The following is a 72,089-nucleotide window of genomic DNA, read 5'->3' on the forward strand; positions in this document are numbered from 1 at the left end:
AAGTAAAAAATGACATATAAAAACTTGCCTCGTCGAATGCTACTCTTCGAGACAAGCGAGAATTGTAGTATTCGGAACAAAAAACTTCGCCAAAGCTCATATTTTGAATCCTTACTAAGGTGCTTTTATTGCCTCTGAACAATCTTTTTCTTCTCGATCATCGGGATCAACACAATCCTCGAGGGGGAGACCATGTTAAGCTTCTTCCTTGGGGGATGACTGAAGTATTAGAGTATGTATATCTATATTGATATACATCATTATGAATACATAATGAGATACGTATATGTATGGATATATATCTTTTAGGTGTCTCTTGATTATGATAAGATTAGTTAGTAGTTATCCATAACCGTTGGTATTTATCTTTAATTGTTACAGGCCGTATATTTACATGGGTATTGTATATTCTTACTCAATCAATAAAGAGAGAGTTCCATGGGGACCTAAGGCCCAAACATACATAAATACAGTTTCTTAACATAGTATCAGAGCAGGGGTGGTTGGTTTTCTCGAGGTCTGCTGCTTGTCGTTCGCAGCAGGAGTCTTACCACTTTGCTTTATAGGGTACGGAGTAGCCACGTGTCCTCCCTTCTTGCCTTCTGGCTTTGCTCCACCAGCAGGTGTAACCACCTTGGCCTTCTTTTCAAGCCCTGGAGTTTTTGCAGCAGAATCCAAAGCCCTTTTCTTGCCCGCATCAACGTTCTTGGGAGTGACAAGTTGCTCTTCATCTGAACTTTTATCCTCATCATCTTTATCATCACTTTCATCATCACTAGCTTCAAGCATATCCTCATCCTCATGGTCGATGTCATCTTCATCATGATCTTCAGATTCATCATCCTCGTCGTCTCCATCATGATCGTCATCCTCCACTTTCGGTTTGGGCACATTGTTTGCTTCCTATGGTTTCACCTTTGGTTTAGCAGTATCAGATTCAGGCTAGGGAGCCTTGGCTTTCTGAGCAGCAGGCTTGGGCTGCTCAACCCTACCACTTTCCTCTTTGATCAAAGTTGGAATATCGTCTTCCTCTGAATCTGAGAAATCTGATGATTCTCCTTCTTGGATGATTGTCTTGTAGCCACATAAAAAGATGCTCCCATTTTTCCAGTTGTGGGATAGTTCAAATTCTTTCTGAAAGACTAGATCAAATGAAAGTTGGGGTAGTTTTTCTGATGAGAGTGAACCAATCACTATCTTCTGGTTATCATATTTAAGAAACAACAATACATAGTCACCTCCCTTTTCCTTTTTGGACTCCCCAAGAGATGCCTATGAAAGATGTATATATTTATCCAGACCATGGTCACACTTCACAGCCTCACCAGGTTTAACCTCAACTCCCCAAAACTCAATTGCTGATGAAGAATGTGATGTTGAAGCACTGGAGAAGAAAGAGAGAGTGAAACCCTAGGGTTTTAGAAGAGATATGCATATATATGGATATATATCTCTTAGGTGTCTCTTGATTATGATAAGATTAGTTAGTAGTTATCCATAACTGTTGGTATTTATCTGTAATTGTTACTGGCTGTATATTTATACGGGTATTGTATATTCTTACTCAATCAATAAAGAGAGAGTTCGATGGGGGCCTAAAGCCCAAATATACATAAATACAGTTTCTTAACATGAAGTGGATTTTGACGGCTGGGGCCTTTCTTAAGGGCTTCCTTCCCAATGCTAATAGAATATGTTTTCTAGGGGAGCATGCTGACCGGGTGCCTTGTAGAAGGGCTTACCTTCCCAACTCAGCAAGGCTTCCTAATGGGCCCGCTGGTGGGTTCCTTTGGGGCTTGATCTTAATCCAGTGGTAGTTTTTGTTCCAACAGCTGGGGGCCTTTCTTAGGGGCTTCCTTCTTAATGTCATCAGAATCCAGATGTGTCTGGCAGTTGGAGGCCTTGCTTGGAGACTTCCTTCCCAATCCATCAAATTTTTCTTGAAGGAGCTAGTGGTGGGGTGCCTTGCTTAAGGGCTTTCTTCCCCATTTACACTGAACTCTTGATCTTGTCTTTTGAAAGGTTAGTGGTGGGGAGCCTTGCTTAAGGTCTTCCTTCCCCTTTTACATTGAACCTTGGGCTTGACTTTTGAAATGATAGTGGTGGGGCGTCTTGCTTAAGGGCTTCCTTCCCTTTTTACACTAAACCTTGGGTTTGTCTTCCTATTTTTGGTTGACGGCTTCGATTGGAGAATCTCTTCCGCAGATGGAAATCCTGACTTGCCATCTTGATGATTTTTCTGATCATCATGTGGTTTTCACAAAAGCTAAACCCACGTTGCTAGATTTTCTTGAGCTCATTTTGGTTTTGGTGGTAAAGTACCCGTGAGGGGGAATTGATTCCCAAACCACCAAACTTTTGCTGCAATTGGTTGCAGTCACCTTTGGTCGAAAGCTGCATCAACTTATTTATTAGTCCAAGCGCCCTTTCGGGTTTTCCCCTGAACTGGATAGAAGCGGTTCCGTAAAAATGGTTTCCACTAACATCTTCTTTTATTGAGGTTCTTTTACCCATGATTTCGAGGTCTGGTCCACCTTTTATTTCAATTTTTACTCATAGTGCCCCTTTGGGTTCACACCATGTCCGGTTTTACTATTTTTAGAACACTTTTACTAATGGCTTCACGACCATGCCTGTCTTCATTTTACTCATGGCGGCCTTTCGGGTTTTCACCAAGCCCTATTTTATTTTTTAACAAACGTACCTATAGCTTCATGGCTATGTCCGCCTGAAGCTCTCACTTTTACTCATGACGATCCTCATCGGATACTCATCATTCCCGACTTTTTTTCTTTTTAAGAGAAATCCTCCTCCTTGATGATGCATAGGACAGAGGGATCATAAGTGTATAAGGCTCACTAGGGTAATAAATACCATAAGTATTATTGGGGAAGTGGAAATCACTGGCGATGCTTCGGGTTTTGCAAGGTGATCAATGGTTCACACTTGCTGGATATTGGGGCTTTAGATGGACCAATGGATTTTGATGCATGAAAAACTCTATAGGGATAATGAATACTTGCACCACCAAGGGTTGAAATCTACTGAGAACGGTTTATGATGAGGATGGTTTATGATGAGGTTGGAGTTGCTGATGGGGATGATTTAGGATTCCCACAAGTTTTGTGAGTCATCAAGGTTTATAATGGACATCATGTATCAACCCCAATGGTAGGCTTGAGTGTAATTTTGAAGCCTTAATGCGAAGGTGTATCTCCAAGAGTGTTTGAACATGTTGTGAATCATTCTTGCAAAATTGCGCAATGTATTCCCAATGGGGATCAGGTGTATCAAGGATATGACTCCGCTAGGGATTAAAATCATTAAGGGCAAAAACTTCTTTAGAATCTATTAAAACTTATATTCCAAGGTCATACTGGATTAACAAATTCACGGTTTGTGGTGACAGGGTGTGGAAAAGAGGGCTATTAAGCACGGGGTTCTGGGCTTCACATAGCTTGAGGTTACCCACTGAGGGGTTAGTGTGTATGGGTATAACAAGGAGCATAGCTCTTTTGTTCCCCTTGTGTCAAATGTGCGCAAGTGTGTGTTGAGCTCGTGCTTAGACCATGAACTTGTATAAGTTGATTAAGAGATGAGAAAAAAAAATGAAGTGAGGTAAGGTAAATGTGCTCACGCCTAGACGCGGGCCTAAAAAAACAATTTGCGAAAATGAGAGAGAGGTAAACGTGACCGCGCCTAGGCGCACGCTTAGAGCCTTTGATGAGAGGGAGAGAGAGATGAAGTGAATTTGATGGGTCCACGCCTAGGCGCGAGCTTGGAGTTGTTAACAAGCAAGAAAGAGAGAGATGAGGTGAAATTGATGGGCAGGGGCCTAGGTGCTAGCCTAAAGCCTTTGATGAGAGGGAGAGAGAGATGAGGTGAATTTGATGGGTCTATGCCTAGACGTAGGCCTGGAGTTCTTAACAAGAAAGAAAGAGGGAGATGAGGTGAAATTGATGAGCCCACGCTTAGGCATGAGCCTGAAGCTGTTGGCGAGAGATAGAGAGATGAGGTGAGATTGATGGCTTGCACCAAGGCACGGATCTGGAGTTGTTAACGAATGAGAAAGAGAGAGATGGGATGAAATTGACAGGCCCGCACCTAGGCATGGGCCTGGTGTTGTTGACGAAATAAGAGAGTGTTATGTTCCCAGGCTTAGTTTATTTTTCAATAAAGTCTCTTGCTTAGCAGTTGTTGTTTATGTAGTATTTTTTACTTGCATTTAGGAGTTTGTTGCTTAATATTAGGAGTTGTGGTAGACGGTTTCTAATGGGGTCTCCATGATACGCGTGGGTAGCTGTTGTAATGGGTCACATTCCTATTTTATAGGGATTGTGGGTACAATAATCAGGGAGATGGTAGAAGGTTAGTAGGGGGCTATAAATATCTCATTATACTGTGGAGAAAGGGGATAATTATCAATATCTTGTGCCCAGCACTTCAGGAGGTTTAGTTTCCCTCGAGGAAACTACTAATTGTCTCTATCATAAATATCTTCTTATACTCTATCTTGGGTAAAACGTTCCTCCCAAAATAGGTAAAAGTAAGAACAAAGGGGTGTCTCACGAGTTGAGATATCTAGCCCATGTTTTTGACGTAAACACTTTGAACGAACAACAACGTCAACCTCGCTCAGCAAGTCGAGCCCATAACAATTTGGTATCAGAGCCAGGCATGGCGGATCAACGCATTGAACATTTGGAGTCCGAGATAGGGAGCTTGAAGGCAGATCAGGAGCGAATCTTCAAGGATATGATGGACTCCATGCAGCAGATGTTCGCTGCGATCAATGCACGCCTTGATCAAGCAAGGAACAACCACGAAATGATGAATCTTCCCACACAGGGAAGACGCATATGAGACCATTTTCGAATGGCAGTTCGGAGTCCGTTGGAACCTACCTTTCGCGAATGGTCAAGTTGGACTTTCCCAAGTTCAATGGGGAAGAAGACCCCACTAGTTGGGTATGTAGAGCTGACCAGTTCTTCGAATTTCATCATACACCGGAAGAGGATCGAGTTCCCCTTGCGTCATTCAACTTAGAAGGTGATGCTCAGCTATGGTACCAGCTGATGGAGGAAGAGGGTGGGATTGTCTCTTGGGATGACTTCAAAAGTAGCCTTTGACTGCGGCCCAATCCAATTTCAGGATTTTTTTGGTGATCTCACAACCCAATTTCAGGATTTTTTTGGTGATCTCACAAAGCTGCAGCAAACTGGGTCTGTAAGAGAATATCAGACCCAATTTGAGCGTCTGTTGATACGGGCAGGACGATTAACACCATTATAACAAGTGGGGTGTTTCATAAGCGGGCTCAAAGAAAGCATTAAGACGGAAGTGCAGGCTTGTCAACCGGGAACTTTGACTGTGGCAATAGGACTCGCCCGCCTTTATGAGCATCGCCAACTGAACATCAAGAAAGCAGTGCCTAACGAACCAAGGAAAACTAGCACCAACCAGTTCAGCTCAAGTGGGTCTTTCCTGCCAATTAAAAGGTTGTCTCCAGCAGAACTCAGTGAACGGCGTGCAAAGGGACTTTGCTTCAATTGCAACGAAAAGTTTGGCCCTGACCATCGTTGCAAGAAGTTATTTCTCATCGAAGGGAGTTGGCCAGACAAAAAAGAAGAGGCGGAGGCAGAGACAAACATGGAAAACGAGGTACCTGAAATCTCCCTCAACGCCATTTATGGGGCAAAGGCTCCACAGACCGTGCGTATTCAAGGAAGTTTAGGCCAACAAAGGGTAACTTTTCTAATTGACTCTGGTAGTACGCATAATTTTTTTAATAATGCTATTGCATAGAAAATCGGCCTTAATTCTAGCAATAAAGGAAAGTTTGAAGTGGTTGTTGCCAATGGTGAAAAGCTTTCTAGTTCTCGATGCTGCAAGGCTGTATGCATGATGCTACAAGGCATCCCTCTGGTGGTGGATCTCTATCTGTTACGGTTGGAGGGTTGTGATGCAGTTCTCAAAGTGTAGTGGCTGAGCACGTTAGACCCAATCACATGGGATTTTTTCAAGTTACGGATGGCATTTACTTTGAATGGGAAAGAAGTCTCATTACAAGGATTGAAATCAGCTGATAATAACGTGGTGCATATGGATGAGATTAGCAAGGACATCAAAAAAAGGGGAGAAGGAATGTTGTTGCAGATATATTAACTTTCTATAAAAGGCATGCCAGGTAATTCTACACCCAAATTTTCTCCTCAATTTTCTAATAGCCAACTTAGCAAGCGGTTACTCTCGTTTGAGGACGTTTTCAAAGAACCACAACGATTACCCCCAAACAGAGCATACGACCACCGGATCCCCTTGAAAGATGGAAGCAATCATATTTCTGTACGGCCCTACAAGTACCCATATTATCAGAAAGCCGAGATAGAAAAGATAGTGAGCGAGCTATTGAAATCTGGGGTGATAAAACCTAACAACAGCCCCTATTCTTCACCGGTGCTGTTGGTAAAAAAACATGACAACTCTTGGAGGATGTGTGTCGACTATAAGGCTCTAAACCAGCAAATAGTGAAGGATAAATTCCCCATACCCAATACTGACGAACTTCTGGATGAATTGCATAGGGCCTCCTTTTTCACAAAGCTTGATCTTTGGTCAGGGTACCACCAAATTCGCAGGCAACCAGAAGATGTTGAGAAGACCGCTTTTCGCACCCACCCTGACCATTATGAATTTCTGGTAATGCCTTTCTAGTTAATGAACGCCCCTTCTACTTTTCAATCTTTGATGAACAATGTTTTCAAAAATTACCTACAAAAATTCATATTGGTGTTTTTTTACTACATTTTGATTTATATTGGTGTTTTTTTACTACATTTTTTTACTACAAGAATTGGGAAGACCATCTGAAGCATATTGGTCTTGCACTATCTATTTTATGGGCTAACCAGTTATTTGTAAAAAAAGAAAAGTGTGCTTTCGAGCAACAGGAAGTGAAGTATTTGGGGCACCTCATCAGTCAAGATGGCGTGGCCGTAGATCCAGAAAAAATTGTAGCCATGACCAACTGGCCCAAACTCACAATGTTAAAAGCTTTCCGTGGATTTCTGAGATTAACAGAATATTACCGAAAATTCATTCAAAATTAAGGGAAAATTGCTGCCCCATTAACCAATATGTTAAAAAAAGATAGTTTCAAGTGGGAACTGCAATCCGAGGTATCGTTCGCGCAGTTGAAAACGGGAATGATGCTAGCCCCAGTGCTCGCCCTGCCTGATTTTTCAAAAAAAATCATCATTGAATGTGACGCTTCTGGAGCTTGGATCGGAGGGGTGTTGATGCAAGAGAACGACCCATAGCGTTTGATAGCCAGGCTTTACATGGTAGAAATTTGTTTTTATCCACTTATGAAAAATAAATGTTGGCTTTGGTTCTTGCAGTACAGAAGTGGCGACAATATTTACTTGGGAAACAATTCATCGTAAGGACCGATCACCACAGCCTAAAATACCTATGGGAACAAAGAATCACAACACCACGCAGCAAAGGTGGTTGATAAAGCTTATGGGCTTTGATTTTATCATTGAGTACAAGAAAGGGAAGGAAAACTTGGTGGCTGATGCGTTGTCTCGGGTGGAAGAAAGGGGTGAAAACCTTGTATTATCTGCGCCGGTCCCACGTTGGCTCGAGCTAATTAAAAAAGAGGTGAAGGAAAATCCCAAAATGGAATTAGTGACACGGGTAGAACAAAGAGAGGCGTTGGGTCCATGGAGCTACAAAGAAGGAGTTTTATTCTTTAAAAGTAGAATTTTCTTACTGGTTGGATCTCCTTTAATCCCTACCAATATGGAAGAGTTCCAATCCAGCACACACGAGGGGTTCCACAAAACTCTTCATCGAATAAAGTCTATGTTTTACTGGACTGGAATGAGAAGGGGAATCCGTGATCATATTCGACAATGTGATACATGCTAGCGTCAAAAATGGGAAAACACGTCAACGGCAGGGCTCCTCCAGCCACTCCCAATTTCCCAACAGATATGGACTGATTTTTCCATGGACTTCATTGATGGTCTTCCGAACTCAAACGGTAAAACTACTATTTTCGCGGTTGTGGACTACCTATCCAAAGTAGCCCATTTCATTCCAATCTCCCATCCGTATACAGCAACATCGGTGGCTCAAATATTTTTGAATCATGTTTTTAAATTATATGGAATTCCTAAGTCCATTGTTTGTGATAGATATCCAGTGTTTACAAGTGTTTTTTGGAAAGAACTCGCTTTCAACTACTTATCAGCCTATCACCCCCAGATCGATGGTCAGACGGAGGTGGTGAATCGTACAATTGAAATATACCTCAAGTGCTTTTCAAGTGACAGACCCAAGGAGTGGGCCCATTGGATTGTGTGGGCTGAGTACCACTACAATACCAGCCTGCACACCGCCACAAAGAAGACTCCCTATGAGGTGGTCAATGGGCGTGCTCCACCCACGTTATTGTCTTACATTCCTGGTATAACTCGAGTGGAGTCAGTTGATTGGGAACTCCAAGATCGAGACCAAGTTCTCAAGCAACTACGCAAACAGTTGTAACTGTACCAAAACCGAATGAAGAAAGCCTACGATATTCACCGAACTGAGAAGAACTTCAATATGGGGGATTTGACTTAGTGTATCTATGCCTTCAGCCCGATACTATGGACCATTTGAAGTGATCCAAAAGATAGGACAGGTGCCTACAAACTCTTCTTGCCCAATGGTTCAAAAATCCATCATGTGTTTCATGTGTCTTGCCTAAAAGAGAAGGTTGGAACAACAACGGTGGTTCAAAAAGATTTGCCAATTGTTCAGGAAGAAGGAGACGGCATGGTACCTTAGCCGCAAGCTATTCTTGACCATCGTATTCGGAAGCATCAAGAGGAAGTCTAGGTGCACTGGAAGGGTCTCGCACCCTCTGAAGCCACGTGGTAGAATCTGAAGACACTTAAGTTAAGGTTTCTTGAAAATACCTTGAGGACAAGGGGGATTTTTAGAGGGAGGGAATGTTATGTTCCCATGCTTAGTTTATTTTTCAATAAAGTCTCGTGCTTAGCACGAGCAGATATTGTTTAGGTAGTATTGTTTACTTGTACTTAGGAGTTTGTTGCTTAATGTTAGGAGTTGTGGTAGGCGGTTTCTAATGGGGTCTCCATGATACGTGTGGGTAGTTGTTTTAATGGGTCACATTCCTATTTTATAGGGATTGTGGGTAGAATAATCAGGGAGGTGGTAGAGGGTTAGTAGGGGCTATAAATATCTCATTGTAATGGGGAGAAAGGGAATAACTATCAATATCTTGTGCCCAGCACTTTAGGAGGTTTAGTTTCCCTCGAAGAAACTACTAATTATCTCTCTCGTAAATCTCTTCTTATACTCTATCTTGAGTAAAACGTTCCTTCCAAAATAGGTAAACGTAAGAACAAAGGGGTGTCTCACTAGTTGAGATATATAGCCTAGGATTTTGACGTAAACACTTTGAACGAACAACATCGTCAAACTCTCTCAGCAAGTCGAGCCAATAACAGAGAGAGAAAGAGAGGTTTTACCCCCAAACTTTAACAGATGGTAAAAGTTGAGTTTTACCCATCCCCAGTTTTTTTTATTGTAGAAAGAGAGAGAGAACTTTGTTGAAGCAACTTTGCGGAGCAATCTGTTTTGAGCCATGGCCATGGCCAGTTCCTCCAAATATTAAAGTATCATCTCGCATTTTTTTTTGTTCTTTGTCCAATGCCTACCTTTCAATTCTTTTTGCCGACGTTTTGCCTGTGATTTTTCGCTGCTCAACACGTGTTTGACATTATGCCCATGCGGTTCTTTCCAATGTAATCTTGATATTTCTGGCTTCCTTTACGCATCATTTTGCATCTTCCTTCATCATTTCGTTCACATATCATGGGTGTGCTTGGTCACACTAATTTGCACAATGTTCATCGCCATCTTGCCCACTATGAATAGTGACTAGTTGTCACATCTTGTTTCGATCATGCATGATATAACCAGTGGTCAGTTTTAGCTTTTTGTTTCGAACATCATGAACCACAATGAACCACTATGTGAGCTTGTGTACATAGTGGCTAGTTATCTCTTTCGTTTCAACATCATGAATAACAATGAACCACCATATAGGCTTGAGTACACAGCGGCTAGTTATCTCTTTGCTTCAAGCATCATAAACCACAACACACAGTGGCTTGTCCTGAACATTTCATTGTAGCCCACATGATCATAACTGAGCTTCATGAGTGAACTTTGAGCTTTATTACCACACCTAAGTATTGTTGCTGCGTTGGGTCATCACACACACCATTTTGCACAGTGTCCATGCTGAACACCATTTTGCACAATGTGAACAGTGACTGGTCATCACATCAGAATATGTTTGTTGCTGCCCTGCGAGCATGACTGCACATTATGAATGGACTTTGAGCATTACCACCAGATGCCCGAGCATCATGAGCATTGAACTTTTTGTAACCATTGTTTTGGCTGTCTTGATCTATGTTTTTGAATTGCATGCTTATCTTCTTAAAGCACTTTGGGCGTGAAAAAATGCCAATTTTCTTAATGCCCTTGCACTTCATCGATCACGCTTAGCAGCATAGTATCTTCAGGTACCTTTTTATCACATTTCGGCATTCATGCATAGTTATGCAATTTTGGACATTCATGGATACTTCTTTGATAGAAAAAGGAGCTCTTCATGGTCACTTTTAGCGATGGGCATTTGAACCATGGACTCGTGACTCCTTGGAATCTCCCCGGCGTTTCAGACTACCCAAGCACCTTCTTTGTCAACCCTATGCACATAGGGGAGATACTGTCGAAATTTGCAAACTTCTTGATGTTGTTCTCTTTTTATGCATTGTCAACTTGCTCACTTGCTGACTTCTTTCTTTCATGCTTCTTTTGTAGTGAAAATTCTCAATGTGCCTCAACTACCGTGTCCTAGAGAATTGGCACTGGTAAATACATAGGTGCTTTTTTGTTGAGACCACACAACAGTTGGAGTGGCCTTTAAGTATCACCTATGTATGTGAAGATGCCCGATTCTACGTATGACAACTTGCCTCGCCAAATGCTACTCTTCGAGAGAAGTGAGAAGTGTACCATTTGGAACAAAAAATTTGGCCAAAGCTCATCTTTCAAATCCTTACTAAGACGATTCTATTGCCTCTCAACAATATTTTTCTTCTCGATCATCGGCATTAACACGATCCTTGTGGGGGAGACCATGCTAAACTTCTTCTCTGGGGGATGACTGGATTGGATTCTTGCGACTGGGTGCCTTTCTTAAGGGCTTCCTTTCTAATGATAATAGAATCTGTTTTCTTGGGGAGCATGTTGATCGGGTGCCTTGTGGAAGGGCTTACCTTCCCATCTCAGTCATGCTTCCTAATGGGCCAGCTGGTGGGTGCCTTTGGGCCTTAATCCCAATCCAGTGGTATTTTTGGTTCCAACAACTGGGGGCCTTGCTTAAGGGCTTCCTTCCCAATGTCATCAGAATCCAGATGTGTCTTGCAGTCGGGATCTTGCTTGGAGATTTCCTTCCCAATTCGTTAGATTTTTCTTTGAAGAGCTAGTGGTGGGGGGACTTGCTTAAGGGCTTCCTTCCCCGTTTACACTGAACGCTTTTAATATTTCTTTTGAGGGCCTTGCTTAAGGGCTTCTTTCCCCCTTTACACTGAACCTTGGGTTTGTTTTTTCAAAAGGCTAGTGGCGGGGGGCCTTGTTTAAGGGCTTCCTTCCCCTTTTACACTGAACCTTGAGTTTATTTTTTGTAAGGCTAGTGGTGGGGGGGGCTTGTTTATGGGATTCCTTCCATTTTTACACTGAACTTTGGGTTTGTCTTACGAAAGGCTAGTGGTTTAAGGGCTTCCTTCCCCTTTTACACTGAACCTTGGATTTGTCTTCCTGTTTTTTGTTGACGTCTTCGATTGGAGAATCTCCTTGGCAAATGGCTATCCTGTCTTGCCATCTTGATGATTCTTCTGATCTCTTAGGGTTTTCACTTAAGCTAAACCCAAGTTGTTGGAGTTTCTTAAGCTCTTTTTGGTTTTAATGGTAAGGTACCTCTGAGAGGGTAATGATTCCCAAACCACCAAACTTTTGCTGTAATTGGTTGAAGTCACCTTTGATCGAAAGATGCATCAACCCTTTATTAGTTTAGGCGTCCTTTCGGTTTTCACCTAAACTGGATAGAAGCGATGTCGAAAAAAAGGGTTTCACCAACTTTTTATTTTATTGAGGTTCTTTTACCCGTGACTTCGAGGTCACGTCGACTTTTTATTTCCATTTTTATTCATGGTGCCCTTTCGAGTTTTTACCATGCCCACTTTTCTATTTTTAGAACACTTTTACTCATGCCTTCATGGCTATGCCTGTCTTCTATTTTTACCCATGGCTCCCTTTCGGGTTTTTACCATGCCTAATTTTATTTTTGGCAATCTTACCCATAGCTTTAAGGTTATGTCCGCCTGAAGCTTTCACTTTTACTCATGACAATCCTCATCGAATGCTCATCATGCTCGGCTTCTTTTCTTTTTAAGATAAATCCTCCTCCTTGGTGATGCATAGGATGGAGGGATCACAGGTGTATAAGGCTCACTGAGGTAACTAATACCATAAGTGAGGCTTTTATTGGGGAAGTAGGGATCACTAGGGATGCTCCGAGTTTTTGCAAGGTGATGAATGGTTCACACTTGTTGGGTAATGAGGTTTTAGATGGACCAGTAGATTCTGATGCATGAAAAACTCCCTAGGGAAAATGTATGATTGCAACACTAGGGGTAATAATCTACTGAGGACGGTGACTCACCACCAGGAATTAAGAATCAATGGAGTAATAAACCATTGGGGTGATGGTTTATTGGAAGTAGTGGCCCACTTGGAATGTTGGTCCATTAGGGTGATGGTCTATTGGTAGTAGTAGTCCACTGGGGAAATTGATGGACCACTAAAAATGGTGCCTCGTTGCGCATGTTGATCCATCAGGAATAGTGATCCATTGGGGAAGATGGACTTTTGGGGTATATGGTCCCTTTATGATAGTAGTCCACTGGGGGGTAATGAATCCTCAGGTGATGGGCTACCATGGGGTAATGATCCACCAAGGTTTGAGGGACCACTGGGGTTGATAGTCTATTTGGAGTAGTGACCCATTGGGGATAGTGTATCATCAGGGGTTTTTATGACTCTTTGAGCATGACATCACTCATGGGGCCTTATGAAAGTTCAAATGAGTAGGGTCTGTTTGGTACAACTCCATGGGGATGATGGAGTTCTAACTTGAAGCCCAAGTGAACAAGGGTTGTTAGGATGGTTTACGGTGAGGCTAGAGTTGGTGAATGGGATGATTTAGGATTCCCATGGTTTTTAGCATCAAGGTTTATAGTGGACATCATGTATTAACCCCAATGATAGGTTTGAGTGTAATTTTGAAGTTTTAATGCGAAGGTGTATTTCCAAGGATGTTTGAACATGTTGTGAATTATCCTTGCAAAACTGATCAATGTATTCCCAATGGGGATCAGGTGTATCAAGGAATAACTCCGTTGGGGATTAAATCTTTAAGGACAAAAACATCTTTAGAATCCATTAAAATTTATCAGATTGAATCCATGGTCATATTGGATTAACAAATTCATGGTTTGTGATGAGAGGATTCGGAAAAGGGGGCTACTGAGCTTAAGGTTCTAGGCTTCACATAGCTTGAGTTACCCAGTGAGGGTTTAGTGTGTGTGGGTATAACAAGGAGCATAACTCTTTTGTTCCCCTTGTGTCAAATGTGCACATGTGTGTGTTGAGCTCATGATTAGACCATGAGCTCATGTAAATTGATTGAGAGATGAGAAAAACAAAATGAAGTGAGAGAGGGTAGTAAATGTGCTCACACCAAGACGCAGGCCTGAAAAAGAAAGAAAACAAAAATTTGCGAAAACGAGAGAGAGGTAAACATGCTTGAGCCTAGGTGCGAGCCTGGAGCTTTTGATGGGAGGGAGAGAGAGATGAGGTGAAATTGATGGATCCGTGCCTAGGCGCATGGGCCTGGAGCTGTTAATAAGGAAGAAAGAGAGAGATGAGGTGAAATTGATGAGCCCACTTCTAAGCATGGGCCTGGAGCTGTTGGAGAGAGAGAGAGATGAGGTGAGATTGATGGGCCCACCCCTAGGCACAAACCTGGAGTTGTTAACGAATGAGAGAGAGAGATGGGGTGAAATTGACAGGCCCGTGCCTAGCCTTGGTCTTCGAGTTGTTAATGAAATAAGAGAGAGAAAGCGAGGTTTTACCCCAAACTTTAACAGACGGTAAAAGTTGAGTTTTAGCCATCCCCAATTTTTATATCCCATTTTAAAAGATTATTTTTTTATATCCCAATTTGAAAGATACCATGGCCTATTCTCCAAGAATCAAAATTGGATGGTGCATATGAATACTCAATTATTATTTTTTTCCATATTGTAAAATAAAATAAAAACTAGGCAACATAAAAAATAAAAAATAAAAACTAACAGTATTATTAGCTAGAATATTTATAATTCCATTTTTATTCTCTATTAGTTATATTTGAATTTTTTTTTATTTCAATACGTGACGTATGATTAGCCGCTCACAAACCCTAAGCTACAAGTTTTGGCTTTGAATTGATTATTAACTACTAGCTTAACTTTCAAAATGACTAGATGTACGATAGAGTTAATATCATTGACTTAAATGCATGTATTCTGAAAACTAGTTGTTTAAGATAAATAAGTAAAATGATGGTTACAAAATTTGACGCAAAAATAAAACTCGTCTGACTAAGGAATCATTGTGTTGGATTGGATTGGATTGGGAGTTGTGAGCCATGTCAATACTTTAGACATTCCTATCATCTAGCCTAATACGTGTGGACGAGGTGCCCATCGTGTATTTCGGAATGTTGACACATAGCATCAAGCCAAAAACAAGGTGTCTCGATAATACTATTTGAACTATTTGATTCTAAATTTGGTTAAATAATAGTTTTTAACGAATTGTAATTATTCATACGTAATTTGCTCAATTGTTTTGCTTGTTTTTATTTAAATTGCAATTTATTAGTATGCAGTGCAATGGAGGTGATGGCAATGAGAGAGGCAATGCAATTATAGTAGTGATCGTTGTGGTGAACGAGCATAGGGTGGTGGAGGTCGCAACAATGTGAAGGTGGTGATGGTGGACTGGTGGTAACTGCAAAGACTGTGCTGGTGGTATTGGTGCAATGTCAATCGTACCGTACATATCTACAGGCTCGGACTAGTTGCAGTCAGTGGCTGTAGTGGTGGTGGTGTTAGCATTAAAGGTATGGCCGCAGTGACAGTAACGGAGTGGATCTAGAGACAGCTTGGCAATGGCTGTGGTAGAGGTACTAGTAGTGGTGGTGGTGGTGATGGTGGGAGAAAGAGATGAATTTTTCCTAGAAATTGTTTGCCAAAAAATCGATTTAATGACCGAATCTCAGAATTAATTCAAATTTGAATATGAAACCCATTAGGTCAAATTTCCACATGACACATCCAAATTTCTAAATGGGCACAAATTGTAATTTAGCACGAAATCTTATGGTGTTATAAAAAATTCGAACCTAAACTGGAGCAAGCATTAATTCTATGTTTTAAACTCATGAAACATTAACATAAAATGACACAACACTTAAAATGATACAATACATATGGTTGGAAAGAAAGTTTGAAATGCAAAAAATCAAGGATGCAGTCTTTAGGCTTGGTAGAGACAATGCTTATGGGCCAGATGAATATCTTTTAGCATTTTTCCAATCGTTTTGGGAGTTGTTGAAGGATGACCTAGTTCAACTATTGGAGTAGTTTTATTGGAGAGGCAAGATAAATATAACTATGAATTCTAGTTTTATTACTTTAATCCCCAAAAAAAGTGCCATAGAGGAAGTGAAGGACATCTGTCCCATTAATTTGTTGGACAGTCTTTACAAAATCATTGCCAAAATTTCTTGCAAATAGGTTACATTAGGTTATCTTTTAGTGATCAAAGGTCCTCAATCAGCATTCTTGAAAGATAAGTAGCTTATAGATAGTATTTTGGTAGTCAAGAATGCCTCCATTCCATAATTAATGAGAATAGACATAGGTTAATCTGCAAATTAGATTTTGAGAAGGCATATGATAAAGTTAATTGGAAGGTTCTACATTGCATAATGGGAAGGAAGGGTTTTAGATCGAGATGGAGACTAAGGATTCAAGGGTGTTTAATTTTTACTCAATTTTCACTCTTAATTAACAGAAAAACTGTTGGATTCTTTAAAGCTTCTAGAGGTTTGAGACAAAGTGACCATTTATCACCTTTCTTTATACTCTGGTCGCTGAAAGTTTAGTGTAATGTTTATAGGAGTGGTTTCAAAAGGTCTTATATCAGGAGTGAAAGTTGGGAATAATGGATTGATAGTTTTACATGTTCAGCATGCAAATGATACTATCATATATTTGTAACCCATTTAAAAGGGATGTTACAAGTTTGTGGATTTTTCTCAAATGTGTGGAATTGGTAGCAAGACTAAAGGTTAACCTTGGTAAGACCAAATTGATTGGAGTAAATTCTCCAGAAATACAATGGAAAGGTTGGCTGGTTTGTTGGGTTACGGAGTGGGAAGTTTACCTTATAAGTATCTAGGGATTTCCTCTTGTGAATTCTAATCCTCCGAGATCTATATGGGATCCAGTCATTGAAAGATTTTTCAAAAAGTTAGATTTGTGGAAAGCTAAGACTCTCTCTGGGTTGAAGGTATACTCTTGTCAAATCAACTTGTCAAATTTTCCAGTTTATTGTGTCTTTATTCGGGATGCCGGTACAGATTGTTAACGTCTAGAAGGTTTAATGAGAAGTTTCTTTTAGAATAATGAAAAGAAAAAGAAATTGCATTTGGTAAGTTGGGAGAAAGTTTGTGCACTGATGAGAGAAAGTTTGGGAATTAGAAAGTTGAAAGTATGCATTTGAGTTCGCTTGTCAAATGGTGGTGGAAATTTCACAGCCATAAAAATTCTTTTTGGGTGGGGGTTCTTAAAGAAAGTATGGGGTGGATGTTTTCTATAGCTTAATCAATAGTCCAAGAAATAAGTCATATTTTTTTCATGTTTGGAGGGATATTGACTGACCTATATATCTGATACAGTTTTTAAAAGTGATTGGAAATGAGAAAAAGGCTTTGTTTTGGTTTGATAAATGACTTAGTGACTTCCCACTAAGATATTTGTTCCCAAAGGCATTTGCCAAAGTTACTAACCCATTAGCTTATCTTAAAGAGGCTAGTGGGGGTTTCTCTACTAATATTGTTTGGTCTTTACCTTGCAGGTATAAAAGAGTTTCTAATAGATACATTGATGAATACCAATCTCTTATGAAAATGCTTCAAAACGTTTATATCTCACCAAATAAAGAAGACGTAATCATTTGGGATCTTAATCACTCAAGAACCTTTTCAATTAAGTCAGCCTACAATCTCATGTTTTGTGATCGGAGTAGATAGTTAAATGCTAGACTTTTAAATATAAAAAAACTTAATGTGACTTTAAAAGTCCAATTATTCTTATTGAATTTGTGCCAAGATAAATTAGTTACTATTGATAACTTGAAAAAAAAAAAAGGGGTTTCATTATAACCAATGTCTGTATTTTTTGCAAAGCTGATAATGCGACGGCCCAACATTTGTTTTTTGATTGTCCCTTTGTGATGAATCTATAAGATTGGACTCGTCAATGTCTAAAAGATTAGATACATATTTTCGAAAGTAATTGCCAGTTTCTTCATCAATGGCTTATTCCTGGTATCTCAAAGATGGGCATAATATTTGTGGAGATCAATTTGGGTGAGTATTCTTTGGGGTATATGGAATGAAAGAAATAAAAAGGCATTTCAAGGGTTGAGCATTAATACTACGATATTGAAATTCAATATTTTGGCATTGGTAGCAGATTGGTTTTCTACACATTAAAATGTCAAATTTATCCCAAAAAGTCATATCAGTGCTATTCCTAGGGCAATGGCTAGTTTATCTTCTCTTAGATTAAGTCGAATGGGTGATATTTGGACACCACCACCTGCTAATGCATAAAACCTAAATTTTGATGGAAGCTCTTTTGGAAACCCAGGTGTAGCTGGTTTTGGTGGATTGATAAGAGACCATATGGGGCATATTATTTGTTCATATTTTGGCCCTTGTGGTGTCACTACAGTTAATGAAGTTGAAGCCAGAGCCCTTTTGGAAGGCATTACTCTTGTCAAGAATTGAGGGAGACAAGATCATAGAAGGGGATTCAACAAATATTATATCTTGGAGTAAAGGTAAAATTAAATACCATGGAGGTTGACTACAATTTTTCATGAAATATGGGATATTCTCAATACTATAACTATTGAAATCCACCATTGTTATGGAGAGTCTAATGCCAAGGCTAATTGTCTTGCTAAAAGAGTATACCAATCTTCTTTGGTGGTTACTTCCTTCCAGTGACTTTGCATCTTGTAATTTGTTTTTCTTTTAATGAAAATTCTTTGGTAATGTTCGAAAAAAAAAAAAATGCTACAAGAATGTTTTTTTAAACGGAAAAGTTTATATAGAGCTGAGGCTCTAAACAATCAAATTTGAGCCTACCTCAAAAATTTCACTAGAATATATTGTTTTGATGCTCAAATATCTTCAAATTGATCATCTCAGCATCAAGATGCATAGACATGAGAAAAAAATGGATTTCAAGTTTTGAAAATAGTGTATTTTGTAACACATTTTTTGACCATTAATTTTCAAGTTTTCATATATCTATCGATCTACACTATTTTTGAAGCTTTAAACTTTATAAATAAATATGAAAATATATTTTAAAGATATCACATATTTCAAGTATTGAAACCACATTTCTCCACACTATTAGAAGGTAGGCTCTAATTTGATTTTTAGAGCGCTCTATATAAACGACACCCTTTCTTAAAAGTTGTATCCTAACCCAATTTTCGGATCCAATTAGGATCCAATTAGGATCCAACCCAATTTTTGTAAATTGTAAATTTTTATTTTATAAATATATATAATTTTTTTAAATAATATATATAATTCAAATCCGGATCCTATGTATACTATTCGGACTTTGATCCAGAACTAAATCTAACATATACTATTTGGATCCAAATTCAGATCTAGTCAAATCCGTAATCGATCCAACCCGTTCTTACCCCTAAAATTTCTTCACTTTGGTGAGGCATGTAAAAGGTTGCAAACCTTACCGTGCACCTCCAAACTTGGTTATAAGACAAAGTTTTGGTGTCAAATTTTTAGGATGGTATGATAATTTATTTTCATCTCTACCTATAAAATTTTAAACTCTAAAAATGATTCAAATTCATAGACATATATACGCATGAATATTTTGAAAAGTCCATATTATGTGTTGTAGTGTGTATTGTTTCTTTTCTTTTTTTTTTTTTTTTTTTTTTTGGTAAATCAACAAGTTAAAGACGCCCTGCCCATTTTCATTTAATAATAATAAAAAAAAAACAGCTCATAATGTTACAACCCTACAATAGAACAATTGTGTCAAATCATAAAAAAAAAGGTTAATATACTTTCCCTACAGCATAGAAGTTCTATCATCTCCCTATCATCCAACCGTCCAGTTTTGATCAAGAGAGCCACTCACTATTTGAATTTAGATTCGATGTCTCAAAGTATTTTATTTTCAGTTTTTTTTATACAAATTGTATGAATATGAAATTTCGTAGGTGCCATCTTCTCATTGGGGTGCACCTATAAAAATTATTAAAAATAATTTTTCAGTAAAACATAATGACCAAAATACCCCCTAAAACTTTCAAAGGTATTTTGATCATTTTATTTTATTGAAAATATATTTTTTATATTTTTCGCTAGTACGAGTTTGATAGAAAAATGGACATCAATTTGGTGTCAAAATAGTTCATAAAAAAAATTAAAAATAAAATAATGTAGAAACCGGATATTGTGATTGGGGCAATCCTAACCCTCCATTCAAAATGGACGGTTGGATAATGAGAAATATAAAAGTTTTATGCTATATGAGAAGCATGAAAAGCTTGCCCATCATAAAAAAAATGTATTATTTCTTGAACTTGAATTTTGTTTTCCATGTCCATGCATCTTGATCGAGATGTTAAGTTACATGAATTTTCTTTGTCAAAATAGCCTTTTCCGATGGAGTTATGATGTGCACCTTAATTCTACGCTTTAATTATGATGTGTACCTTAATTCTACACTTTAAGGTGTAAACCTTAGATAAGCGTTTTCCGAAGTTAAATTTCCTTCTAGTACAAATTGGGGAATAAGAATGATAAACATGCAAGCCGATCCTTCAAAGTTAAAATCTAGCCCATGGAAATACCCCAAAGGTCCAGGCAAATTCCAATCCATTCTCAGTATTCAAGAAAGCATCAACAAATACACAGCTAGTACTGGCAAACGTTTTCCCGAGTCATTTTATATATTAAAAGCACAGCCCTGCATTCATGGCCCCAAGCATCACGCAAATTAATCAGGCCCGCATGCGAGGACTACTCCCTATCTACAAATAACATAAAAATAAACAAACAAGCCCTCAATACATCCATGAGTATTATCAAACCATCATTCCTCTATGTACAACACTGTACAACATAACTAGAGCTTAGGAGGTCTGACAGAGCATATGACATTAAAGCATTCACACCATAGAAGCTTCTAAATGCGACTCTCTCTCTAAAGTTGAAAGCATCATAATTATCTCCACTCTATAAGTTTGAAGTGTCAGCAATCCACTATAAGTTTGAAGTGTCAGCAAATTGAAATCTAAGATTCCAAGACTATACCCTCTTCATAAGAACCACAATTATCACAGCAAAAGCCAGCATGAAGGCGTATTCTATGGTTTTGTTAAAGAAGACACCTGAACTGTCATTTGAGTCCTTAGACCCAATGCCCAGGAAACTGTGAAAAAACTCGGATATTGTGCTCATCAACTCCATTGCCTTCAGCCTTGCATTGTCAAAAAGTCCCTTTAGACTCTCTCCCCAGTTTCCAAAAGGCTTATCACCATCTTCTCTAAAGAGCTCTTCAGTCCCCAGGTTTTCAGCCATCTCAATGGGAGAAGCACCTGAGAAAAAGACAATATAGATATACAGGGCAAACCCAAAAAAAAGGTTACTTATGTCCAAATAAAGGTTTATTGTCAGTTTTTTAACCCATAAAAATGTTGAGGATAAATTAAGCTCTGGTTCTGTTTGGATGAAAATTGACCAATGTATTAACCCATGATAAAAAAGCATCAGTTGAAAGTAATTCTTACCCCTCTGCTGATGTGCCTGGCAGAACTCCACAACCTTCTCATTTTTCAACACAGCTTCCCAAACTGATTTATCAGTTGCTAGCGAGGTAACAATGTTCTACATGAAAGTAATAAGAGAATGTTACGAACTACATTTTTCTTTTTTCTTATCACAGAGAATGTTGGGAACTCAGGAACAAAAAGGAAGAGTTATGAAAATATAATCTCATGAATTCCTTCATATGTGTCATGCATTGTGCATGCAGAAACCATCAGGGACAAATTAGTTCCGAAATAATAAAAAAAAACCGTGATTTCAGAGAAGAGGGAGTTGATGAGGCCTGGGGCTACAAGACCTGCATTTCTTTGCCTACAATCTATTCTAAGCCAAAAAATAAAGCTCAGAAAAATGTATGTCAGAGGAGAGGACCCAAAGCAAGTGGGCCAAAACTAGTAAGGGGAAGGAGATTGTAAATATCATACTGGATGTTTCATCTTGGAACGGACTTAAATTCACAATTGCTGCTATGGCCCCATTGGTGGAAGTGTTGAGAATGGTGGATGGGGAAAAGGAACCACCCATGGGCCATATCTATACGGCAATGAAGATGCCCAGAGAGGAGATAAAGAATAAATTTAACAATGAAGAAAAATATGCCCCATTCTTGAAAATAGTGGATGACAAGTGCGATAGACAGTTAGTGAGGCCCTTGCATCTTGCAGGGTGTTTTCTTAACCCTCCATACTTCTATGCTGACCCACAAGTGCAGACTCAGAATGGCTTCATGGAAGCGATTAATGAGTGCACCATGAAACTCACAAAAGACCCAGATGTACAATATAAGAGTCTCAACTGATCCACAAAAGTATAGGCTATCTATAGGGTCACTTGGCTCAGAATTGGCAGTTAGGCAAAGGGCAAAGATTCCTGCAGGTAAGTTTTAATAATTTAATTCTTAGAAGTATTCTCTAAGTTCAAGTTTTCTCTGAGTGCTAAGTCCTGTTCTCTTCCTTTTTTTTTTCTATTATCTAGCTTCATAGTGGGCAAATCATGGTGGATCAGCCCATGACCTACAGCAGATGGCTACTTACATTCTTAATTTGACTTATTACATGGAGAGATATAAAATTGACCCCATTGTGCCGAATAACATGGATGATACTAGTGAGTAGGTGGTAGATAATGACGATGATGAAGAAGTCTTCCCTGGAGAGGAATTAACCTGGATCCAAGTTCATGATGCTGCAGGTTTACCCCAAAGCCCTTCACGAGCCACTAGATCACAAATAAGAGGGAGGAGGACCACGAGAATATTAGATGAGGAATAGGCAGATTCAGAAGAGACCCATGAAGATGTGCAGTACTTGGAATAAGGGGATGCCTCTGGTGACGGCAGCATGGCGCCATCATCAAATTCAGATACATCTGGTGGTGGAAGGGCCGTGATATAGCTAGCAATGATGATTGACGAAATTCAGTTTCCTTCATGAATTATAAGTTCATTGTCAATGTTTTAAAAAACGGTACACCTAGTCAGACTGGACCAAAAATACACCCGTCTAGACCCAGGCGGCCCTACACAGGCAGATGTAGGCGCTCAGGCGAGTGGCGCCCAGGGCAGATGTACCTGGGCAGGCGCCCAGGGCGGATGTACCTGGGCGGGCGCCTAGGCGGGCTAGGTGTTTCTCATTTTTTTAAAACTACAGGGCATCTGAGGTTTTGGGCGCCCGCCTTGGCACTGGGCGCCCAGCAGGCCGCCTAGTGTTTTTTGAAACCTTGTTCATTGTGCTTGTTTGAAACATTTGATGCTTTTTCTTCAGATTTTAAACTTTAATATTTTTATCATTTTAAGGAACATTGGATGCATGTTTGGTTTTCTTTTTCTTTTTCTTTCTTGTTAAAAAATTAGGTATTTTAACTCATATCCGGGGGGTTTACCAAACACTGAAAAAATATGACATTTCGGCTCCCATGTCTCTCGGCACCTGCCCCCATGTCTCAGGGCTAGGCAGGCACCTAGCCAGCCTAGTCCCCTCATCGTCTAGGCACTGCCTAGCGACTTCTTCAACATTGAGCAGAACTTTAAACTTAAAGATCCAGTTTCTCTTAAAATTTCAGCAGTCCTTACCATATAATATTTTACAAATAGTTGCCATATTTGAACAAGAAGAGAGACACAGGAGGGCATAAGGAATCCAAAAGATCGATGGTATGATCATAAAGATAATCATCATCCACTCAATACCATAGATCAGACAGCAATGGAGGGGGAATGGTAGATACAACTGAATTAACAACATGTTACATGGGATCCCTCTCCATCCAATCCAACCCTGATGACCCTCAAGATCGTAATATTACCATGAACACATGGATCAAAGTACACTTTCCTAAAACTTTCCTGCTTGCTCTTAAGAAACCAATCATGGGCCAAACTGTGAAGAATGGTAACTTCTGCTCAACTACAACCCAGTTTCAAACCATAAAGATTACCTGAATGTGTTAATTACAAGTTGCCATAGTGAATCTGAAATGGGAAAAAACTAAATATATAGCAAGGTGCATTTGAGGCTTGAAATCTAATCAGGATTTAAAACAGAGATAATGCAATAATCTACATTGTATTCTCACTATATGCTAACAAAAGCATTGGAAGGAGTATTTTGAAGTTACACAATGACATGAGCACAATAGCCCCACAAGGCTGCATCATCAATCTTGGATTACACTCCATTTTCCATTTTCAATACAATAAAAAAGAATTCATTGCCATTTATAAAAAAGTCATCGCTTTTTTTTCAGTTTTTCAGTAGCAAACCTTATTGAAGTTTAGTATGACATGCCAAATGCAGCAATAAATCCCACTGCCCCATGCTATCTTTAGTCATATGTATATGGAAAAAGATTTGGTCCACCCAGGGCAGATCGCTACAGTATTTTCCCTAACTCAAAACCACAGTTAAGGGAGCCCTTGGACCACAAAAGTTAGTCATACACCCAACAAATCCAAGTGCCCAAGCCCAAACTATTAATAATAATAATAATAAACATTCAAAAAAATAATGATAATAATAATACACCCATAGAAGTGAAACACCAGCCCCAACAGTGAACACAAAATGGTCCATTGCGACAACTAGATCTAAATTTTAGAGAACTCAATTTAAACTATTCATTTTCTTTTTCTTTTTAATTTAACTATTCATCTACTAATGATGATGCGATTTACAAAATTTGGGCTCAACAAAGCCCCAAGACTTTGACCTACAACCATTTTAGAACACCTTAAATGGAGGGCCATCCACTGCATTTTTCTCCCCTTAAAAAAACCATTGTATACGGTATTTTGCTGTTCTTTCACGATCTTGCTCTTTGAATCCAATCGTGCATGAAAATTTGGACCTAAACATGTCTCTTAGGATCTCAAAAACTATGTATGGCGAACACTATAACAGTCCACCATAGGGTGGATCACATCTTTCCAATGGATTTTTGAGGTGCGCCTTAATTCTACATTTTAAGGTTGCAACCTTATATAAACTTTTTCACCTTATATAAAGATTTTCCATATATATATATCTATATATATATATATATATATATATATATATATATATATAGGTTTGATTAACACCTCACGAAATCCTATAGGCTACATTTAGAAAGTGGTGTGAACTGTCAAAATTATTTTAGTTGCTTATTTCTTTATTCCATGGCTATAATTGAATAAGGGCATTTTTGTCATCGTAAAAGGTATTGATGTTTTTACTAAAAGAAAAGGATTAACCATAGATTAAAGGGAAAAGTTTATATAGAGCCGAGGCTCTAAACAATCAAATTAGAGCCTACCTCAAAAATTTCACTAGAAGAGGTTGTTTTGATGCCTAAATATCCTCAAATTGATCATCTCGACATCAAGATGCATGGACATGAGAAAAAAAAATGAATTTCAAGTTTTGGAAATAGTGTATTTTGTAACGCATTTTTGGACCATCAATTTTCAAGTTTTCATAGATATGTCGATCTACACTGTTTTTGAAATTTTAAACTTTATAAATAAATATGAAATTATATTTTAAGGCGATCACAAAGATTTCCAGTATTGAAATCACATTTCTCGACACTATTTGAAGGTAGGCATGTGACTGGATCACCAAAAAATATATAAAACTATTTAAAGAGATTACCCAATGACAATTATAGATATCATGTGAAATGTCACAAAAAATTCATAAATTCGCAATGACTGACCTGTGGCCAAAACTTTCAAATCAGTCAGCAGAAGGATGACATGAATTACTAATCAAAAATTTCTCGAAACTAGGTCCAGGAAATTGATGAAACTGCATAATCACCATATGATCTTCGAGAAAGATGGACAGGAGATCCACTAGCTGGGGCAACCCAAGTTAAATGAATCTTACACATGGCACACTTCACACATGAGCAAGAAAACCCAGAAAATTGAAAAAATTTATCCGATCTTCACAATAAATTATCATTAGATCTTCCAAAACAACACTTTTTTTCTTTGGGCCAGATGCCGAAACAACTCTAACCACAAACAGAAATAGGCCTACGCAACATGCCCATTTGGTGTTCACATAACTCCCTACAAATGCCAATGACTGAAAAAAAAAAAAAAAAAAAAAGCCTTTTAAGCAATTCAAACATGAAATAACTTCTTTAAAGCATCACACAACCCTAAAAGTCCTATTAGCTAAAGGAGACCAAAAACCGATGTCATATTCGCTTCGAAATCTTCTTTGGTTTACTCAGAAAAACGAAGCAATTTGGTGCTTCAGCCGGTTCGGGGGAAGATATATAGCCGGGGGCATTTCTGTAGGTTCTCTCACGTTCTATGAATAAACATCAAAGACTGCAAAAAGCCCAAAGCCAAGAACTAGATCTAGTTTGCCACTCTCTGTCTCTAGCTCTATGTGGCTCACTCCTGGAGGAGAGAAAAACCCTCACTTCAAAGCTCCTTCTCATCCTCCTCTGTCTCGTCCGCATCTTCCTCCTCTTCTCCTCAAACCCCAACCCAATCCAATCCCAAAACTCCCAAACCCTAACCTGCAACCCCAATTCCTCCCTTTGATTGCCAAAAATATCCCCCATCTTTGCGGATATTTGCAAACACAATCAAGAGATTAAAAGTACCCTTTCCTATATTCTCTCACTGATCTTGGAATTCCTCAAAGTCCCATGGAAATATACTGATATTGCATAAGGTTAAGCCATTTAGGAAGCCTGATTTACCTGAGAAATCAGGAAATTTTGTCTGGGATGGGGGGCAAAATGGGCACTGTGGTGGACTTGGGGGTAAATGTGGACATGGCGGCCTGCTACAGCTGTGAGCTTTAGGGTTTTGACTTTAGAATCAGTGGCTGAGAATTTGCAAAGATTGTGCAATGGGGTTTGGTTGGATAGAGTTGGTTCTCAGGTCATCATTTTCTCTGCTGCTGCCATTGACCGGCTTGCAAATATGATTTTTTTAGTATTGTAAATATCTCATTTTAGAAGGTTTATCTCTCTCTCTCTCTCTCTCTCTCTCTCTCTCTCTCTCTCTCGCTATATATATATATATATATATATATATATATATATATATATATATATATATAGTTCTCCTTCTCTCTTGTTTTATTGTTAATTTAAAAAAAAGCATTTCTTTGCTTTGGCCGAATCGACCCGAAACCGACCGAAGCAGTAGCACCAGACTTCGCTTCGCTTCAATCTAAGCCTAAAATTCGAAGACTTCGGCCTCTTCGGCCGAAGCTAAGAAGAATCTGACAACACTGCCAAAAACCCTTTTACAAGGTGACAAAAAACATAAACAGATGAAACTTGGTTTCATGCATGACTTTGACAACATGTCATATACACCCTTTGTGAATAACATCAATTTGCTTAGTAATGACAATACAAGTCTCTTTAAAAGAGACCCACACCCAAAAAATAAACTAATTTCATTTTCTTATAAAAAAATAAAGTCAACTTCCTCCATGCTAGCATATTTAGCTGTTGTGCCTTTAATGATTGATGAAAAAGTACATAAATATGATTAGTTAATACAGATACCGCAAAAATCTCTATTGCACCATTCTATAAAGGAAAAATATAAATACAATTAGTTAATGCAGAAAAGCTACAACAAAAAACTCTATTGCACTATTCTGTAAAGGAAACAAAATGGTGAAAAGTCAAAATAGAAACCTGAACGTCAGAATTTTCTTTGAGCAAGGAAAATGCCTGCATAACATTACTCTGCATTGAAGGGAATGCAACTGCATTCTGACTAGTCACACATGCTTTAGTCTCTGAATCTTCCAGGTTAAAAGGCATTGATGAGTTCACTCCATGCATGAAATCAGAAGAGACCTCGGAACTTACTGTAGTGGAAGTTGAAAGATAAGCCCTGCACACATCCACGAATATGCAACTATTTCAGGAAGAAAGTGGAGAAAAAGACATTCAAGCACCACACATTTATCACGAATAATAAGAAAAATAGAACAGAATATTAAAACATTGTTAAATTTACAAGAAACAAAAGAAACCCCAAAAAAAAGTCATTCCAAGTCTTTTTCTTATATAAGTCACATACTACGTTCAGTGTCTAAACTTCTACCTAAAACTTACTCTAGGTTTAAGCATTGTTCGAAAAAGCGGACCGCCCAGTGCCTAGGCGGTCCAGAAGGCTTGGGCACATCACACAAGCCTAGGCGGCCAAACTGGACGGTGGTCGGCCGCCTAAGCGATACAGAACCCGCCTAAGCAACCACCCAGGGCCTACGCCCCGCCCAGAGGAGGAAAATTTTTTTTTTTCGTTTTTTCCAAGATATAAAAGTTTAGAAATATGGGTTTTAGGTTCATTTGAAACCTAAACCCCTAAGAAACCCTTTTAGAGAGAAAGAAACCTCCAAAAAACTAGATTTCATTACATCGAATCATCAAAGTGTCTCTCAAAGTTTGGAATTCGAGCAACCAAAGTGAGAGCAACTTTTAGATTGCTTGTTTTCTTTTGAGATGTCTTCTTCAGGAGTTAGTTGAAGTGGAGATCCGGGTTGGAAATATGGATACAACCCGAATCCAAATGACAAACATTGAGTTCGATGGAATTTTTATGAAAAAAATACAAAAGGAGGCATAAACTGGTTTAAGAAACATTTGCCGGTATTAAAGGGGGATGTTGGCTCTTGTAAAAATGTTTCTGAAGCTATCAGAGAGGAGATTAAGCAATTTATAAGTTATGCAAAACAAAAACAAGAAGAAAATTCTTGTCACAGATCTATTTCTGCTACTCCTAGAAAAAATAATCCGGGTTGGAAGTATAGGTACAACCCAAAACCAAATGATAAAACAAAGGAGGACGAGCGTTATTAAAGGGGATGTTGCCCCTTGGAAGTACAGGTACAAACCATACCAAATTCTTACCTTATATATGTATATTTTGTAAAACAGAAGAGGACGAGCGTTATTGTGTTGAGTTATGAGTGTTAACTTATACTGTATATTTTCTAAATTTCTGTTGTGTTGAGTGTTGACTTTTATATCCTACCTACATTTGTATGGTTTTACAGTTTACTGTTTTAACAATATGGATTATCAAAATTCTCTTCTCAACGTTTATCTGTTTTTTTTTTCAACTTGGAATATGGTATTATATTGGTAATAATTTGGTATGGTTTTTATTTTTTTTCAAATTTCAACTGGCATCCGCCCAGGTTCTGGGCGCCTGCCTAGGAGCTAGGCGGCCTGGACCCCTCGGCCGCCTAGGACCTGCCTAGCGCTTTTTGATACACTAGGTTTAAGGAAAATAATTGCAGTATAAGGTAAGACATACATATTTCATTGTTTTTACTTCACTACATTCTTTCTACAATTTTTTGAGTTCAGGCTACATAATTTTCTTTCCATTCTAAACACTTCTTAATTAATAGTATTTGGTTGCAAACATGAACTAACATTTGACCAATGATATATACATACAATGATACATCAAGAGGCATTCTAGGGAACCTATGGATTGAGTATGTAATGGAACCAGAAAACATCCAAAACTTTAGATTATAATCCTTTGTAATCAAAGTCTTCACTCAGCTATATTAATTTATATGTAAGATGACTGCAGCCTGAATTGGAAGTGTGCTCTGACCATGAGAGGAATGCCTCAATTGACCTGCATCTCTAATCCCTTGTCATTATATCCATTCTGTAGTGAAAATTATATCAAGTGCACATGCGTGCCAGCACATGCATGAGCATGTAGAAAGGAACAGGGGGGGGGGGAGCTAGCTAAAAGCATCAAATGGTGAGACTATGCCATGAAAAAGCTACAAATGCAACTCAAACATTTTTTTACCTCTTTTAACATCCAACAGAAAACTCAGTTTAGTGTTCATGCAGTAAGGGTCAATGTAAACTAGGGGAATTATCACACGTAAATTTTCTAGAAAAATATGAGTGAAAAAAAAGTTATTCCTGAAAATGGAATGTGTTAGTGATCCCAATCAGGTTTAGCCAAAAAGTTCACCTCTACAAGCTTCCAGTGAGTACCTCACTTTACCTCACTTTGTCAAGTGGGCATATCAGCTTCCTTGGCCAAATCGAACCAAAGAACAAAAAAGGGTCATTTATTTAGAGTAATTTATAGAGAAAAAGGAGTTGAAAAGGTAACATCATCCGAGGATCATTTGAATAGGACAATCCTTAACAGTGTTGAATAACAAGAATTTGGGTTGGGACTCAAAAGGGCCCCAAGCCCAACTCTATCAGAGACACGGATGAGTCCAAAAAGAAATTAAAATATTGGGACCCAACCAGACTCAGGCGGTTTCCAAATGTGCAGTTTCAGGCTTGGTAAGGTGCCGAGACCAAGTCACTCAGGCCAGTTCAAGTGGAATCGCCCGAGTTTTCTAACAATGATTCTCAACATAGAAGAAGGCAAACCAATCAGCTCCTCATAGCTGCAAGCATGCCACAGCCACTGTCCAGAGGGCAGAAATTTCTTTTTGAAACTAGTAAGGTATGAAATAGAATAATGTGAAGGAAAGTGATTAGGTCATTAGCCATTTCACCCATTGAAATCAATCTTATCAATGAAAACTAAAAGTTGCATTGTCCCATCTCTAGTCCTATAGAAGTATTTATGGGATCTCACTGATCCGAGTTGTGTTGAAGTCCAAGCAAATGTCAGAACACCACTGTGTGCATGGTTAGAAGCAGTGTTTAAAAAATCGCTGATCCGGATCGAAATCGCCCGATCCGGATCAAGAATCACCTAGAGCGATCCGGATCCCGAAATTATCGGGCTCCGTGAGAACTAGGGTTTTTTTATAATAAAAGGTACGTAGTGTAAGCCCCAGAACCCATCACACGCCACATGCGTTGTGGAACGTCCACCCTCAGTACACAACCTACCGTAACTGTCAAAAGCTGTTAGCTTTTCCACATAGTCAACAACCAACCGAGAATGAGATAAAAGTCCTGGCTTTTATATGACCCTTTTACCCTCCCATTGTGAGATGTGAGACAATTCCCATCTTTTTAACTTGCAAGGAGCCATTAATTGATGAGCATCTAAAAGCCAGCATATTGTTTAATGAGACGCTAAATTTAATGAGCATCTCAAAACAACACCTAAAAAATTTAATGAGCATCTCAAAACAGCATCTAAATATGATCATTAATTAACATGCTCATTAGCAGTTAATTAATGAGCATCTAAAACAGCATATTGTTTAGCATATCATGTTTCCAAATTAGTATGTCATATTCAATGAGCCTCATCAACATATTTTTTTAATTAAATGAATTGCTGCCATATAAAAGTTTTAGCTATTTATTAGTAAAATGGTTTTTTTGATAAATTTTATTTCTATATGTATTTTTATGTTTTTGTAACTATTGTGCATGTTGTCGTTAGGCATTGTTCTTTGAATTTTGATACATTTATTTTCACTTTTTTGGATAAAATTTATTTGAATTTTTTAATATCATAACATTAGAATTTATTGGGGCTTTTATTTTTATTTTTAATCATATGATATTGAAGCATTTTCTAATAATTTTTTAATCATGCTTACTATAATATTATAATTAATAATTATATGTTGATAATCAAACTTGTATTTTTATTTATTGCTTTATTTATATTATAAATTATATAATGTATTATTCTTCTTATAGTTGTAAATAAATTTTTTAAGTTAGATGATATTATAAGACATTTTAGATTTGTTCTTATTTGTTTAGTACAATAATTATAAAATATAAACCAACAATTTCAATTGTATTATATAATATTATAGTTAGTTCGGTTGTGATAGTTTTGGATGAGTAAAGTGAATTAATAAATATTTAATACTTTGATATGATTCTAATTTCACTTTATATGGGAAATTATTATTTTTTATAATATTATAATACTATACAACAATTAATAATTATATTGACATTCAGACAAAAAAACGTATCAGTATTCACCTATTTTTGCAAAGTAATTAAAGTAAATAATGCATCACTCCTAATTACGTTTAGAAACTATTTTTAGAGACTTATACTTCATCCATGATAATTCTATGCTTCACCTTTTGTGTGATGTAAATTTAATGACTAACAGCAGTTCATACAGAGAAAGTACATCTCAATATTCACATAGAACATCTCAATATTTACATATTGATGCAAAAAAATGGAAGTTATTAATGGAGTACCCCCATTTCTTATTGGATTATTAAAAAACAACATTTATAATGAATTTTAATAATTGTTTTAGACTTTTTTAAGGCTGAATCCAACCAATTCGCCCGATTCCCAATTCAAATCGCCGATTCACCGATCCGGATGGGTTTTTTGGGAGCCTGATCCGGGGCACCAATCTATTTTTTAAACCACTGGTTAGAAGTAAGAATCACATCAAACCCACCTAAGATAAATGCATACATTTTAAATTTCCATTTCTCTGAATCTATTGGTAAAAAAAACATTAGCTGAATTCACTGCATGGATGATCATATGTAAAGTTATTAAATAGGCAATAGCCACACTTTGAGGCCACAAGAATGTGAATCTATCGTTCTTTAAGAAAAACAAAATACTTTGATGATTTGATGATCTTGAACCTTACCAGGGCTTATATCTCAATGACCTATACAAGTTTTCTTAGGGCTGTATGTCTCTCATGATGTTATCAGGAGTCAATGATATCCTTTCATTTATTTTCTTAAATCAGAACTTTTAATTAAGGTTAAGGGTATGTTTGCTAGAACCTTGATATCCAAATATTTTAAGAGAATAGAGAATCTATTGTAATTTTAATTATATTACTTTATATACCCTGTTTGATGGAGTCAAATCATATCCTTTACTATTCAAATAACCCCCAAATATCTAAATCCCCAAGAATTCAAGTTGTAGTTGAATTTTGCAAGATTCAATTTCTCTGTCAAATTTTTTTGTCTCTCCCCCCCTCTTTCTCTCTCTCTACACAGATGAAAAAGCAGCTGCAAGAATGCAAGCCAACCTCTCACTCTCTAGAAAACCCAGCTTTGAACCCAAGCTGCTGCCCCCCTACTGGTTCTTGGGGCTCCCTCCACCTCTAAATTTCAGACCCATTAGAGTTCCTGCTCATCTTTCTCCTCCAAACACTTAAGCCATTTTTCTTGCTTCCGTACCTCAATCCCAAAAGTCCCCATTGCTCAACCCCCTTAAGATTTCCAAACCCCTTAAGCTTCGGTTGGCTGATTAAAAAGGGTATAAGCAAAAATAAGTGGGTTAAAAGGAATGTATTATTTTTTGCGGGGTGGTTGAAAAAGACGATACTTGAAAAGTGGAGGTCGTTGCAAAGAGAGTACATGGTGATCAAGCGAGCAGTAGAGACTAGGCGACGGAGGCCAGAGACTGTGAAGAGGGCGTGGGCCTGCCTTGCCTCCTTGAGACAGAGTGGCGGGTTGGGCAGAGAGAGAATTGGGCGGTAAAGAGATAGTCCATGGAATTTGAGTTGCAGGTCTTTTGGGAGTGCTGAATCGAGTTTGTTGATCCTGGTCTTGGAATATTGGCAAGTGCATTCGGGTTCTCTCTTATTTATCAGGCATTTTGGGTTCTTTCTATTACTGTCTTTTATTTTAAGTCCAATTGGTTTCTCTATAGTCTATGGTCTATACACTGTTTAGATTTTGGCTTCTATCTTACTTAGACATGTGGGTGCTTCTCACTCTTTCAGTTTATTCCATCCATGGTCTTGGAATAATCAGTACATTCATCTCTCCCTCTACACACACACACACATTCTGGGCAGTCTCCCTCTCATATTATTTAAGGCATTTAGGTCCCTCTGGATTAAAAATAAGAGAAACAATAACAAGCCCTGGCATTATTATGATAGTGATACAGTAAAGAGTAAAGAGAGAAAAACATTGCCAAGGAACCAAAGCTGCTGCCTGTGTTCCTTAGCAAGGCCCAATTAAGCAAGAGAAACTCCTTACGTTTTGGTCTAATCAGAAAAGATAAACCCTCCATTCCAGTCCAACACCTCAAAGGGACAAGAAATGGGGGGAGGCTTCCTCTTCTCTCAAAACCTGAAGATCACCAATTATGACAAAGCCGGCAAGCTATGGGACATAGTCGCATTATTTGAAAAAATGACTCATGCAATCACGGCTCTTCAATTCATTGCCATCACACAATATAATATCATGGAATGCATGTTATCAACATACATGAATAACGACCATGTCAAAGAAGTGTCCATGCCCATGAGAGATGCATACTCATGGACCTTAATGATCACAGGCTATACTAAGATCACCAATTGGGTATGGCTAAGAAGCTCTTTGAGATGGTCATAAGTCATGATATTCATATATATAAACTACAGATGGACAGCCAAGTGTGCACGGAATAACACACATCAGGATAATATAAAATCTAAATATATAGAAAGCAATGTAATGTCTTTTATTCAAATTACTGAAAATTTTAATATTCAAACCTGATCTCCAAATACAAATCTCAAACATAATTTCCTCAGATTCATACCTCTATGTAGCATTATATTAATTAGGCCACCCAGCAAATAACTAAATTTATGTGATCACTGTCAGCTACACCAAATATGAACATGTTGTACAATGTCAAATATTGGTATAGGAGCTGTAGGTCATATTTATCTTTTAGGTCTTATTCACTTATATGTATTTGTGAATATCTCCAGGACCAACTCTATCAATTCCACACTACATTATGCAATGTATGGCTCATAGAATCCTATTCATTTTCCAACATCTTGGAAGGCCATTTTTCCGCTCCAGTGCACTCGTCAGAAGATGCTTGATCAAGCTTTAATCTTGACATCCCATATTCATAGGGAAAGTATTTTAATTAAAGACTGCTTCCAATCATAAAATGAGTCCAGGTTTCAAATTCTCAAAAAGGCTATTTAGCAAAGCTTCTTGCCATTCATCAAAGAAAGTCCAGATTCCAACTAATATCTATTATCTTTCCAAAACACAAATCTCCACTGCTATTATCATAAGAATCTCATGTAGACACACTCTCAAAAAAAAATCTCGATTAGAAATGTGGCACAACCTCACATGTGTGAGAAATTGCAATAGAAAGGTATGCCCCATCTCTTTTGAGCTGCTTTCTTTCACATTCTTTTTCTCTCAGGAGTGACCTATTCAAGCGAACTCATACATTATCAAGGCAATAGACAGTTATAGTACAGAATTATGGCAAGGATTCCAGTAACAAGGTCAAGACTTCCTTGCTCACATAATCAATGAACATGATACCGTTGAAGAGTTTTAGGGCTCTTAACTCTTCTGAATCTACTGGAAGATGGGAGGTTCAATTGAATTACATGGACCTACACAAAGAAGAGGAACTATTATGGTTCCAACGATCCAGAATCAAGCAGCTTTCTTTCTAAGTATACCCCTATTGTAGGGGACAGGTGTCAGACCGGTGCAATCACTCATATATTGTTAGGACAGCAATCTTTTGAGGATACCCTTACTGTAGATTCAGCCATCATCTCCTTCTTTCAGAACCTATTCTCCCCCCAACCTGGTCCTTTTTCCCACATGTCAAATCTTTCCTTTCTCTCTTTCATCCTAGATAGAGCGGGTTGGCTCCAAAGACCTTTAGAGCTTGATGAATCTCCAGGCGATCTCCGATCTCAAAAAGATATAGCACCGGGACTTGATGGTTTCTCGGTTATTATTTTTCCAAATTTTGAGACACTTTCCCCTGTTATCCTCACTTTTTTAGTGAATGCTATCACAGGGGCATCATTAGTAAACAGATGAATGCCACTTTCATCACTTTAGTCCCAAACTTTGAGGGATCAAATGATATTAAAGATTTCAGACTCGTTGGTCTCCTCGGTTCTTCATACTAATATTGTCTAAGGTCCAGACAACAAGACCTGTCCTGGAAGATATCATCTCTCTCAACCAAAGTGGTTTTGTCCACAGTCGCCAAAATTAAATGAGGAGAAGCAATCCACTCTAGACATTTGTCCAAAATACCTAGCCTAATTCTTAAATCGGATTGGTAAAAAGTTTAGGACCATATGTACTCGCCCATTCTTAATAAAATACTCTACATAATGAGCTATGACCTAAAAGGGAGAAAACGGATTTCTAGTTGTGTCACTTGAGCTTCTTTTTCCATCCTTATTAGTGACTCTCCGAAGGGCTGCTTCTCCACCACCAGAAGCGTTGACAAGGCCGATCCTATATCACTTTTCCTCTTTGTGAATGTTGGCAAGGTTTTAGTAGGTCACCCCCTAGACTCCACCATCGAGGTTTTCTCCCTAGCTTCAAATCTTAAGGAGTAGACAACATAATTTGCCATCTCCAATATGTGCATGGCACCCTTGTTTCTTGCGATGCCTCCAATGTTGAAGCTGATAGGCTTTGGCTCTTCCTCAGGCTGTTCAAACTAGCGCCTGGTATGAACTCAGCATGGCTAAATCAATGCTTATGGGTATTACTGTGCCTCCAGACCTTTTGTCTGTTTTAGTTTGGTTGCAAGATTGACAGTCTCTCAGCCAAGCATCTAGGCAACCTTTAAGAAACATCCATCCATTTAACTAGCACCGCACCCCAATCCAAGGATACAACCCATGGCCGGGTCCCTACGAAAAATACTATTAGTTACTGATTAATTCCATAAAAAAATTAATTATCAGCAAAAATCAAGATATATCTCTATAGCATGGTACTTATTACAAAATATTATCATAATAGAGGGAAAATTTATGAGTTGATTCCAGCTAAACAGGAAAAGCAAAGACATAGGAAAAGAATGATCAGCATAATCCAGAGATTTGCCTATCAAATCATCAATGAAATCCTTAACTACTAATCACGTAATGAGATCATTTGCTTCTGTACACTGAACAGGTATAAATAGAGTTCCACTAATGCCCTAAATTTTTGGGATGGTTACAAAGAGTAATTTAATTAGTCTCCTCGTTTGAGAGTCATGGCTACAAAGCAACACTTTTGGGATGTGGAGACTTCTCAAAAACAGGAAAAAGCAGAACTGTAAATTTAAATTCAAAAATAAGAAATTCATCAGGCAAAAGAAACGACTGAAAACAAAAAAATGACATTTTTTCTTCTTCATGTAGTTTTCAGGAAACATCATAAACATAAAAATTGGGAGAAAACGATGAATACTCGCATAACACAAGAATCCGATAAATCAAAACAATAAAAAAATTAAAAAAACTTAAATAAAGAAACAAATGAATCAATAACCAAATAAATAAGAAAAAGAAAGTACTTTTCAAAGGCATCCTTGAGATCAGAAGCCGCCTCTTCCACTTCCTTTTGAGTGGGCGCCGAACCAAAAACAACCCTAGGCAATGGATACTCTTCTTCAACTCCTGCAAATTCCCAGTCCTCAACCTCCCATGAAGATCTACCAAACCCCGTAGTCTCCGGCTTGTTCTGAGGTGTTAAAACCAGAGGATTCGATCTTCCATCTTCTGAAGCCGATGACAAACCGGTGGTCGATATTCTCGAAGCTTTCCTTGAAGAAGCAGCTGCTGCTTTTTCAGCAACAGGAACAACAGATGCTCCTCTGATACTTCCATTGAGACCAAAGCTTGCGAACTTGGACGCTGATCTAATGGCGCCTCCTCCCATCGTTGTTTCAGATGAAAAACCCTAGAAACACAGAAATGAACACCCACCCTTACCACTAGAAATGGAGAGTCTGGCGTGTCCAATTCTTATCCAAAACCAGAATGTGAAAAAGACACGGGGTATGGTATGTCCGGTTAAATATGAAAATGTACAACGGGATATGGTGGATATTTTTCCGGCCGAAATCTTTCGAGATCTTGGCAGGTTGACAGTAATAATGGGAAATCACAGCGGACATCTTACGCAGATCGTGAGAGGTTGGTATTAATAATGGTAAACGGTGTTTAAAATATAAAGAAATATGGCATTAAAATTGAATTTAATCTTATATTATATAAGGAAGAAGTTTATATAATAAGGTGTCAACCTTATATTGTACGACTATGGTGCACTTATATTGTACGACTATGGTGCACTTAAAAATACTAGTAGAAAAGATTGTTTTTATGCTTGAAAACCCTCAAATCGATCATCTCGACCTTCGGATTTATAGATATGAAAAAAAGGGATTTTTAGTATGAAAAATAATTCATCTTTTAACACTTTTTTTGAACTGTCCATTTTCAAGATTTTCAAATGTTTTATAAATATGCTTGATCGTCAACAATTTTGAAACTTTAAAATTCATAATTGGTGGCAACAAAAGATTTTTCATATCATCACAAAGCTTTGCAGCCCCAAAAATGCATTTTTAACACAGTTTTGATAAGGTTGACACCTTATACAAACCTCACCCTTTATCTAATAATAGTTATAAAACATAATCAAAATAAAAAATCAATTTGATAATAACATGTAGGAAAAAATGGTGGAAATAAATAATAATAATAATAATAATAAAGGTGTGGCTTGTATAAAATGGTGGAAATAAAATTCATATGTGGTTTGTCCTAGCAAAGTAATGCACAAGTCCTAACTCTCTCATAAAATGCAATTTTGATGTCGAAAATTTTCAAGATGGTGTGAGAATCTATTTTCATCTCTAATTATAAAATTTAAACAAAAATATGGTGGAAATCAAATTAATATATAAGCATATGAAAATCTTGAAAATAGACAGTCTGAATAATATGTTGAAATATGTGCTACTTGTGAAGAGTCTCAGGTTTCTCCGAAAAGACTCAATGTCCATTTATTAATATACAGACTTACCTTTTAGAGACAAATTATAGATAACCAGAATATACATAAATCTCATATCCCTATAGTACACCCAAACTTACCATAAGTACAAGATATTGTATCAAACCTTCCTAAATATACATATTACACCTTCCATACTAACCTAATAGACAATATATACTTTCCTTTCACACTCCCCCTCAAACTTAAGATGCTATGAGAGTTTGAACACTAATTACATAAAAGAGTAGTTGGATCTTCAGGTACATTACATGACCAGTAGAAGTAGTGGTTACCATGTTCAGATTGGTTGATCAACAAGCACAGAAAGCAAGAACTGATCAACAAGCCTAAAAAACAAGAGGCTCGAATAGAGCAGATACGACTAGCAACAAACCAGCAAGCCTCATGAACAGATGGCCTCAAGAACAGATGGTCACATCAGAGTAGGGGGAGATCCAACAGTTCAGAGTGTCGAAACACGATTCGGCATAAAGACAGATCAGAGACTCAAAAGACGACTTGGCAGAGAGACAGATCAAAGAGTAGAAATACGACTCAGCAGATAGTCAAAACACAACTCGATAGAAGTTACACCGACTGGGTGAGCAACAGACTCGTCTTGAAAATCAGCGACAATGCTTCAGGGATGAGGAATGGACATAACTAAGATGAACTCTGGCTCTGATACCATGTGAAGAGTATCAGGTTTCTCTGAAGAGACTCAGTATCTATTAATCGTATAAATATACAGACTTGCCTTTTATAGACAAATTACAGATAACCAGAATAGAAATAAATATCAGATTCCTATACTATACTCAAACTTTTTATAAATACAAGATATTGTATCTAACCTTCCCAAATATACAAATTACAATATACACCTTCCATATTAACCTGACAGACAATATATAGTTTATGATTGAGATCTTTATTTTTTCCATATTCATACATCTCAATATCAAGATAATCAATTAGCTATTATTCCAACATCAAAACAACTTTTTTCAAGGGATTTTTAAGTGTACTTTAATTCTACATTTTAAGATGCCAACCTTGTATGAGCTTTTTCGAACAAAACATTGAAATTCGAGATTATTTGTTTTGACTTAAGAAAAGTATATTAGCTTTTTGTAGTTCATGAGAGATTATTTGTTTTAACTTAAAAAAAGAATAGGAACTTTCTGTAGATCAGAATGATAGTAATATTTTATGACAAAATTTGAGCTAACTTGGTAAAAAGTAAGAGATAAATTAAAGAATTTCAATTTCAAGTTCAAAAAACCCCCAACACACGAATATTTGATTTCTTCTATTTTGGTTTTGGATCTAACAAATTTATATAGGGATGGTTGAGAAGGATCCAAGACTAGCATTTTGAATCAAATTTGAGATAATTTGATCGAGAAATTTGAGAGAGATTGCAAGATTTATTTTTATTTTTAGAAAATCTAGCCCAAAGGCAAATTTTTTTTACCAAAAGCATGCTTTTGAGGACAAGATCAATTGATTTTGGTCCAATTGCTCGAAATGGGGCTTGGATATGAATTAAATGTCATTAAAAAAGTTAAAAGAAAATCTTTATCTTTATGTTTAGGTGAAAAATTTAAAACATGGGCACCTAGACCAACTCGCTCGAGTCTAGATGAGACTTGGACTGCGTCCTGCTAGGTCCAAGCCGACGCAGCTACTCGCAAGTCCGCTCAATGAGTTTTAAAACACTAATAGGATGATTATGATATGATATCATTTGTACCTAAAACATTATTTTAGCAAAATTTAAATCCTTCAATATTAATAACTGGTGACTGAGAATATGGCATGCAATGGGCCGGGCTTGCCCAAGCCCAGCCCGGGCCACTCCTTATAGTGCCAACCCAGCCTAGCCAGATGGTTTGCCTTGCCTGAGCCCTTGGGCAAGATTTTATATCCCAGCCCTAATGCTGAATTGAAAGGACCCAACCACGCCAACAGGCCATTGCTAATCCTAAGTGGGGTTTGAAGCCACTTCTTTTCTACTATGGAATAGTAGTATTTTAGTATGAGTAATAGTTGTGATAAAGATGCAAGATATGCTAGCATTTAGACCACGTGGCTCAGGTTTGGGTCCAAAACTTAGACCCGAACACTATAAGGGTCCGGATTCGGGTCCAGTTGAACCCGACCATACCCGATCTGTACTTGTAAACTGTTAGAGATAAAATACTTTACTTTAAGCCCTATTCATTTGGGTGTAGTAAGGATCGTATATAATTAGAACTAGTAGTCATCTTTATTTATTAAATGACAAATCACACGATTTGAAATCTAATAGCAGGCGATTGTGACCTTGTTGTCAATAATAAGGGTATATGATAGTAAAAAAAAGGTGCAAAAAAAAAATCTCATAGTGAGGGTGACAATGGACCCGAGACCTAACAGGTACGGCTATGGGTCCAATTTTTGGACTCGACGAATCGTGCCCAGGTCCAAAACCTGGACTCGAATCTATTTGGGTCAGGTTCCGGGTCCAGCCGGACCCGACTCATACCCAACCCATTACCACCCATAAGTGGAGTGTGTAATTGGTAATCACATAAGCAAGTTAGTGAGCTGTGCTCACACAACATTGGGAAAAATGTGTCGGGTAATGTAGTAAATTCACAGGTTCCTATAAAGCTTGGTGGGCTTCCACTATTATTCTTAAAGAATATTTTAGAAATTGTACAAGTTCCAAAACCAGTTGAAATACCTATAACAATACGTGGTAGCCTCATGTCAGCCAGTGCTGGTTTAATACAACCGGCCGACCACTAACAGGATTGGCCATTTTTGGCAGAGAGCTGGCTGATTCAAAAGAGGGAGTCAGCCAATTCCAAATATATGCAGGGAACCAGATCAGGTGGAACAATTTCCAATCCGAATAAGGTGATTCCAATCTGCATCAGAGATTTTCAAAACCTTGGCGTCGACAATCATACATGTCGGATGACTGTAGTCCCATTGTATACTCTCTTGGTAAAGAAATCGTGAAATGATCGGGTAACATTCTTTTTTCTTATGCTGGTCCAAAAGGTGTTCAAGCAACCAATTATGCTGAACTGAATACTCTACCGTGTGGGGTGAAAATCTTCCTTGATAGGAATCTTCGTAATAACTGTTGGATAGAAGGGGATTCCTTAATTGTGATTAAATGGTGTAATAGAGAGCAGAAAATTCTCTGGGAGTTACGCTCTATATAGTGCAGGTTATGGATTTGGTAGATTCATTCACAGTTTCCTTCACCCATGTTTATCGTGAAGCAAATCATGCGGCCGATGCTTTAGCTAAGGGTCGTATGTCCTTACCTTCTCTTGTTATTTCTAATGATGTAATTTTCTTTTCTTAGTTATCAATAAAAGTTAAGAAATCGTGAAACGATCACTTTGAAGGCATTAAGAGACTCTTTTGTTTGATCGTTAGTAAAAATAGGGAAAACGAATACTAACGAGGGCCCAAACATGCACAAATTTTGACTTCTTTGCCTCGTTTGAAGGCCAGACTGATATAAACAGTCTCGCACTCTCAAAACTCAAGTAGGGAACATTACACCTAGCTCGTCAATTAAATCCCTAACTGATTGTGTCTGAGGAATCTCTATTTGTGTAGTACGCTTGGACACATGCTAACACGCAAGACATACAACATACCAACATAGGATTGGACCATAAATAATAAAGTACAAGTATCCATGCCCTCGGTGGGCATGAATTGGGTTAGGCAGTCACATAACAAATACATTTTCTGTTTTTTACTGTATGTGGTAATAAATACATGGCAATCTTTCTATGCTTCCCTTACAACGTAGAACTTATATACTTCCACTTGTCCAACCGTCCATTTTGAATGGATGTCCAAGATTGCCCCAATCACAATATCATGTTTCTACACTATTTTATTTTTAAATTTTTTTATATAAAACATTTTGAAACCAAATTTTGGGCGTCAACTCCTCTATTAAACTCGCACATGTAAAAAATATAAAAAACATATCTCTAATAAAATAAAATAACCAAAATACCCCAAAAAGTTTCAATGTTATTTTGGTCATTATATTTTATCGAAAAATTATTTTAAATATTTTTTTGTAGAAGCACTCCAATGAGAAGATGACACATACCAAATTTCATATTCGTACAATATGTATAAAAAAATTAAATATAAAATACTCTGACACGTCAGATCTAAGACCAAATGGTGAGTGGCTCGCTTGTTAAAATACTCTGACGCTATGTTGTAGGGCAAGAATAGAAACCTTTCACTAAATACATTACCCAACAGTTGACATTTTCTTGAAATTACCTAGATAGTTTTAGATGGGAGGCATTTCCGAAAATAGATCTTAACCATACATCACCCAAAAAGTGTTATATTTTTCTTATGATCTCATAGCAAAAGATGGATGTCTGAGCTTATACCTGTGCAAAATATGTTGAGTTTGATGCTATTGTTACTCAAATATTCTTGCTTTCGTTAAGTGATGTCACCGAAAAGCTTCTTAAGATACTAGCTCAGTTGATACACCAGTTTGAGAGGCCAAATGAATTTTTTTCATAAATTATAAGTATAGAGCCGGTCAAGCCTATACTCCAGATTATCTCAGCACACCAGCTCTGCGACAGTTATCTTCCCGATATGGATGCCATAGTTGATTCTTCTTACTGCTTTTGGAATAGAATGAAAAGTAGGAAAATGTGTTTTGAGTGATGAAGAGATACAGAAATAAAAAAGCAAGCCCAAATAGTGGCCCAAATTGATTGCAACAAAGTGCAATAGGATTGAACACCCTCAACTAATTTGCCACGGACCTCTACAATGCACTATAGGGTTGACTGGCAAGGCAATGTTTGAGTCTTTCACAGATGACTGAAAGATCACTCCCAAAGTGGTAGTGTATATTTGAGCCCTGGGAGGAATCAATAGCTTGACCCCTTTGTTCATTTATTATACATGGCTCAAACATACACAATCATCCTATTCCAGCTTGACAAAATACAGGATCCGACAAGTCTTAGCATTACCCCTGACATAGTGCCATGAGCATTAAAATTCCCTTATGACAAGGTTTTATAAGGGAATTCTGCCTTCTTTTTTTTATTTCTTTTGATTGATCCTTGCTGCTTGCCTACAATTGGCATGGACCCCAAAAACAAGGCTCTTTTCAAGGGAAGCTTTCTTCAAGAGGTTCCTTCTCAAGGGTAAGGCCCTTTCCTGACTCATTTCATATGGGTTGCTTGTTGGAAGGATCTCAAGGGCATTCCCTGTGTCAATGGGGTGCGACACTTTGCCAACAGTTGCAGCCAAGCAAACCATCCTATCTTTGGAATGGTGTTTCATACTATTGGAACCCTAACTTTCCCAGAAACGAGATTCCTTGAGACCGATAAGTAGCATTTTGAGCCTGTTTTATCCGAGGGCAGATTACGATAATTTACCAATCCTCAATTAATAAGCCCAAAATATTTATTTGATTTTAGATGAGGAATAGAAGGGAATCCGTCAAAAAGATTTGGACCCCCTTTTAAGCCCCAAAAAAAACAGTTATATCAATTTTAGAGAGGGGAGGAAAATGATGTGGACCCTTTGTAGGCCTAAAAAATATTAATTAATCTTAGAGGACCTTTGTAGGCCTTAAAAATTAAATTAACTTTATAGAGAGGTGGATATGATATTTATAAAAAGTTATTTTGGACTATTTCTTGATTCGTGCATGGCATCTTTGCCAAGGGGTCATGGCCCTTTGTAAGCCTAAAAAATGAAACAGCTTTATTGAGGGGTAGGAAGGTATTTATAAAAAGAAATTTGGACTATTTCTCGATTTGTGCGTGTCATCCTTGCGCAAGAGATGACAGGGCCATGCTAATCTTCTCTGTATCGTTTCAATTTTATTGAATGTCTCCAAAAAGACACTAAGATCTTCCAGGAAAAACACTATACAGTGATACATTTTATTCGAAACCTTAGATGTGGGACTAAAAATTGTTCCAGTGGACAACATGAACTTTATTCTCTCGCCACCTATGGGATCACCACTTTGATCACGACCCAGAAATAAAGAGAGTGTATATTGTGCTCCTCCTGGGAGTATGGTATACATTTATTCCATCAGGCAAAAAGTTTACTTAGGAGATTTTTTATGATTAGAAATTTTGGTATCAATCTAATTATAACAAGATGATTCTTTTCAAAGAAAAAAAAAAGAAAAAGATATTGAGTCTTGAACATATCGATCAGTCCCTTCGATTAGCAAGTCATGGACTATCAATAAATCGGCTTACTATAAAATCGGACAGAAATCGTTTTTATTTTAAAGAGTCCGATGAAAAAATCGGGTAAAACAATACGGATCGGCACAAATACTTTATGTAAAGATATCGCCAATATATCGGACTAGGGTCAAAAAATCGAAGTCAAAAAATCGGATAAGTTAAAATGTTACAAATTTTAAAATTCTAAAACATAAAAAATATGTCAAAGGCATCAATAACTAATCCATCCATAAATTTTTTACTAGACTAATATAATTAAGCCAATTAATTTAGATGTCTCGTGACTCTCATCCAATTATCCAATATTAAATACAAAATTAACCAAAAATATTCAAACTTAAGCATAAAGCATGGTAGAGTCAAAAAAAAAGTTATAAGTTTGGGAAGGTGTAATCCCCAAGTCATGTAGTCATGCATCATGATCATCATCATTTGGAGATGTATCCTCATTTTTTGCTTCTTCATAAATATCTTCTGCCAATGAACCAAGTTGTTCAAGATTAATTGCATTATAATCTCGAATTTCATTTTCACGCGATGCGGCCATCATCTTCGAGTTCACTCGTATGTAAACCAAGTCGGTTAATATAGTTGGTGTAAATCTATTTATTTTTTTGGTTTGAGTCTCAAAAGCACTCCAAATTCTTTCGCACGCTGATGAGCTATATGGTTGGCTCAAAATCCGAATGACAACCATTTGAACAAGCGGAATGCTTTCTCCACATACTTCTCACCAAACTCCTACATAATGAGAAATTTTTAGCCACATACTCAAGATACAGTTAAAAGTGAGATAAAAATTATTTTTTTAAAATACTGAAAAATATATAGTACAAGAAGATACAAAGAACTAATAATCAAGAAGATACTTACGAGGATGACCTATTGACAATAATTACAATGCAACACCAATCCCGCGTATGGTATTTCAACAACTCAAAAAAGAATACAGTTTATGTTCTACCTGAATCATTGAATTTAAAATCAAGGTAAAACCAGCATTCACTTCAAGATTATCAAGTTTAACAAACCCACCATACATTAAAGTTGAATTAAAAAATACGGTCCCTTTCGCCTCTTTTTAAACATCTTCACTAATTCAAGATACTTAGATTCATTGCCATCACAATTTTTCTTTAGTGCTTCCATTGCACTTTTCATTGCTTTATATAAATATCCCATGGTTGACCCCTCACTATCACCCAAAAGTTTATTTAAGAGCGACGCCCTTAACAATTAAATTAAGGCACCTCAAGATGTATAGACATAAGAAAAATGGATTTCAAGTCTTGTAATGTATTTCTAGACCATTAATTTTTAAGATGTTTCAAGTATTCATAGATTTTTTACTGTAACAGCGCACAAATCGGGCAATCTTCATAACAAATCGCCGATTACTACACGAATCGGCCGATTCATGCTAATTTGTGAGGGTTAGTACTGATTAGTACAGTAAATAGGCTGATTAGTATAGAGTACGAAAATTTCAAAATACTTAACCTTTGGAGTCAGACCAACTTGAGATCGACCAATGATCGGATCCCGATCTAGTGATATTTTGATCACTGATTATAACAGGTAATGATTGTTTGTGTTCAAATGAACACAAAACCATTGAAAATCCATAACTCTCAACATAAATATCCATTTTCTCACACACACATTTTTATGTGACAAAATACAACTACTGTTAGGAGGTGAGAATTAGTTCAAGTGGAAGGTGTAGACACCCCCTCGAAATTCTGGCTAAGGGAACTCTTAAAACCTCGATTCTGAGCCCAAATGACCACAAAAACCTAATAGACCATAGGCAACTTAGACCCCAATAAAATTGCCCCAAAACTACTCAAAACCTATCCCAACTTGAAGTAGACCCCGAGAGCTTTTCAACGGTTCAAGAAACGCCTGAATCGGACATATGGATAAAAATATTTAATAAATAACAATTTAATCCCTGTGAGACCCAAGTGTTGGGCCATGGACCGGGCCATGATGCGGCTCGCCGGCCCAAACGCGGCCTGATGACACAATATAGGGGTTTTTTTTAATTAGATAAGGCTAAAACTTCAAAATAAATCCAAAAAATTCTGAAAAAATTCAAAAAAAAAAGAAAAGAAAAAAGAATCACCTATTGAATCCTATAAATACCGCCCATCTACAACCCAAAAAAAAAAAAGACAAAAAAAAAAAAATTACAAATTTTTGAAATTAAAAAAATAGCTAAAAAGTACCCAAAAATAGAAAAAACACTTAGAAGATTCCTGAAAAATTAGGAAAAATCCCCAAAACCCTAAAAAATGGCAGTAAATCCTAGAATTTATATTCAATCTTTGGAGATCCCAAAATTCCTAGAAAATTAAAGAAATTCTTCTCCAATCCTTAAAAATCCCAAGAAAAGCCTAGGTAAACCCTACTTGAAATTCTTTTATCTTTACCTTAGAAATCTTAGATCTAAGTCAAAGAACCTTAGATCTACCAATTCCAGCAAGAAAAGACATCCAAAAAAAGAGATGGCGGCGTAAATCGGAAGAATGATGTGATCTAAGTTCGAAACTCCGGGTTTTGAGTTCTTAAAGGTAAGTATATGCTTTTTTGTTTAATTTCGTTTGTTTTATTTATTTAATTCTCTGTTTTATTTTATTTTTTTAGAAATTAATATATTAATAGATTTAATTAAATTTAGAAGTGTTGTTTATCAAAATACGGATGAGTTGGCTCTGCTAGTAGACTAAAAAAAAGATCGGATCTATATAGATTTGAGATTTTTTTGAGCCCATAATTCAACCGACCCCACTTTCTCTACTTTTTTTCAAAATTTAATTAGTTTTTGCTAAAATTTGAGCAGATATCATCCCAGAAGTCAGCATAGATCGGAGCATAAACAGTTTGGCACCCACCGTGGGGCACCTTGAGCTTCCGATCTGCATTTTAGACTTAAAAAAAAACAAAAATTTCTTTTTATTTCTCATATTTATTTTTCCAGCAAAAAAAAAAAGGAATAAAAAGAAGAAAAACAAGATAAATTTGAAAAGATTTCATCTTCTTTCTAGATCTTATATTTTTTTTGCTTTCTCCATACAAAATCTAGGATATTTTTTGTTTCAATCTTTATGATCTTTTGGATCTTTTAGATCATCTTCTTTTAGATTCGTCTTTTAGATCAATCTTTATTATTATTTTTTAAATCTTCTTCTAGATCTATATTTATCATATTTATCTTTAGATCTTCATTTAGGTCTATTTTTTAAATCATCTTTTATAGCAATCTTTATCATATTGTAGAGAAGAGGGGGAAAGGGAAAAAGGGAGAGAAGAGGGAAAAAGGGGGAAATGAAGAGAAGAGAGAGAAAGGGAGGAAGAAAGAGAAGGGAAAGAGGCGGACTCACGGTTAACCGTGAGGGAGAGAGAGAAAGAAAGAGAGAGAAAGGGACGAAGAAAGAGTAGGGAAAAAAAAGAGAGGGACGAGGCCGGCTCGATAAGCTGTGAGGGAGAGAGAAAATGAGAGAGAGAAGGGAAGAGAGAGAAAAGAGAAGGAAGAGAGAGGAAAGGAAGAGAAAGAAAGAGAGAGAAAAGAGAGAGAAGAGAGAAAGGGAGAAAGAAAAAGAAGGGAGAGAAAGGAAAGCCGGACCAGTAAGCCATGAGGGAGAGAGAGAAAGAGAAAAGAGAGAAGGAAGATGAGGAGGGAAAAAGAGAGAGAGAAGGGAGAGAAAAGGAAAAGAAAGAAAGGAGAGAGGAGGGAAAAAAAGAGAGAAAAGAGAAAAGGCAGAGAAAAAGAGAGGGAGAGAGAGAGAGGAGAGAGGAGGGAGAAAGAGAGATAAGATAGAGAAAGATAGAAAAAAGGAGATGGGAGAGATAAAGAGAGGGAGCGAGGTTAACCGTCGAGCCGGTTAACCATGAGGAAGAGAGAGAAGGGAGAAAGAGAGAGAAGAGAGAGAAAGAGAGAAAGAAAGAGAGAAAAAGAGATAAAGAAGAGAGAAATAGAGAAAGAAAAAGAAATGAGAGATAAAGAGATGGAGAGAGGTTAATCGCCAGCCCGATTAACCATGAGGGAGAGAGAGGAAGAAAGAGAAGGGAGAAAGAGAGAGAAGGAAGAGAGAGAAGAGACAAATAGAGAAAGAAAGAGAAGGGATAGAAAAAAAGAGGAGAGCCAGCGGCTTAGCCATGGGGGAGAGAAAGAAAGAGAGAGCGGAGAGAGAAGGAGGGAGAAAGAGAGAGAAAAGAGAGCAAGCGATAGAAGGGAGAGAAAAAGATAGGGAGAGGGGTGGGCCGCCAACCTGGTTAACCGTGAGGGAAAGAGAGACAGAGAGAGAAGGGAGAAAGAGAGAGAAGAGAGAGAAAGAGAGAAAGAAAGAGAGAAAGACAAAAAGAAAGAGAGAGAAGAGAGAAGGAAGAGAGAAGGGAAAGAAGGAGGGAGGAATTACTTAGTGGGCTCCTAAGATCGAACCGGCTGCTAGGTTGGAAATGTGAAGTTCCAAGTGAGAAATAGGAAGTTCTAGAGTTAGTGGCTTATGGAGAAAATTGTCTCTCTCCTCTCTTGGAGTGAAAAGGGGTAGGGGAGAATATTGCCAAACCAAGGAAAAATCAATTGAATTCTTAAGTTTGGTGGACAAATTTCTTTAATTTCTCCTCTCCTTTTGGATTTAGGTTTACAAATGCTTATATAGCACTCCCTTAGAAACAATGGTGGATGCTTAAAACTAACCAAAATTGTTAGAAAATACATTTTCTATGAATTAAATTTGAAGCTCGTTTTTGGGGCAAAATGACTAGTTTGTCCTTACCAACAATCTCGAAAATGGCAAGATGGTCCCCAAAAAGGGGCCACAGGCTATGGCGGTCATCCAGGGCTCGTGAAAGTGATGGTCTTGATGAGGCGATCGTTTTGACATATATTTTGATCCTCGAATCGAAGTATCGAGCTCTTGGCGAAATCTGTTAAAAGATAGGGATTTTGCAATCTTAGATTTCAGATGTTGTCCATTTCTTGGTGTTTTAGTTCGATCTTTCTATCGTGGAACGGTGGGGAAATCTTCACGATTGTTTGGTTATAAGAATGGCTCGATTTGGTGGCCGGAACGTCACTTTTTGAATTGGGGAATTTTTCTGAAATATGGATTCCGGTGGCCCAAAAATACCCTTTCTTGCAACCTCAAAATACAACCATTTTCGGTCACCTATCATTGGTTAGGTACCTCGATCTCGCCCTCCAGATACTTTTGGGATCGAGCGGCACGCGTCTCGGGTTTCGAAGGAAGACCCGGGACATTTTTTAGATCGCTCTCTCGGGAAACCCGTTTGAACACGAGGGTAGGTCTTACCAACCGGTGAGAGAGGAATTTAAAGGTGGGTTTGAGACTTACTCAGGCTGACTCGTATGGGCGCCCTCTTAGATCATGAAGAAAGTCCCCTATTAATAAAACTGGTTCGGAATCTCCTCACTTGGCTTGTATTCTTCTTGTTTTCTGCTTTTCTGCAATCACACACATATACGGCAAATGTTATAAAACAAGTGGTCAGACCTCACCCTTTTCCTCTTTGATGAACGTACACAAGCATGCGCATTCAAAAAGAAGAAGAGAAGAAAGATGAGGGAGAGAAGAATTTGACTAAGAGAGAGGATCAGAGCGGTGACTAGGCTGATGGATAATTGGCCTGACGTGGTCGTAAAGCGGGCTCGATAACTAAGACCGACTCACATGATTACTACTAAACGTCGTTACCAATACCGATTAGCTAGGTATGGTGGTCAGTTTGTCGTGGCAATAATGCGAGCCAAGTAACCTTAGCACAACAACAGTACTGCTAGACGACATACTACCATAAGAGGCTAATCTCAATCCCTCTTAGTCGAACAAAAGAGTAGCAGAATTAAGGTTATGGGGAGAGAATAAGAAGAGAAGAAGGGAAGGAAAGAAGGAGAGAAATGAAGGAAGAGAAGAGTATGAAAGACGAGAGAGGGAAGGAAGGCACAGTCAAGGTTAAGCATTACCGACTGTGTTTAGAAGGAAGAGAGAAAAAACCATTTGGTGCTAGATCTCACCGACTGATAGAGGAAGAGAGAGAAAACTAGTTGGTGCTAAGCCTTGCAGACTGATAGGAGAGGAGAGAGAAGACCAATTGATGCTAGGTTTTGTTGACTGACAGAAGAAGAGGGAGAAAACCAGTCGGCGCTAGGTTTCGCTGACTGACAGAAGAAGAGAGAGAAAAAAAGAGAGAAGACCAGTCAGCGCTAGGCTTCACGACTGACAGAAGAAGAGAGAGAGAAGACCAGTCGACATTAGGCTTCATCGACTTACAAAAGAGGAAAGAGAAGACCAGTTGACGCTAGGCTTCGTCGACTGATAGACATAAGGAGAGGAGAGAGAAAACCAGTCAGCGTTAGGTCTTGCTGACTGATAGGAGAGGACAGAAGACCAGTCGGTGCTAGGTTTCACCGACTGACAGAAGAAGAGAGAGAAAACCAGTCGGTGCTAGGCTTCGCCGACTGACAGATAGAAGAAGAGGAGAGAGAAAACCAGTCAACGCTAGGTCTCACTGACTGACAAACAGAAGGAGAGAGGAAACTAACCAGTGCTAGGTTTCATTGATTGACAGAAGAAGGAAAAAACCAACCGGCACTAAGCCTTGTCAGTTGTGACAGAAGGAGAAAACCAACAGGCGTTAGGCGTCGCCGTTTGCATTAGAAGAGGATAGATGGAGATAGAGATGAGAGAAGAAAGAGAAAGAGAGAGATGAGAAGGAAATATAGATGAAAAGAGAGGAGAGAGAAAGAGGGGAGGAGTGAGAGAAAGAGGAGAGGAGAGAGAAAGAAGGGAAGAGAGAGAGAAAGAGGAGAGGAGAGAGAAAGTAGAAAGGGACAGAGGGAAGGAGAGAGAAAAAGAGGAGGAGAGATAAAAAGGAGAGAGAAAGAGGGAACAAGAGAGAAATAGAAGAGGAGAGAGAAAATTATCTGCTCGAAAGGTACCGACTATTTTCTTCTCTCTCCTCTCTCCCTCTCCAAGACGTACTCACAAACTCAAGTAGGAATAGAAATTTTATTGAATCAATCCAAAAATGAACCGAAGGCCCTTACAATTTAGCTTTGCATGTTTATATAGAATTGGGCTAAAACATGGGTGCACGCCCAAAAACTAGCTAGGATTGAAGATAATTACAATTTAATTGAATTTAAAGAAATTCTAAAAATGGGTGCAAAATGAATGTTTTGTCCGTGCCTAACGATGCGTGGAATTTCATAATAGTCTCTACTGCTGCCCGAGAACTTGTGTGATCTTCTGTGGCTGACCCAAGGTCGTTCTGATGCCAGTTTGATTGAAAGATTATTGTTTTCTTGTAGGGCTCGGCATGACGATCATTTTGATACCAACTTCGAGCCATGAATCATGTCTTTAAGGCATGATCATGAGACTTGAATCTTGAAAACTTCGGATTGATTGTGTGCTCGTTCCTTGATGTTTCATCGTGATTTCTTCATTGAATCACACTGAGCATGGCATCACGATCATATTGCAATGGACATAGCTTGATTTCGTGTCCGAATGAATATTTGTCGTCTTGAGATTTTGGCCGGAATTTTGAAGTCCGATGGTCAGAATTTACAGCAGCGTTGACACCTTCGTGTGTGAAATTCAACCATTCATCGTACACGAGGTTCGGACCAAAGATAGCTTCGGACCTCACACACATAATGCAATTGGTTTCGTGCCGATCGGGTATGCGAGCGTCATGATCTAGCTGCTCGAATGAGGCATGCTGCTAATGAATTTTCTACAACTCCTTCACGGATCAGTGATTTCATTTAGTTTTTCTCTCTGCTCGGGCGTCGTCATGGGACGTACCACATATCGAATTGTTCGTCTTAATGAGATGAACACGCTTACCAAATTTGGGAGCGATCCGACTTGGAACGAGTGAGATATAGGCCCCGAAAATGACTTCCCGTAACTGTAAAAACAACCACTTTAATGGTATTTTTGGTGTGGTAAGGCCACACGGGAATAGTATGCGGCCTACGCCATTTTAGTCTTTTACCCATAACTTTGTCTTGGAGTGTCTGATTAAGCCGAAACTTGATCCATAAGAGTTTTCGACAGTGCCAGATTTAATGACGGTGGTCCCACTGTTGTTTGATGCACCAAAGTATAGCTCTAGTTACAGGGTCTATTTCAAGGTGCTAGAGACTGATTTACTGAAATTGTTTATTTGTGTTCACTGCCTTAGACATGTCTGATTACGATGAAACTCGACAGGTAGTCTTTTGAAGTGCTGGTGAAGATCTTGACCAGTTCTGGGGCCATTATGAGACTGTCAAGAATTTCCACTATTTTGTAGGCTTTATTGGCCTGTTTCCTACCAAGGACCAAGGTGCTGAAAAATACGCTCAAACAATCACGTATGATGTTTACTTTGGATTGAAGCCCTTGATATCAGGGTCGCAACGGACTCGTTTTCAAGTTGATCTGAGGTCGGGGCTTCGTGATATGACCATTTGATTGAAGGGACCTCTTATTTACAAAAGTCTGTAAAGCATGAATTTTCTTAAGCAGCTTCTCTCTAAGATTTCTTCCGTCTCGGATCGCATCATGGGTCGTGTGCCATATATCAAAATGTGCGCGGCGACAAGACGAAGATCCTCCTGAAATTTGAGATCAATCCGATTTAAGATGAAGAAGGTATGACCTTTCAAATGTGATCTCGAAATCATATTGCACAGTTTCAATAAATGGAAACTAGTTCACCGAGGGTGTACCAAAATAATGTGTAGCCCACATTTTTTGGGTAAATTGGCCACAGGATGGTCCAGAAGTATGCAAATGAGTTGAAATTTAGTATATGAGGATTCTCGAACTTTCTGAATCCAATGGAAGTGGTCTAGTGTTTATCTGAAACTCCGATGATCGGACTGTAGTTATAAGGTGCATTTTCAGCATGCTAGAGGCCGAACCTGAAAACTGGTTTTGTCTCTGATCCACCTTAACGTCATCAGATTGCGATGAAACATGGGTGTTGTCCTTAGGGAGTCAAGCGCTACCTCTGCATGCTTTTTGGGACCCATCTATTGCTTTTAAAAAATTCGCTTCGGATCAGGGTTTATTTCAACAGTGCTTCAGTGGTCCGCAAGCATTTTGGCACCCGGGGGCCTAGGTGGCGATTAGCTTCCTCCTTATTCACATAAGGGATACACGTGTCTAAAAATACCCTAAAACAAACTTGTGGTAGCTTTCTAACAGCTAGTTCTAGTCTAATAGAAGGCTCAATTACTGACAGTACTGGCGATTTCTGATAAAGAGCCAATCGGTTCAAAAAGGGGAGTCAGCCAATTCCAGATATATGCTGGGAACCAAATCAGGTGGAATGATTTTCAATTCGAATAAAGTGATTCCAATCTGCATTGGAGATTTTCAAAACCTTAGTGTCGACTATCATACATGCCGAAAAACCGTAGTCCCATTGTATACTCTCTTGGTAAAGAAATCATGAAAAGATCACTCTGAAGGCATTAAGAGACTCTTGTTTGATCATTAGTAAAAATAGGGGAAACGAGTCCTAACGGGGGCTCAAACGTACACAAATTTGACCTCTTTGCCTCCTTTGAAGGTCAGACTGATATAAACAGTCTCGCATTCTCAAAACTCAAGTTGAAAATTCAAGGGAAGATTACAACTGCGTCAGTTAAATCCCTAACTGATTGTGTCCGAGGAATATCTATTCGTTGCAGTATCGTTGGACACACGCCAACATGCAAGACATACAACATACCAACACATGATTGGACCATAAATAATAAAGAACAAGTATCCATGCTCTCGGTGGGCATGAATTGCGTTAGGCAATCACATAACAAATACATTTTATTTTTTACTGTATGTGGTAATAAATACATGGGCAAGCTTTCTATGCATCCCTTACAACATAGAACTCATATACTTCCCCTTGTCCAACTGTCCATTTTGAATGGATGTCTAAGATTGCCCCAATCACAATGTCATGTCTCTACACTAATTTATTTTTAATTTTTTATATAAAATATTTTGAAACCAATATCCACTCCTCTATGTTATAGGGCAAGTAGTATAGGAACCTTTCCCTAATACATTAATAAACAGTTGACATTTTCTTGAAATTACCTCGATAGTTTTAGATGGGAGGCATTTCCGAAAATAGATTTTGATCCCACCACCCAAAAAGTGACATTTTTCTTACAATCATATAGCAAAAGATGGATGCCTGAACTTATACCTGTGCAAAATATGTTGAGTGCTATGGACACTCAAATATTCTTGCTTTCGTTAAGAGATGTCACTGGAAAGCTTCTTAAGATAGTAGCTCAGTTGATACACCAGTTTGAGGGGCCAAATGAATTTTTTTCATAAATTATAAATATGGTGCCGGTCAAGCATTTAGTCCAGATTATCTCAGCACACCAGCTCTGCCACAGTTATCTTACCGGTATGGATGCCAAAGTTGCTCTTCTTCTTACTGCTTTTGGAATAGAATGAAAGTAGGAAAAATATGTTTTGAGTGATGAAGAGATAGTAAAAAAAAGAAGCAAGCCCAAATAGTGGCCCAAATTGATTGCAACAAGTGCATGATGGCACCAATAGTATTGAACACCCTCAATTAATTTGCCACGGACCTCTACAATGTAGTATAGGGTTGACTGGAAAGACATGTTTAATCCTGTATGTTTGAGTCTTTCACAGATGACTTAAAGATCACTCCCAAAGTGGTAGTGTATGTTTGAGCCCTGGGAGGAATCAATAGGTTGACCCCTCTGATCATTTATTGTATAGGGCTCAAACATACACAATCATCCTATTCCAGCTCGACAAAATACGGGATCCGACAAGTCTTAGCATTACCCCGACAGGGTGCCATGCGCATTAAAATTCCCTTATGACAATGTTTTATAAGGGAATTCTGCCCTCTTTCTTTGATTTCTTTTGATTGATCCTTGCTGCTTGCCTGCAATTGGCATGGACTCCAAAAACAAGGCTCTTTTGAAGGGAAGCCTTCTTTAAGAGGTTCCTTCTCAAGGGTAAGGTCCTTGTCTGACAATTTACAGAGTCACATTTCATATGGGTGCGACACTTTGCCAACAGTTGCAGGCAAGCAAACCAACCTATCTTTGGAATAGTGTTCATACTATTGGAACCTAAGTTTCCCAGAAACGAGATTCCTTGAGACAGAGATGTAACATTTTGGGCCTGCTCTATTTGAGGGCAGATTACAATAATTTACCAATCCTCAATTAATAAGTCCAAAATATTGATTTAATTTTAGATGAGGAATAGAAGGGAATCCGTCAAAAAGATTTGGAGCCCCCCTTTTAAACCCCAAAAAACCAAGTTAAATCAATTTTAGAGAGGGGAGGAAAAGGATGTGGACCCTTCGTAGGTCTCAAAAATATTAATTAATCTTAAAGAGGACCTTTGTAGGCCTTAAAAAATAAATTAACTTTATAGAGAGGTATAAAAAAATATTTTGGACTATTTCTTGATCTTGCATGGCATCTTTGCCAAGGGGTCATAGTCCTTTGTAAGCCTAAAAAAGAAATCAGCTTTACTGAGGGGTAGGAAGGTAGTAAGCCTAAAAAATAAATCAGCTTTACTGAGGGGTAGGAAGGTAGTAAGCCTAAAAAATAAATCAGCTTTATTGAGGGGTAGGAAGGCAGTAATCCTAAAAAATAAATCAGCTTTATTGAGGGGTAAGAAGGTATTTATAAAAAAAAATTTGGGCTATTTCTCAATTTGTGCGTGTCATCGTTGTGCAGTCAGGGCCTTGCTAATCGTATCGTTCCAATTTTATCGAATATCTCCGAAAGCAATAAGATCTTCCAAGAAGAATACTATGTGATGCAGTTTATTCGAAACCTTAGATGTGGGACTAAAAATTGTTCCAGTGGACCACATGAACTTTATTCTCTCGCCACCTATGGGACCACCACTTCGATCACGACCCCAAAATAAAGAGAGTGTCTATTGTGCTCCCCTGGGAGCATGGTATATGTCTATTCCATCAAGCAAAAATCTTACTTAGGACATTTTTTATGATTAGAAATTTTGGTATCAAACTAATTATAACTAGATGATTATTTTTGAAAGAAACAAATTAGATATTGAGTCTTGAACATATTGATCATTCCGTCCAAAAATTAGATTGTTCCAATGTAATCTTGGGATGCCATTTTTTTTAGCCATATACAGAGTGAGAGTTTATTTTATTTTATTATTTTTTCTTTGAGGTTGGTTGCTGGGTTTTAGAGATCACATTCCAAAATTTGAGTTCTTAAAGATATTCCTAATGTCAGTATTGTCTGAGGGAGTAGATGGATGGTACACTCCCGTGGGAGTAACAAATCTTTGGGCAAATTAAAGCTTTCGCGCTGATTTGTGTTTTTTGGCCGGAAACATTGCAATTTGAACTTTAGGTTCAAATCTTGTTCAAATTAAATTACTAACCATTTGGGCTTATCTTTGAAACTCGCAACACGCTATCTTCTTCTACCTACCGTCTATGTAAACGATCAACACTTGGATTGTATCATTCATTACTTCAATTTTGTCATCAAATTCAGAGCCAAAACGTCCATTGTTGAAATTGGATGAATAAGATATGTTTCCCCGCTATAAGATACTAAAATGCTAGCACCATATGCAAACCCGATCTAAGTTCATTGATAAAATTTCAACTTTCATGCTCATCATGTGCGAGATCAATCTGGGTATGGACTGAAAATTAACCCCATATCTTGTTAAAAAAAATGCCATTGAAAATAGCCACTTCTTTATGCTTCTCAAGTGGGAGAACAGCAAGACATAGGTATCTAGAACTCAATGATAAAAAATAAAATTTAAAATATAAATTCAAAATTTTAAAAATAAAAAATTTAAAACAAAAATTTAAAAATTTAAAAAATTTTAAAAAAAAATAAAAAAAAATAAAAAAATACTAAAAACAAAAAATAAAAAATAAACAAATAAACAAAAAATAAAAAATAAAAAATAAAAAAATAAAAAAAAATAAAAAAAAAACAAAAAAAAATAATAAAAAGGAAAAAAAATAAAAAAAATAAAAAAAACAAAAAATAAAAAACAAAAAACAAAAAACAAAAAACAAAAAACAAAAAACAAAAAACAAAAAACAAAAAACAAAAAACAAAAAACAAAAAACAAAAAACAAAAAACAAAAAACAAAAAACAAAAAACAAAAAACAAAAAACAAAAAACAAAAAACAAAAAACAAAAAACAAAAAACAAAAAACAAAAAACAAAAAACAAAAAACAAAAAACAAAAAACAAAAAACAAAAAACAAAAAACAAAAAACAAAAAAAAAAAAACAAAAAACAAAAAACAAAAAACAAAAAACAAAAAACAAAAAACAAAAAACAAAAAACAAAAAACAAAAAACAAAAAACAAAAAACAAAAAACAAAAAACAAAAAACAAAAAACAAAAAACAAAAAAACAAAAAACAAAAAAACAAAAAACAAAAAACAAAAAACAAAAAATAAAATATAAAATATAAATTATAAATTATAAAATATAAAAAAATAAAATATAAAAAATAAAATATAAAAAATAAAAATAAAAATAAAATATAAAATATAAAATATAAAATATAAAATATAAAATATAAAATATAAAATATAAAATATAAAAAATAAAACATGAAAGATAAAAAAATAAAACATAAAATACTTAAGAATGGTGTTCCTAATATTATTGATTGGCTTAGTCCTTTTACCATAATAAATGTCATTTCTAAGCAATTTCCATTGTTACTGACAACTGCATCAGATAATTTATAATTTATTAAGAGTTTACTACCATCGGCAGTATTTAGAATTTGAGTGGTTTTGTCAAAATATTTAGTAAGAACTAGTCCTTCATTGATGCAATTTAGATCGGCTCCAGAGTCTATTAGAGCAAGTGATTGAAAACTATATTCATTTCGAATGACTATCCTTATTAACGTATACCATTTTTGAGTGATTACTTTATTTATTAAATTCAAATGGTTTTCTGGTTCTATTTTAAGTCCAGAGGATTCAGGAAGATCTGAGGATGATATTATTTTATTATTTTCTATTAGGTCATTGAATTGTAGTTCATCATCAGTTTCATTTTCAGGAAAGTCTGTAGCCATTTCTAATATTTTAATTCTATTTTTTAATTGTTGAACTTTGGTTTTTACTTCGTTTATTTCTTGTTTCAATCCAGCAATGGTAGGTTCTTTTTGTATAGTTTCTCTTTTATTTATTCTTCTTAATATTTCAGATAGACTATATTCTTCTTGGGTTTTTATTAATTGAGGAGGTTTATTTTTCCCTTTAGCTAATTGGATATATTGGGTTATAGCATCTCTTTTCTCATCAGAGTCAGAAATTTTGTCTATTAAATCAAGTATTAGATTTTCTTCTTTTAATAGTACATATACAGAAACAATCATGCATTATTATATCTTGATCTGAATCTTTACTTGAATCAGAAGTGTACCAAATCAAGTTTTCATCTTCAATTTTTCCTATTAATGTTTCAGTATCTGTGCCGTTAGAGGAGCTATTAGAAGTATCAATTACTTGAATTATATCATATAATTGATTTTGTATATTTTCATCAAACATCAAGGTATCTATTTTCTTTTTAACACGGCAATTACTTTTATAATGGCCAACTTTGCCACATTTATAGCATACTGGGAGTTTTCTCTTAAAGTTTGCTTTTGGAGCAAATTTTTGTATGAACTTATTTCGTTTTTGTTTTTTATTTTTCTGAAACCCTTTTGAAGTTCTATCTTTTGGAAGTTGTTTATATGTTTTTTTCTTGTGCTTTTTACTAGAAGAAGGAATTGTACTGAAACCAAATTGTTCACAAAAATCTCCTAGTTCTTTCTTTTCAGTCATTCGTTGTTTATCTAATTGTCTTTTTAATTTCATATCTGTGCAGAGGGCTAATCCTTCAGCAAATATTTCTGAAGAAAGTTCTCCTAAAGTATATTGTGAATATGATATTATTCCGCCATTTTTATTTTTTAACCTATTTTTGACCTTTTCAGCGAAAAGGTGTGGTAGACCAGCAATAAATTTTTCTTTCCAATGATCAGCACTAGAATCTTCTCTTAGTAATAGTCTAGAGAAAAAAACGTCTTTATACCATTTATAATGTGAAAGCGTGGGACATCTTAAATTAGAAAGCAAATCTTCAGATCTAGCCTCTAATAACGGTGTGCTACCTACCAAATGTAAGGTTATTGTATATATGAGTGTATTTACCGCATCGCTTTCGCTATGTGGTATATCTTGATTTAATTCATTTTTTACAACCCATTGTCGAGTTGCATTTAATATTTGGTTTTTTGTAGTTTCAGACATATGAAAATCCCACCAGCCAAGAAGCCGTCCTGTAAAGCCACAGACAATTGCTTTAGCAACATCTTGATCGTGGCTACCAGAGTCTTTACATGCGGTGGCATACATCGTCATATACCTCATTGTATCTAAAATTTGATGGTCTGACATTCCATCAATATTCCAATTTACTATAGTTCGTCCTGAGTAGGAGACAGTATGAGATATTAAATCTTCTTTAAATTGTATATCTACTAGCGTGGGCCAAGTATGATACATTCTTGATTGAGACACTGGTCTCCATTTTTTCCCATAGTCTATTATATTAATATTTAGACTTTCTTCTTTACAGGATTGTTCTATATTAGATATTTCAATATCAGTATTTATTGATTCTTCTTGTAGAACCATGGTTTCCGATTCTATTATCTTTGTTTTTCTTTTTGGGTCTATATTTAATTGGGCTAATCTTTTAACCAGTTCATTCATTAATTCTTTATTTTTTTCTTTTAGGACAAATCTATCTTTATTTATGGTAGGAGGTGGTTTGAACATAACTGCCTTTTTCTTTTCTTCTAGTATTTTTGGGGCTGACTGATTAAATTTTTTATTCGAGTGGCCTGCTTACCTAAAGATTTTAGATATAAGTTAGTATAATTATTTTGCACTACTATGTGAGGGATAATTTCAACTTTATGTGTGTGATCACCAGGGATTAACTTATAGGGTGTAGCTTTTGTTTCTAATTTTCCTTTTATTACAAGAGTTTGTTCTGGGGGATGAATATGTTGTATTTCATTTCCTTCAGTAGTATGGTAAGTTGTATATTGATTTTCTAATGTGTTAAGTTCAGGATTTAATTCTGATTCTGGTATTTGATAACCTTTTTCTTTTAGGGTAGCCACTAACCAGTTGAAAAAACCTATATTTTTCTATTTAAATATAAAATATAAAATATAAAATATAAAATATAAAATATAAAATATAAAATATAAAATATAAAATATAAACTATAACATATAAAATATAGACTATAACATATAAAATATAAACTATAAGATATAAGATATAAACTATAAGATATAAGATATAATATATAAGATATAAGATATAAGATATAAGATATAAGATATAAGATATAAGATATAAGATAAAATATAAGATAAAATATAAGATATAAAATATATAATATAAGATATATAATATAAGATATAAGATATATAATATAAGATATAAGATATAAGATATAAGATATAAGATATAAGATATAAGATATAATATATAATATATAACATATAACATATAAGATATAAGATATAACATATAAGATATAAGATATAACATATAAAATATAAGATATAAAATATAAAATATAAGATATAAAATATAAAATATATAAGATATAAAATATAAAATATAAGATATAAAATATAACATATAAGATACAAAATATAAGATATAAAATATAAAATATAAGATATAAAATATAAAATATAAGATATAAAATATAAAATATAAGATATAAGATATAAAATATAAAATATAAGATATAAGATATAAGATATAAGATATATATTTTATTGATATAGAATAATTTGGGAAGCAATTAAAGTATACTGGACCACTACATAGACTAGATTCTACCATGCCTAATAAGGAATTATTAAACTTATTATGTCTAGTATCTCTTAAACATACTAATATTGAATTATTAAGTCCTAACCTGAAAACCCAAGGATTCGATATGATCCCAAAATCTCAGAATTTAGCCATAGTATATAGAATATATTACAAAGTTATAACCACATTATGCCCCAATGTTTTACAACATGATACAAGAGGAAAAACAATATTTTTCCAAACCAATATTGAAAAATCTAATACTATCATACCAAAAACCATAGAATGGTCAGAAATTACTCTACCTGAATCATGGTCAATCTACAATGAAAATCATCAATACCAAGCCCCAATAATAAACAATATTCCAGAAAGAATACTAGAAAATTCTAATGGTAAAATAGAAATTCAATTTACCAACAATAGAAGAAATAACAGTAAAGATGATTCTAAAATAAAATCATCTACGAGACCTATAATAGAATTACCAAGAAGTTCTACTTCTTCTATAAATCCAAAATTAGAAAATCTATACAGGACAAGAGAAATATTGTCATCCCACAATATAGGTCCATACAAAAATCTGAATCTGAACAGAATATAGAAGAATGTTCCTGTAATATGCTATCCAAAGAAAATACATTAATAAATAATCTACTACCATCAACAATATTAAGTATTTCAGTAGTTTTATCAAAATATTTTGATGGAACTAAACCTTCATTAATACAATTTAAATCTGCACCTGAATCTACTAAAGCTAATGTTTGAAAATTATATTCTTCTTCAATGACAATTTTTACTAATATAAATCATTTTTGGGAAATAATTTTATTTACTAAGTTTACAGATATATTTTCTTCAACTTCTTTGGCTCCGGAGGTTTCTGGTTCTATATAACTAGGATCTGCTAGTTGATCAAATTCGATTTCATCTGTATCAGTTACAGTTCCTGATATGTCATTTTGTAATTCTAATATTTTGATTCTAGTTTTTAATTGTCCTACTTCTGTTTTTATTTCATTTACTTTTTTTTTTAATTCAGATATTGTGGGTTCTCTTTGAAGTATATCTTTTTTATTAATTCGTTTGAGTCTTTCAGTAAAATTGTAATCCTCTGGTGGTTTGAGTAATGGAACTGGTTTATTTTTTGATTTTGTTAATGTGATAAATTGGGTAATAATTTCTCTCCTTTCTTCGGGATCATTTATTTTTTCTATAAGGTTTAATATTAATGTATCTTCTTTGGATAGCATATTACAGGAACATTCTTCTATATTCTGTTCAGATTCAGATTGTTATGTTGAGGACATGAAATAATCTTCATCTTCTATTTGTCCTATCATTGTAGTATAAGTGGAAGATTCAGAAGAATCATCATCACTATTTGTATTATATCATAGAGTTTATTTCTAATGGATTCTTCTAAGATTATAGTATCTATTTTCTTTTTTATTTTACATTGGCTTTTATAATGGCCAACTTTTCCGCATTTATAACATACATGTAATTTCCTTATACCTTTATGGTACTTGTATTTTGGAGAGAATCTTTTTATGAATTTTTCTTTTTTATGTTTTTTATAAGATTTCTTTTCTTTTCTCTCTGTCTTATATCTTTTCTTTTTATGAAATTTATCTCTAGATTTTCTATATGATATCCGAATTGTTCACAGAAGTCTCATAATTCTTTTTTACCAGTCATTTTTTGTTTATCTAATTGTTTCTTTAATTTCATGTCTATACATAGGGTTAATCCTTCTGCAAATAATTCTCCTAATGTATAAACAGAATATGGTATTCTTCCTCCATTTTTATTTTTTAATCGAGTTTTTACCTTTTCTGTAAATAAATATGGTAATCCAGCTATAAATTTTTCTTTCCAATTGTCCTGCTGGCAATCTTATCTACTTAATAGTCTAGAAAAGAAAACATCTTTGTACCATTTATAATAAGATAGGGTTGGACATCTTAAATTAGATAACAAATCTTCAGATCGGGCTTCAAGTAAGGCTGTACTCCCTACAAAATGAAGTGTGATGGTGTAAATGAGAGTATTAACAACATCACTTTCGGAATATAGAACGTCTTGATTATTTTCGTTTTTAACAGTCCATTGGCGAGTATTATTCAAAATTTGTTGTTTTGTATTTTCAGGTAAGTGGAAATCCCACCAACCTCGAAGCCATCCTGTGAAACCACAAACGATGGCTTTGGCGACCTCTTGATCATGGTTGCCTACCATTTTGCATGCAGAGGCATACATGGTCATATGTTTCATAGTGTCTAATATTTGTTGTTCAGATAATCCATCTATATTCCAATTTACTATTGATCTTCCTGAATAGGAAATATTTTAGGCTACCAAATCTTCTTCGAATTGTATATCAACAGGGGTAGGTCTATGATGATAGGGCCTAGCTGTTAAAGGTTTCCATGATTTTCCATATACTATTCTTTGAATATTATTATTATCTTGTTCATGACTATTTTCCGTAAAGGCTTCTTCCATATTTTCTATTGTGTTAGCAATTATGGGTGTCTCTTCTTGTAAGGTTAATGTAGATGATTCAGGGATTTCTGTAGAAATTTGCACTTTTTCTTTGTCCTGAATTTTTAAAGTTTTTTCTTTAATTTCTAATTTAGATAATTTTGATATTAATTGGTCCATTAGGGTTTTATTATCTTTTCCAAAATTAAATCTTTCTTTATCAAGTGATGGAGGTGGTTTAAATAAAACATTTTTGGTTTCTTTTATAGGTACAGGTCTTAACATAGGTACCAAAACAAGAGAATGCTACGAAATGATTCTGCTAGAAACAGAGTCTATTTCCTTGGTACATTATAATCAAAAGAATTCGAAAATAGTAGCATATTCAAAATTACAAATAAGGAAAGTATTATCTTTTGAAGATTGGGGATCAGACCCTTCCAAAGCCAAGAGATTATATTCCTCAGATTCCCAAATAAATATTACAGACATGCTGATTACATTGATGCTTGGCATAAGATACTGACACTTCAAAACCCATACAATTCTCACACTTGGTTCTTACAGTTTAAAATACCTGTAAACACTTCATTTCTAAATTGGTTTCGTAACTGGTTTGCAACATGGGGATCTTTAACCCAAATACTTCCTGAACCTCTGCAACTCTCTCTAAACCGTTTTATTGAATTTAATGGGAGTGATCCCAATATAGATTACCACTTATATTTTATTGCTATGTATCAAATACCATGGATCGTTAAATGGAACTTTATGATATCCCCAAATAATACAAATAATTTTGAATATATGCCATGTTTAGGCAAACAAATTGCCATAAAATGGTGGGACGTCTTTGTCTACCATAATATTGAACCAGACAATATACAACTCAAACAAATCCCATTAGCATATGGCTCTCATTCATACTCGAACCCAAATAGTCTGGCAGAATATATTACCATAATGAAAAAGCAAAATCCTAGAGCCACCACGAAAGAGCTAGAAAAACAACTAATGGAAATATTTGAAGAAGAGGCAAAAACTGCCCAAATTCATGATGAATCCAGCACACCAAGTACTCCCGAAATAGAAGTACCACCTGATACACCAGACCCATCAGGATATGGAAAGTCCTAGAAACATACCATGTATTAACCAATCAAACTAAGATGTACGTACCTTCAATAGTAGATGTGATATAAAGCAAGAAAAGCAAAATAGATATGATTAAAGCAAGGCAGATAAAGGAAGATGTGACAAAAGCAACTTAAAGCAAAAACAGACGGGACTAAAAGATAACTGATGCAACAGCCATTATCTGATGCGACAGCCACTACCTGATAAGACAGCTACCACTTGTACTAAACGACAAATGATGTGACAACCACTACCTGATAAGACCGCCACCACTTGTACTAAATGACAAATGCCACCTGCAAAACACCACCGACAAAGTCCAGAAGCCATCTCATCAAGCTTCTACGGAAAGATTCCCAAATAAAGGCCGACTACTTGGCATCCATCCAGCCTCTAGCATCCCATCAAGTCATCTTTTCTCAATAAAGAAAAATTCCTTCATCATGAACCAGGTGGCATCCACTAAGGCTTTTTCCTTCTATAAATAGAGGTAACCACTCCAATCGGAGAAGGAGGAAAGCAAGCATTCCCCTGATCCTCAGAGCATCCCCTGGAGAACTCCGAGCAACCTCTTTTCTCTTACCTCTTTCCACTCTTCCCCTTTGAAAAAACTACTATCTATGTGTGATTGTAACCACTCTGTATTACCAAGTTACTATCCACCAGAGTGGAAGGATTTCTGCAGTTATTGTTTGTGTGTACTGTAAGTATTCTCTATTTCCATAAAGTTTGTTTAAGTCTGTAACAGTTTGTTAGTTTATTTCAAGTTTGTTTCAGTTTGCTTTAGTCTGTAACAGTTTGTTAGTTTATTTCAAGTTTGTTTCAGTTTTCTTCAGCCTGTAATAGTTTGTAAAAATTGTTTAAGTCTTTATAACAGTTAACAGTTTACAGTTGTTATGATAATACGTGTTGTATGTAGCATAAAAATATATCAAACTACTTATAATATATGGATTACTATTGATATTACTCCTGTATCTCTCATAATTATCATAGTATTAAGTCTCTATTTCGGTTATAATTTAAATTAAATTTTAATTTAGATATAAATTTAAATTTAAATTTTAAATTTTAAATTTCGATTATAATTTAAAATTTATATTATAATTTAAATATAAAATATAAGATATAAGATATAAGATATAAGATATAAGATGTAAGATGTAAGATATAAGATGCAAGATGTAAGATGTAAGATGTAAGATACAAGATACAAGATACAAGATACAAGATACAAGATACAAGATACAAGATACAAGATACAAGATACAAGATACAAGATACAAGATAAATACAAAATACAAAATGCAAAAATGCAAAATACAAAATACAAAATACAAAATACAAAATACAAAATACAAAATACAAAATACAAAATACAAAATACAAAATACAAAATACAAAATACAAAATACAAAATACAAAATACAAAATACAAAATACAAAATACAAAATACAAAATACAAAATACAAAATACAAAATACAAAATACAAAATACAAAATACAAAATACAAAATACAAAATACAAAATACAAAATACAAAATACAAAATACAAAATACAAAATACAAAATACAAAATACAAAATACAAAATACAAAATACAAAATACAAAATACAAAATACAAAATACAAAATACAAAATACAAAATACAAAATACAAAATACAAAATATAAAATATAAAATGAAGGGTGTGGTTTCCATAATGTTGCAACCTTAAACAATCCAATTACGGCGCACCTTCAAATTTTATCCTAACATGTAAGTTTGATGTAAAATATTTTTAAGATTATCTCAAAATCTATTATTATATCAAATTATTAAATTTTAAACTCCAAAAATAGTTAAAATCAAGTAGATCTATAAACATATGAAAGTATTGAAAAGGAACGGTGTAGATAATATGTTGTCAGATGTACCATTTTTGAGACTCAAAATCCATTTATTTTTCATAGTCATACATCTCGATGTCGAGATGATCAATCAGAGGGTTTTTCAACATTTAAACAACTTTTTTTCGATGGATTTTTGAGTTGCATCCGTAGTTCTACATTTTAAGGTTGCAACCGTATGTAAACTTTTTCCTAAAATGAAAGCAACCTTTGAATCTTATTAAGATCTATTTTATATTTGGGATGTATACAATGAGGTCATTTACCTTTGGTACAAGGAGGTCACAATTACTTATAATCATCTAATGTGAAATCTGATAGCATGGGTGTGTCACAAAATTTGAGAAAATTTCTTTTGAACTTTGAACTTGATCAATGGAATAGCTGCAGCCATCGAATTTCACATCCAATGGTCAAGATTATTTGTGACCACCTTGTATTAAAGGTAAATGGTCTCATTGTGTGCTTTCCCTTCATATTTTTTCATGACATTTTGGTTTATTTTCAAAGATCTTCAGATGTTGACTACACTATTTTGAAGCTCCAACACATGTTTCTGAAGCAAAAATGGATTTACAATAATTGGATTTGCTTAATTGGGTATATTCCTTAAGAGCTCGTTTGGCTCATTGGATTCAAATTTTTAGGAGTCACTTTTCCTGGAAAAGTTGGGCCAATCGTGTTTGGTTCTCTTAGAATTGAAATTTCCATTGGAATTAAGATTTCCGTGGGATTCCTGAATGCTCATTTTAAGCCTAAATTTTAGAAATATCAATTCCACCAAAATAGGTGGAATTGACATGTCATGGAAATGATCCATTTTGCTGTTGAAGAGCAAAGAAAATATTAAAATTTTAGAGAGATAAACTATATCATATTTTAAAGAGAGAAAATACATTAAAATTTTAGAGAGAGAAACTATATCAAATTTTAGAGAGAGAAAGTATACCAAATTTATTAGAGAGAGAAAATAGACAAAAACAATTTAGTGAGAGAAACTATATCAAATTTTTAAAGAGAGAAACTATCTAAAATTTAAAATTTTAGGGAGACCATATTAAAATTTTAGAGAGAGAAACTATCTCAAATCTTAAAAGGTGTGATTTCTATAAGGTTGCAACATTAAACAATCCAATTACGGCGCACCTCCAAATTTTATCATATGTAATTTGGTGTAAAAATTTATTAGGATTATGTAAAAATCTATTTTCTTATCAAATTATGAATTTTGAACTCTAAAATTGGTTAAAATTAAGTACATCTATAAACATATGAAAATCTTGAAAATGGATAGTCTACATATTTTGTTGCAAGATGCACTATTTTTGGGACTCAAAATACTTTCTTTTCTATATTCATAATTTCGATGTTGAGCTGATTCATAAGAGAGATTTTTAAATTAAAGAACTTTTTCCAATGGATTTTTGAAGTACATCCTTGATTCTATATTTTAAGGTTGCAACCTTATATAAACTTCTTCCAATCTTAAATTTTAGAGAAAAAAAGTATCTCAAAATTTTAGAGAGAGAAACTGCATTAAATTTTAGAGAGATGAACTACTTAAATTTTTTTTCAAGAGAAATATATCAAAACATTTAGAGAGAAATTATCTCAAATTTTAAGTTTTAGAGAAAGAGCATATTAAAATTTTAGAGATTAGAAACTATATCAAATTTTAGATAGAAAAACTACCAGAAAATTTTTAGAGAGAGAAACTATATCAAATTTTAAGTTTTAGAGAGAGAAAATATATTAAAACTTTAGAGAGATAAACTATATTAAATTTTAGATAGAGAAAGTACTTGAAATATTTAGAGAGAGAAACTATTTAAAAAAAATTAGATGCGAAACTATCTCAAATTTTAAGTTTTAGTGCTAGTTTGGATGTACCTAAAATTTTAATATTTTTGGATTGCAATAAAAAAATCTTGTGAAACAGATTTGATCTGTTTGGAACATAGTTAGCAAGTCGGGGACTATCAATAAATAGGCTTACTATAAAATTGGAAAGAAATTGTTTGTATTTTAAAAAGTCGGATAAAAAAATATGGATCGGCAAAAATACTTAAGGTAAAGATATCGCCAATATATCGAACTAGGCTCAAAAAATCAGATAAGTTAAAATGTTGGAAATTTTGAAATTCTAAAAAATAAAAATTATGCCAAAGCTATCAATAACTAATCTATCCATAAAATTTTTACTAGACTAATGTAATTAAGTCAATTAATTTAGATGTCTCATGACTCTCATCCAATCATCCAATATTAAATACAGAATTAACTAGAAATATTCAAAATTAAGCATAAGGCATGGTAGAGTCAAAAGAAAAGTTAGGAGTTTGGGAAGGTGTAATCCCCAAGTCATGTAGTCATGCATCATGGTCATCATCATCTGGAGAGGTGTCCTCATTTTGCGCCTCTGAAAACCTCTTCTGGCAATGAACCAAGTTGCTGAAGAATAATTGCATTACAATATCGGATTTCATTTTCACGCGATGCAGTCATCATCTTAGAGTTCACTCGCATGTAAATCAAGTTAGCCGATATCAACGTGATAAGGACCGATGAGTCAAAACCACTGCTCAAGCTAGAAAATCATCCAATATGGACTTGGGGCATAGGAAGAAACCCTCATGAAAATGAAGATCGAAATGAATAGTGACTTATGTTACTAAGGAATTTTAGAAACCAAATGATGAGAATTGTCTTTACTTTGGGCCCATTCTATGGGGAGCTCCTATAGAATTAGAGAAGTCCAACCTACAAAAGGAGGAAGCAATTCCAATTGTCCCAATAAAATTTGAGAAATACTAAGCACGAAAGGACCAAGTTATCCACCTCATGAAAAACATTCTAGATGAGCATGTACTCATTCAAAACCCTGTGGCTAGGGATTTTCATAAACAAAATGCCAAATACTACCTTAGCCCAAGGTCCATGATCCAATAGAGAATAGAAGATCAAACTACCCCACCAGAAGTTCCAATTGAAGTGGAAGAAACAAACTTGTGGAAGACTCGAGACACCCCTATCCTAGTTAGTGGGGGTGAGGCAGAAGACCCAAATCTTGAGGCTATGGATTCTCAAATTCCAATTGATGAGAGTAACAGTAGCCATAATTTTGAAACTCAAGAAAAGAAGAAAAATTCTAGAAAATTCTTGATTCCAATTGAAGATATTAGTGTACAGAAAGTTCAACACATCCCTGTGATACATGTAACCACAAAAGAAAATGATATAATCAATCACATCGTTCAAATAAATGCAGTGGGTGACCCACAGGAGGCTCAAGTCATCAATTAGCTCAATCGAGATCTTGAAGCTAGGGACTCTTAAGACTACGTCTATGTGGAATTCTTTAATCTCGATAGTGCAATCCACGAAGAAACGAAACAGTCAAGCTTAGAGGATTCTGCTGAACTATTCCCTAAGGTAAATCCAAAAGAAGATCCATTCCCTCAAGAATGTATGAAAGAACTTGAACCTCTGAAGATCTTAAGAGGCCCACCTAGGCCACCTCTACTTGACTTCTTGGCAGACCCACCTATTTGGGATGAAGAGCTGAGCCTAATGCATTCAATTACACTACTATCTAAGATTGATCTAGCAATCAACATTGAAGAAGCCAGGGATCCAAATTTGATCATTCTTGAAGATTCAACATCTCTGCAAAAGCTAAAAGAAATCAAACCACTAGAAGTTCTAAGGGAACCACTTGGGCCACTTTCACAAGATTTTCTTAATATATGGGATGAAGAACCAGACATTGAAGATCAAATCATGTTATTCCTTCAAGGGAAAGGATCTCATGAAAAAGACGCTACAGGGGCAGCCCCACCAAACCACTTAATAAGGGTACCCTTACTTGATGATAAAAATAAAGCAGGAGTAATCGGTGAGACCCACCCCATATCCCACAACTCTCGACATGCCTTGAGGTGATGTACTCCCCAAGAGCAACATGAAGTTGCAAATGAAAAAGATTGCCGAAAAGATGTGGGATGATCACTTACTCATCCCTTTCAAATAAGCCATGTGGGGCATCCATGCTCTGCTTAGGCATTCTACTCCGTGGTATTGATAACATAAGGAGTTGAAAAAAAAGAAGAAAAGAGTTTAACCAACCCAACACGAGATTGAAGGATTAGAAAGCTGAGAGTGGCTTCAAATATGATGATCAAGGCACGAATGAAGTAATTCAAGGAAGAAAGACTCTATAAGAATTCGACAACCACTGTCAAGGAAGTATTAGATATGAACTAGGGGCACGTAAAATTTAAAGATAACTAAGACTAGGACATCCTTGCCACCTGGAAGAAGGAAGGATGATCGAGTTCTTATCTGTTTTTTAGAACAAAGTGCTAAAAAAAAAAAAAACTCCACTGACAAAGAAACAAAAACGAAATTCTGTCGAGATAAAAAAAACGAAGGAATATCGAGCATTGGAAAAAAGGCCACCAGGCTGAACACCCGAAATGGATCCTAGCTATGATAAAAAAAAAAGAGAAAAAAAATAGAAAAAAAAATCCATCGGGTTGAAAATCCAAAAGTAACCCCGAGTGTTGAAAAAAAGGCTACTGGGTTGAATACCCGAAAAGGACCCTAGGGTGACAGAAAAATAGAACTTCTCTATCTTTTTGTCTGTTCTCTAAAATCCCTCAAAATTATTCTCTTCTCAAGTTAGAATGGTGTCAGAAAGCAAAA

The 72,089-nt window shown here is 36.1% G+C and overlaps 1 protein-coding gene, 1 long non-coding RNA gene, 1 other non-coding gene and 2 pseudogenes across 4 annotated transcripts; 1 reads left to right on the top strand and 4 right to left on the bottom strand.

Annotated features, from left to right (window-relative positions):
- Positions 1-477: 477 nt before the first annotated feature.
- LOC18440996 (histone deacetylase HDT2 pseudogene) lies at positions 478-2,514 on the bottom strand (annotated as a pseudogene).
- Positions 2,515-6,388: 3,874 nt separating this feature from the next.
- On the top strand, positions 6,389-18,550 carry LOC148783233 (uncharacterized). Of its 2 annotated transcripts, none has more exons than XR_016050625.1 (2): positions 6,389-6,699; positions 18,141-18,550. It is a non-coding gene; the product is annotated as an uncharacterized LOC148783233 (long non-coding RNA). The 2 variants fall into 2 exon arrangements; XR_016050624.1 differs by lacking the exon at positions 18,141-18,550 and adding an exon at positions 7,401-9,648.
- Positions 18,551-20,468: 1,918 nt separating this feature from the next.
- LOC18440997 (Uncharacterized conserved protein (UCP012943)) lies at positions 20,469-37,540 on the bottom strand. The gene is made up of 4 exons (XM_006851127.4): positions 37,121-37,540; positions 27,536-27,737; positions 21,340-21,436; positions 20,469-21,147 (listed from the first exon to the last, which is right to left on the bottom strand). The coding sequence occupies exons 1-4, from the start codon at positions 37,483-37,485 to the stop codon at positions 20,858-20,860; spliced, it is 954 nt and encodes a 317-aa protein (XP_006851190.1). The 5' UTR covers positions 37,486-37,540; the 3' UTR covers positions 20,469-20,857.
- A 6,884-nt stretch (positions 37,541-44,424) lies between these two features.
- LOC148783234 (U6 spliceosomal RNA) lies at positions 44,425-44,536 on the bottom strand (annotated as a pseudogene).
- Positions 44,537-56,624: 12,088 nt separating this feature from the next.
- Positions 56,625-56,730, bottom strand: LOC148783235 (U6 spliceosomal RNA). Its single transcript, XR_016050761.1, has one exon. It is a non-coding gene; the product is annotated as a U6 spliceosomal RNA (small nuclear RNA).
- Between the last annotated feature and the right edge of the window lie 15,359 nt (positions 56,731-72,089).

The sequence above is a fragment of the Amborella trichopoda genome, chromosome 2 (genome assembly GCF_054954075.1).
Source record: "Amborella trichopoda isolate Santa Cruz 75 chromosome 2, AtrichopodaSantaCruz75HAP2 v2.0, whole genome shotgun sequence".
NCBI lineage: Eukaryota > Viridiplantae > Streptophyta > Magnoliopsida > Amborellales > Amborellaceae > Amborella > Amborella trichopoda.

Bases quoted from the DNA above. Each gene is read 5' to 3' on its own strand.
- LOC18440997 (XM_006851127.4), bottom strand. From the start codon at position 37,485: ATGGGAGGAGGCGCCATTAGATCAGCGTCCAAGTTCGCAAGCTTTGGT. The intron at 27,738-37,120 runs GTACTTTCTTTT...GGATGTGTGCAG, and splicing joins CTCAAGGATGCCTTTGAAAA to GGCTTATCTTTCAACTTCCA. The intron at 21,437-27,535 runs GTTTCTATTTTG...ACTTTCATGTAG, and splicing joins AAGAAAATTCTGACGTTCAG to AACATTGTTACCTCGCTAGC.